Raw genomic sequence first — 69,784 nt, forward strand, 5'->3', positions numbered from 1 at the left:
TATTTTGGTGTAGACAGCTCTTGTTTGATTAATTCCCACAATTACAAGTTGTTAAATTGAGAGAATAATGGTGCGGACAAATATTTTAGACTTATTTTGGTGTACACAGCTCTCGTTTGATTAATTCCCACAATTACAAGTTGTTAAATTGAGAGAATAAATGTGTGGACAAATATTTTAGACTTATTTTGGTGTAGACAGCTCTCGTTTAATTATTTTACACCATTACAAGTTGTTAAATTAAGAGAATATGTGTGCGGACAAATATTTTAGACTTATTTTGGTGTACACAGCTCTCGTTTGATTAATTCCCACAATTACAAATTGTTAAATTGAGAGAATAATGGTGCGGACAAATATTTTAGACTTGTTTTGGTGTAGACAGCTCTCGTTTGATTAATTCCCACAAATACAAGTTGTTAAATTGAGAGAATAAATGTGTGGACAAATATTTTAGACTTATTTTGGTGTAGACAGCTCTCGTTTAATTATTTTACACCATTACAAGTTGTTTAATTGAGAGAATAAATGAATGGACAAATATTTTAGACTTATTTTGGTGTAGACAGCTCTCGTTTAATTATTTTACACCATTACAAGTTGTTAAATTGAGAGACTAAATGTGCGGACAAATATTTTAGACTTATTTTGGTGTAGACAGCTCCCGTTTAATTATTTTACACCATTAAAAGTTGTTAAATTGAGAGACTAAATGTGCGGACAAATATTTTAGACTTATTTTGGTGTAGACAGCTCTCGTTTAATTATTTTACACCATTACAAGTTGTTAAATTGAGAGAATAAATGTATGGACTAATATTTGAGTCTTATTTTGGTGTAAACAACTCGCGTTTGATTAATTCTCACAATTACAAGTTGTTGAATTGAGAGACTAAATGTGTGGACAAATATTTCTATTATTGAGTTACAATTGTTCAAAAAATTGCCAATTTTGTGTTTTTACTTATGTAAACTATATGCATGCCATAACCAGTTAGTGTACATCTTGCCAATTGGGTGTTTGCCATTTGCATTGCCCATACCTGACCCGACCCTAACCCTAATGCCAAGACACGTTCCTGTTAATAATTCTGTTGCCCATACATGACCCGACCCTAACCCTAATGCCAAGACACGTTCCTGTTTATAATTGCTCAATAATGATACTCTTTTGTGCACTATCTGCAGGTAAGTTGCATTGATGTCAACTGATTAAACAAGTCGCGTTTAAGTAATTTCCACTATTAACAAGTGGTTAAATTGTGACAATAAATGTGTGGACAAATATTTGAGATTAATTTTGGTGTAGACAACTCTCGTTTAATTATTATACACCATTACAAGTTGTTAAATTGAGAGAATATGTGTGCGGACAAATATTTTAGACTTATTTTGGTGTAGACAGCTCTCGTTTGATTAATTCCCACAATTACAAGTTGTTAACTTGAAAGAATAAATGTGTGGACAAATATTTGAGTCTTATTTTGGTGTAGACAGCTCTCGTTTGATTAATTCCCACAATTACAAGTTGTTAACTTGAGAGAATAAATGTGTGGACAAATATTTGAGTCTTATTTTGGTGTAAACAACGCGCGTTTGATTAATTCTCACAATTACAAATTGTTAAATTGAGAGAATAATGGTGCGGACAAATATTTTAGACTTATTTTGGTGTGGACAACTCTCGTTTAATTATTTTACACCAATACAAATTGTTAAATTGAGAGACTAAATTTGCGGACAAATATTTTAGACTTACTTTGGTGTAGACAGCTCTCGTTTAATTATTTTACACCATTATAAGTTGTTAAATTGAGAGAATAAATGTATGGACTAATATTTGAGAATTATTTTGGTGTAAACAACTGGCGTTTGATTAATTCTCACAATTACAAGTTGTTGAATTGAGAGACTAAACATGTGGACAAATATTTTAGACTTATTTTGGTGTAGAAAAGTCGCATTTAATTTACTTCCACAAATTACAAATTGTTAAATTGAGAGAATAAATGTGTGGACAAATATTTGAGACTTATTTTGGTGTAGACAACTTTCATTTAATAATTTTACACCATTACAAGTTGTTAAATTGAGAGAATAAATGTATGGACAAGTATTTGAAACTTATTTTGGTGTAGACAACTCTCATGTGATTAATTCCAACAATTACAAGTTCTTAAATTGACTGAATGAATGTATGGACATATTGTGACCATTATATTTGTGAGTAAATACCTGTTGTTTAATTAATTTCCATCTCTACAGGGTTGTTAAATTGAGAGAATAAATGTGTCGACAAATATTTGATACTTATTTAGGTGTAAGAACTCGTGTTTGACCAACTTCCACCATTGCAAGTTGTTAAAATAATGAAATAAATATACTGGTATCATTGGATATTTGATTTAATTGTGAAACTTTCTAACGAAATGTTAACTGCTGGCTTCGAACCCTCAATCAACAATTCGCAGACACAGTATAAATTCCACAACACCACAGAAGGTATTCGTCTGTTGCCTGAATTGTTTCCGTAATATAGGGAACGCGGCCATCAACACTTTAACAAAACTTACCTTGACTCGGGTCTTGTTTATCTCTTGTCACAATCTGGAAACTGTTGAACAAATTGCGCGTCCTCCAGTTTAAGACGTAAGTTATTTTATTATTTATTCATTCAGTTTTGTATGGTGGAGTTTTGTGAGGTTTATTATTTTTTCGCGACGTTCTTTGTTTACTTGTTTACGGTTTGAGAGATTTCAGTGTATTTGATTTACGTTTTTACGGTAGCTCTGAGCGGGACTCGAACCCACTGTCTTTTCAAGCTAATTTTGTTTTATTTTGATGACCACGCCACGACGTTGGTCGTTAAGTGGTGTTCATTTTTCTAACTACTCCAGTGTTCCGATGAGTTGAACGGAAAAGCCAAAACGATTGCTCGTTTCTGATTGCTTCGGTTCTGGTAAGTGTGTATCTAGTGTGATTCGAACTCATGTCGTTTGTATTGGGCGTTCTTTTATTTCCCATGTTGGCTACGCCGTAATATGCAACCACTTCCCCGTTTTATTGTGATTTTGAGAGTGTTTAATGATGTCTTCCTCACCCGTCACGCCATGACCCAGTTTCAACCACACGACCATTTTGCAACACAGTGCGTGACCCTCGGCGTCACCGACTGACTATATGATCGTTCTGTTCAACTGCTAAGCTAGAATTTATTACCGTTATTATCATTATATTGTCACATGATTTGTTTTACCTTATGTGTAATCTTTATTGTAATTTGTATATACTAATTCGTATATACCGAGGAAACGACCCCGATTGTAGGTCATGTATTTAGTGACGTCACCAATTCGTGTTTAGGTACGGCTTCTAGATCCGTGCCGCTGCTCGAAACGCAAGTCTTACATTAACGTTCTTTTCAGTATGCTGTGTCTTATAGCCGTTGGTGGCGCTATACCATAAAACTTCCCCAAGATTTACGACAAATCTTACAAGTAGGTTCATTTTTTTTTTTGTGATAGTAAAGTCTATAATAATTTTATATATAAGTAATTTGTGCAACAAGGGGACTGATCTATAAATAAAAATAGGTGTTCGTGATATCAATTCATGCTAAATCGAATAAAAAAAATCTTATTCTATATTATATCTGATGCATCGTAAATAATGGGTCATTTGGTGAAATTGTTCTTGAGAAGCAAATAAATGATTCACTATTTTCTAAAATATTCATGGTGCTAGCAAATTCGTGCACTCACATCGATTCTGCACAGAATTACAGAATGCCGAAGACCCGTAGAGTGTGAAACAAAATCCTTGGATTGTTTTGCCTTCTATAGACATCTGAAACACCTTATGCAGCCAAGGTAAAAGGTGGATTAGCTTAGTACAAGAAATTGCATAATCTGATAGTCGATACGATACATTAAGTAAAATATCAACAATAAAGAGAAACAAAGTCAGTTGACAATATGAACAAAATGCTAACAAAACCAAAAATCAGGATATGGTGAAATCCTAATTTCCAATATACAAGTATATGAATGAGTGTTCTAGTAAGACCTGCGTTCAAAATGGGTAATTTGATCCATATTAACAGACAACGAAAAACTTCTCAGTTTACTGATAAAGATAACTATCTTTAGGTAGTTCAATAAAATTGAGAAATCTTTGCTTCCAAACTATTTTGTGTTTTAAAGGAGTTATGAGTATGACGAATAATTTTGAAATATTGTTCAGAGGAGTGAAATAAATGAAAAAGAAGTTTCATCTTCCTTGCTACAGTAACTACAATTAAATTACCTAACCGATATATCATACTGTCAAGACCTAGAATTCAGGTAAAACAATGTATTGTTTTTTACATGAATTCGTGTTACTTATATGTATCATATTTCCATATCAATAATTATATGTTTACTTGAATAGGTTAAAAACAAATACAAGAGAATACGACATTTAGATATAATCATCTTCTTATTTTTTAAATCAATTTAGTTTAGTAAATGTCATGTAAAATGTTAACTTACAATCGAATGGTACGACATTTTAATGCACATAAGAAACTTTTCCGCGAACCAAAGTCAATTAAAGTTAATACAATTTTGTGCATAATTTTTGTGGTGATAAGTTTACAGAATGTTGCCATGTCTACATGTTTACCATGTACGAGTGTGATATGTTACAATTCGTGTTAGTACTGACTAACTAATATACCAGTGCCTATAATTGAGCAGTTAGCATCTAATAAGTTGGGATTTGATAATTTGTTGTGCATATCGTCGGGTTATACGTTTAATTTAGCTTTAATATATGTAACAAAATGTACCTTTCAACGAAATAATATTGATACATATTGAATACGTGTTATCGTACGTGATGGTGAGTGAACGTAACAATCAATGTTGGCGATACAGGATGTTTGTGTAAAATTGTAATAATAACATATTTCGTCTTATTTCTGGCATATATGTATGCCGTTGTCTGTGTTGTTATAAATTCGGCTTACGATGTTCATGTAGTCACGGTGAGGGCGCGTTCATTAAGACGATATTGGAGTCCATTTTTTTTTGACCTGGGACTGTGATGTACTGAATTATGTGTCTGCTTATTGTGGCTAGGCTCTTTAATGTGAACTTTGAATCGTGTGTGTTTCAGTGTATAATCTACCTTTGTGTTGTATTGACATAATATCAAGTATTATTTAGATAACATACTAAACTAAGGGTTGCCTTACAGTGCAAAATGCAAGTGTTCATAACATGATTACAAAAAAGTTTATGCAGGAGAATTTAACAAATATGATTGTTCACTGGCGTTAAAATATAATGTTCCTTCATCCTGTCTTTGAGTCACTGGTATCTCCAGGGTGTCATAATCATCTCTGAGAACTAAATAATCTTTATTTCTGGATACATAAACAACCTTGTGTATGAAAAATCCGGCCAAAATATACCTGCAGAAAGAAAGTAAGTATATCTACACATTATTGTAAGTAGGCAATATGATTACAGTCAACAAGTGTTTTAGTACACCTGACATAGATGGTGGAAGCCACATGAAAGTACGTTTTGGCGTCTTCATCTGTTTGGGAACCACTAGACAATTACTTACAGGCTTCCAACATATTTCCATAAAAATGTAATGATGTGTTATTTTATAATGTATTACCTATAATGGCCAGTGATAAGTATGCCCAATAGATTAACAGTAAGGTATATAACGTCGCTCTGAGTTGATGCTTCAGTTGTGTTAATGTTTAAACTTGCATAAATTGTATTACCAATCGCTATCCAGAGGTTGTAAAGTCCCCAAACAAGCATCAATGTCATGTGAAGTCTCTTAACACAGGGCTCGTGACAAAAATAGCGATGCACATGTGCAGTGCCTTGTATATCATCGAAGTCGGTGAACGTAGCATTGTTGAGAGTATGCATCAGTACTGTCATAAGTATGATATCAATTGGTTGGATCATAAATTCAATCACACTTCCTTTCCACAGCTCCTCACTGTAAGACTGCACGATGAAAATATTGTGTACTAAAAGAAGGAACACATAACACATGTGTTTCCAGAAGTACAATTTCTTCCATAGCTGCGCGTTACTCTGGTGCCGGCTGTTGCGGCGCAAACGAATCACGTATACCAACCATATACAACCTATTATCACAGACGATGTCGGTAGTCCGATTTCAATAGCATGAGCGGAAATTATTGACGTCACGTTGTCTCCACAGTTTGGTGTTGTAACTGCTTGACTTAAGCACTTTATGAACACAAACGTGTACATGGCAGTAAGTAACACGTGAGAAAGTGTTAGAAAGCCAACTATAATGGTTATCCAGATATACCATTTCATGATTGGTGCTCTGACAAATACAAATATTGAACAAGTTTTACTTTGATATAACAAAATATGTTATTGTTATTATTTGTTTATCATTTGTTATCATATCATGCGAACGGTACCAAGACTAAATATATATTTGTGGATGTTAAAAATATTGCAAACTTGTGGGAAAAACACGATTTACACCACTATGATGCTGAAATCACCTTCCGTGTGTACTGATGCCCCAGAAGTACAGTGACCCGACTGTGTGCGCCCGCTTACGGTGGAAATGGAATAAACGTTCTTCTTTACAAAGAAGTCGGAAATCGGCAATATAATAAAACGTCTACCCATGAGTCTTTACGTTTTTAGCGCGTGCGTAGGTGTCGACCCTCCCGCTTTAAATCTAGATTCAAAGTTTCGCGCCGTGGGCCGTCCTTATTTCCTTGTGACATGATATAAAAATATATCACGTGATGTAGATCAAAAGCCGCAAAAAAAAAATGCGACCGCTAAAACATTATGATTAATAACGCTGATCAAGTATGACACTCATACCACGGACTGTTGAGTTTTATTTATACAGTTTTAAAAACGTGGGTGGTTTCGATGTGAACAACAAAGAGTTTTCATGTGCGAACATTTTTAAATCGCCAATGTGTTAGCCTAGGACAAATAATGAAAATCGTGATTTAAAGAAATGCTTAAAACAACATCGTATAAGACAATACGTGAAAAAATAACTACACAAACTTTAAATCAAATACTGGTTCCAAAAAGCTTATCAGAATTCAAAAAAAAAGTGTCAACTATGAGTCAGTATGAAAGTGGCTCGTCGGTGCTATATACATAATAAACAGACAAAGTTGTCTGAAATCAAATCCAAAATGATTTAATAAACCAGAAGTTCGCATAAATTCACATATTTAGCATATCTTACCAAAACTTGGCACGACTTGGAACCATTTTGACCAGCCAGCCAACCAACAGGAATCAATTCACATATTCAAACCCGAGAACAATAAATTCACAATTGTTTGCTGACAGAGGTTTGAGCCGCACATTATGCAGCTTTCAAAAACAAGTCGTATTTTAATGCTGCATAATATATCAGGACAGCTGACAGTAAACTTCATTTGAATATAAACCAATCAGTGGTCATAATTTTCGTAATAGCGTGCTCTAAATAAAAAAAAATCATAAATATAGAAAAGAATTCTCAAATATAGAGGGCCAAAACCATAATGAGAGAGCCTTATTATTTCGTGAAAGGTCTAATATATGTATCATATAATTATTGATAATGTATTATATTCATCGTTCTAACTATCGAGCTGTCTTTCCATTCTATGTTTTCGAGCTACGCCAAATTTAACGTGTCTCAAGCTATCGGTTCGGTTCAATACATATTTGGTCGAAGGTCATTTTCTAACAGTGGTGGAATTTATTAGTCTTCACAACGTAAACAAAACATCACTGTTCAAAATCGTCGTTCAGCAACAGTGCAAGAGCCGCCCATGAGCCTATTGCTGTTGTTAGGATTATTAGGGTTTTTTTCTATTCAAGACAGCAGTCTTAGCATCTATGGCTTATTTATCGTGCTAAATTTAGCAGTCATGTGACGTCAGCCGTCATTTTCAATTTTTAAAAAATATTCAAGCATAAATAAGTTTATAAACACCGGTTTAATTGACGTGACACTCGGTATACAGTAGCTTAATATTGAGCTTTGCCAATTTTAAACATTTTTACTATCAATTTTCGTCGGCCATCTTGAATATTGTAATTAACAAAAATTGACCAATTACCCATGACCTACTTGTCCTACTGATATGGCATTTGACACTCATCTACTTCTAAGTCAGGTGGTTTGGGTGCCATCTTCCTTTTTCGCGAATATTTGAAATTGCCTATTTTCGGTTCGAATTTAGTTGCAACCGTGACCGACTTGCAACCAATCAGATGCATGAGTCTGGTAAATAGCATATAGCTGACGTCATATTCGATTGACTTCAAAGGTCATTGTCTAACATTAAAAACTATACAACCACAACGCTTACTTCCTCCTTCTGTTTGTATGCAACAACAACAAACATATAAATTACAGTACTTTATTATACCTGTGCAGAGTGACGGAATAAAATGGTTGGGGCAGTTTGATTGCTCACTATAAAAGTAAGTAAAAACCTAATAAGAAATAGGCTGACCTCACTTTAAAGCATTGTTTAAAGAACTGCTGGTCACAGCAATGCGCCAAGTTACTTACTTTTAGGTCAACCAACTGAATGAACAATGTAAACAAAGACTCGGTGTGCTTCATAATGCGGGGAGTCCATAAAAAGACATTTGTACTGTTATTTCGATCAACAGTCAATATAGCTTTCAGCTTATTTTGAACATTTTCATATCGTCTGAAACATTAAACTCGTTACTTTTCACTTACCACTATTTAAGTGCCTAGTCAAACATATCGGAACACCAAACTGTTTGATGTGTCATATCATTACAATAAACCGTGAATTTACCTGCGGAACTCGTCTATATCAACTTTTCTATTTCACACGGCTGGAGTTCTGTATATCTTTGGATAGCATGACCAAGCAAAGCCCTTGCGAAAACTATTGGAGTTTGTTACGCGCAGTTTAATTGCGCAGTAGTTTCTGTGACATCACGCATAATATAAATGAATTTCATTTACTCGAACATCTGAAGCGGAAATGAATTACTGACTCGGTACCTTATTTCCTCAATTGTAAATTAAGTTCAAGGCGTGACCGAGTTGCAACCAATCATATTCATAAGATAAATAGCATATTTCACGTCATATTTGATTGAGTGTTTATTGCAATAATTGTGCTACAGGTTGCAGAAACGTTTGACATACAAATATCGAACAAACACTGTCCTACGGCAGGTCAGTCAGTTAAAGTGTGACCTCTAAAATATGAGTCAGTGAAGCCGCCATTTTATGAGAAGATAATTGTTATAAATAAATAGATACATAATTCATATAATGAAAAAGGTATGTGGTATGCTAGAATATAAACGCTACGTTAAAAATGGGAAGAAGAAAAACAACACATCGTTCAAATTCAAAGACCTAAGAATCGTATATTCTAGAAGTATATAATAATTCTGTAAAAAGAACTGAATACGGCAAAATGTATCTTCTGCTATTTGGCTCCATAGAAATTGCGACCGCCTTGTATTACAAAGTGTAGGTGTTATTGTCGGTGACAAAAATATGTACGAGTGACTTATGGTTCTATTCGAAGCGGAACAACGCCTAACTTATAATACACTGTACACTCGTTACCAGGTGAGTAAAGACACAGACACGTGTCCGAGACACAAGTACTATACAAGTACACTTGAAAGGAACGTAGTTTATGGTGCTATACACCCACTTCTTAACTCACTCGAATACCACAAATACATTACTTGTTCACAGACTGTTCCATCCCAACAAACAAATACAAAAGGTCTTTCCTACTATGGAAACTAGCACGTGTTTAGAGTGCTGACCACTGGCGCTCGGGATCCAGGTCATAGTTTGCTATTGCACTAGTATAGATATGGTAATTTGTGGTCATACCACACAATGAACAGCTATTAGTATGTTGGGTCAGTAAGTTAAACAGAAACAAATTCTACCACTATGTGCTCCCACACTTATCGGTTCTAAACTGTCAATCAGTGATTTGTACAAACAGTATTATAATGAACCCAATAATCATGGGCATTTGTTTTGCTCGGACATCGTCATTATTGCCGGTGTCAAAAATATGTAGTTACTTATGGTTCTATTCGACGTCGCACAACGCCTAAATTATAATAACACTTTGTACGCACTCAGCTCGTTACCAGGTGAGTAAAGACACAGACACATGTCCGAGACGCGAGTACTATACAAGTACACCTGAAAAGATCGTAGTTTATGATGCTATACACCCACATCTTAACTCACTCGAATACCACAAATACATTACTCAACAAACAAATACAAAAGATCTTTCCTACTATGGAAACTAGCACGTGTTTAGAGTGCTGCCCCCTGGCGTTCCAGGTCATAATTTGCTATTGCACGAGTATTGGTATGGTAATTTATGATCATACCACACAATGGACAGCTATTGGTTGTTAAATTAACATAGTATTTTGAGTCAGTTAGTTAAACAGAAACAAATATTGATATTTACTATTACTATATTTTCTATTAACCATAGAGGCTGATATTGTCCGTAGAAACCGGGGAGCTAGGAATCCTAAAAGTCATTAGTCTCGAAGAAATGGATTGCATGTGGTGTAGAATTATAGCCATAGCCAAGTTATAGTCATTTATGACGTAGTGTATTGCTTCGGACAACACTTTTGGTCTTGGAATTGGTCTAGTATTCAAACCAAGCACTGTGAGTACTTTGCCAGATTTAACATGTAACTTAGTTGATGTGTAATTCATGCTCATTTTTAAAAAATCGAATCTATAACTCGGAAGGCGCTTTTCATATTTAATGTTGTGTTGTGTTGTGGCTTAGGCTTGTATGTATGTATGTAAAAATGTATGCAAAGCTTTTAATTACTCGCAAACATGTTTTCATATTATTTGAATTTTGTTAATTTATATAAAATAAATTTAAAACTTGTATTGTATTGTATCCAATTATCTGTTTTGAACATGTTTGCTTGCATACAATAACATATTTCCAGGGACATTATTCTATATATTTTACACGTTACTGTATTTGGCTGATCAGAGGCGTTGAAACTTGACGGCAAGCAAAAAAAACCGTGTCAGGGTTTTCCAAACCCCAACATCCCCGGCAAAAGTGGAATGTTAAGCGTATTTGTTTCTTGAGAATCCGTACCGTCTTCCACTAATACAAGGCATTGATCGTTTCAATAACCATCAACGGGCACTCGTTTTATACATAAATATTGTATGTAATATATAACTGTCAACATAATCTGATATCTGTGATACGTAGGGGCTATGTGTGTTTTGTAATTATATATCATATTTCATATGATTTAATCATGCTACATGTTATAAAAAAAACATCGGATATGATTAGTAATTATATTCTTTATGAAATACGGTGGAATGTATTTATTCATCTAATCAACAATAAAATATTTGTATTTGTATTTATAATTAATCATGGTACACGATATTATATTATCTTTCAGTCATCCAAACTTTGGTTATTATAATAAAAAATAATATAGAAAGGCCATAGGGCGTTGTGCACATTCATCTCATATCACTGACATATATATAGGGCGTATAAATACGTTAATGCTAGTAAGGAGAAGATACCTTGACAATATACAACGACGAACTACATCCTGTGGGCATAGATTGCAGATGACATTAACGACTCAATGAAAACATTCCTACATTTGAGGAAGTGTGTGCAATAAAAAAAAACAATGACCTCTGGGAGCTGAGACTATATATGAAATAAAATCTTTCATAAAAATGTTTTTGATTGGAACAATAACTCCAGTAATTTCAAAACACCATTGAAATGTAACAACTACATCAAATGAATGTAATTGTCATCAAGTTTGATTTTAGTACTACTCTACATTGTTAGAAGATAAACAATCCGACCCAAAATCCATGTTCACCGTAATTAACACTCTATTACACAGGAAACGTGAATCACCTCTACCAAAACACGATTCCACCCAAAAACTTACAGGTTTGCTACATATTTTGCTCAGAAGATCCAGTCACCAACCTCCTTAAAACATTCTCGCCAGTTTGGTATTTGCAGTTATTAATATTGTGAACGATTAATCAGTAGATATGACGTGTTCAGTACTTAGTGTGATTGGCTATGTGCAAATTGAATGTGTGAAGGTTACGCCTTATGTCTTTAAACTTCTTTGTAATTGGTTAAGTTTTGATACGTAATAAACGGTATAAGTCTTTGGTCCCAGAGAGAGCTCCACGAGGCGAGAGAGTCTTGGTCTTTGCTTCGAGCGTTCTCGATGTGGCTAAAGACTAGCCATTGAAATGTATTTCGTTGTGTGCGTATATTTGACTGAAAAGCTTAAGTGACTTTCCCGATCCCGTACCTCAAGCAGACGTGATATAGAGACAGATGAATTTCCCCCATGACAATTCACCAAATAAATCTTGCGGACTTGATCCTATACCAACTTTTCTTGTTAATAAGACCCTTGACGTACTACTACCAAGTATCACTACTATTGTCAATTCATCACTTTCTACAGGTCATGTTCCAGCCCTTTTTAAACTAGCTTTAGTTTCTCCTCTTCTCAAGAAGTCGCATCTAGATCCCGACGTCCTGAAGTACTATCGGCCAGTCTCGAACCTTACATTTGTCTCTAAAGTCACAGAGAAAGTAGTTGCCAATAGATTGATCTCACACTTACATTCAAACAATCTTCTTGAATCCATGCAATCAGCATACAAACAATCGCACAGCACAGAAACTGCTCTTATATGCGTTCAAAATGATATACTCATGGCACTTGACCAGCAGAAAATTATGATGCTAGTTTTACTAGATGTATCTGCTGCCTTAGATACTGTCCACCATTCGCTTCTTATAGCATGCATGTATGTCAAGTGGTATGGGTATGGGTGTGGCAGAGACTGCACTATCTTGGTTTGAATCATATCTCTCAGATCGACAACAAAATGTTTGCATTCGTGGATCAATATCATCACTACATAAGTTGAAGTATGGCGTGCCCCAATGATCTGTACTGGGTCCTATCTTTTCACTGTGTACACATCACCACTTGGTGACATAATCCGACATCACAACATTAACCTTTATCTCTATGCTGACGACACACAACTATATTTATGTTTCAAGACAAACGATATTGACATCAACATTTGCTATATGAAAAGTGCGATCAAGGATATTCATATTTGGTTGACATCAAATTTCTTAAAACTCAACTCGGACAAGACGGCACTGTTACTTTTTGGATCTTGACCAAATCTTGCCAAGTTAAATTTACCATCTATACAGATCGACGGTTGTACCATCGTGCCAACAACATCTGCTCGTAATCTTGGTGTCTACGCTCCACAAATAAACTTCTTCTAAACGTTCCAAAAACTAATACCAAATCTTTCGGTCATCGAGCCATTTGCATTGCTGCTCCTGCCTTATGTAATGAACATTTTTAAAAAGAAACTTTTGGTACTCAGTAGTTTTGATTTTATATGTTTGTTTATAACTTTATCTCTTTTATATTGTTAAGCGCCTATGAACATTTGATTTTGGATATAATTTAATTTTGAAAGGCTTTGACATTATCCCTTTGATTAAGTAATTTTCCCTGTGTCAATCTTATTATCATACAGTTGTATTCTAGTAGTATTAAACTGCTATATAGTTTCAGCCTAAACAATAATATAAGAAAATACCTTTTATTTATAAATATATCTGTGGACGCCCTGAGATATGTTAGTGGCAAGATAACATCTCCAATCTTTAAACGTATCCAAAATATGCGAATGAAATTGGCATGCCGACACAAACAACAGAGTTCATAACAAAGTATAGACGCCATAATGATTGGAAGTTTTAGTTTGTGCTCATCCACTCACAAACTCAGCTTGTTTTGTTTTTCTTTTAATCAACCAGAGCATATAAAGTACTATTTGTGTTTTTAATTATATATCATATTTTATATGATGTAATCATTACATGTTATAATAAACATCGGGTATGATTATTAATCATAATCTTAATAAAATACGGTGGAAGGTATTTATTTGACATCTAATCAACAATAAAAGGAATACTTGTATTTATAATTAATCATAGTACAATGTATGAAGTATAAATAAATTGAGATTAAATGCATATAATTATTATAATACTTACAAATTTGTCTGTCTTTTTATATTTTTACCAATCAAATCAATGTGAATGTCAACTGTCATTTTATTTTATAAAAAAGTGGTATATTTATTGTATCATATATATATTATACGTGTTACCATTTATAGTGATAGTATTTTGTATATATGAATAAAGTTTTTTCTTTATATATATATATATGAATAATAAGTTTCTCAATTCAAAACATTGAATAAAATGAATGATCGTCTTATTTATATATTGTGGGAGGTTATTAATGCAATATATGTTTATATTGAAAACAAAGTACCAGGTTCGTGTGGTACATATCGTACAACCTGGCCCTAATTTCACAGCGGTTGCCATCGTACATTAAGGTAGAGGTGCAGGTTAGTGGGTACTTGGGAGTGATTCTTTTCTTTTTTTTTTTTTTGCTTTTTATTATCCAAACAGTCTTGGCTATAGACTGTTGAAATTTTGCAGAATAATTTTAAAATATAGATAACAGGTGCAAACATTCTCTTTTTTGAATGCTTAGCAAGATTTAGCAAGGCTGTACATAAATAATAAAAAAGAAACATGTTGAAAAAAAAGAAATGACGGGATCTCCATATTAAGCACTATATTTAATTAGCAATTAGCAAACTTCTTACTGAGTTAATTTTTATGCAAATTAGCAAATATCTCAGCTTCTCTTCAATGCACATCCCCGAACTTTAAAAGAAAATAGCTCCTAGACGTTTTGACCTTTTGTTTTGAAATTTTCACAAATGATTGACAATGTGTTTATCTTCTAAACGCCGTCGGGAATTGTTTTTGATTGAACAGTGTTACAACAATCGTAAAGATAACTAGCCTGGGTGTTAATTTATGCATAAACTTTAAGTAGTGAAATTTGAGCTGCTGCCCTGCAAAATTGACAAGTGGTAGACAGTTTTTAAGATGTACCCATGAACCAATTTTGAAAGGAAACAGAAGCATGGTTTAGAAGCTAATTTTTTTGAATCATTTTTGACCAAAAAAGCACATTTTTGTGCATATTTCAAACTACAGTGTCCATAAAAAAAAACACTAAAAAAAATTTTTAATTCATACAATAAGCTTTCTGAAAATATATAGTTTTGTGGACAAGGGAGGTCATCTTGGTTTCCTAATTAACTAATTAAAATACCTGTCAGGTAAACTGCATCTCTACCTTAAGTAAATTACGCTAGTGCAGCGTGAAATAGAAAGCAGTGTAGACGGTTGGCAACACCAACAAGGCAGAGGGCAAGGCAAGGCGCTAAATTATATTATCCTTCGGTCATCCAGACTTTGGAATAAAATTTCACTTGGTAATTATTCAACTTGTTTATTATATAATTTATTATATAACTTATATAAGTTGCAGTATATCCGAATTTGCAGTATATGTCATATGTACTATTTTCAGGATTTTCATGCGATGTATATAAGTCACCTGCCTTTATTGCCTTGGTAAACCCTACCTAACCTAACTTTTTAATGGCAATATACGTTAAAATTCATCTACGTCAAGGATGTGAAGATTCTCTAATTTTTGGGTTTGACGCTTTCGTAAGCCTTACAATAATAAATCAGTGATTGACGCTTTCTTCTGCAGTACCTGCTTGTACTTAATCACCGCACTTTCCAAGTTGGAATGAAGTTTCACCATTGCAAGTTTTTTTTAGTTGAAAGAATAATTGTCTCAATTTTAACGATTGTGATTTGTTAAATATACATTAAATTAGAGTTTCGTTTAATTTTCACCACAGCAAGTTGTTAATTTTCTCTGTTATCCAAATTGTTTTCCTAATATAGGGCAAACGAAGAATGACACATATAAATGTAATGGCTATCAAAACATACCTTGATCTGGTAACTGTTGAACAAATTGCGCGATTGGGTAATTTTATTTATTCTATTTGTTTTGCCGTTTACTTGTGTTATTGTGATTTGTGAGTGTTTAATGAACTCGCGTGCCACGCTTAGACCTAGCTTCAAGCACACGTCCATGCTGCAAGGAAAGGCATGACCCCTCGCTTGACCCAGCGGGCTATATGCTCGTTCAGTATAATATACTATGATTTGTTCGACCTTATTGGTAATCTCTTATCTTAAATTATCTTCATTGTAATGCGCATATACCAATTTGCTTATACGAAAAGATGACCCCGCTAGGTAACAAACGCAGTTGAACGAGAGTAAAGTCGCCACGCCTGTCAATGTTTGTTACTGTGTAAACTAAATACTCTTTGTACAAAAAAACACTAGACACGTAAACATAAGCCTTAAGACGTACATGGGAACTGTTTAGTTTAGCAGAAAGAAAAACGAATTTATGTGTATAAATATAAATTAAAACACTTATTATATCCACTCAATAAACAGCGAATCAATGCACTCATGCACGTACAGCTTTCTCAGATCTATTTAAATACCGGGTTTATTATAGGACCAGCGCCCTCGTATTTTCTATAAATCATTGACGCGATTGACTGAATAAAAACGAAAGTACGAACTATAGAGGGTGGCATATATTATCAATAAATGCAGTGATACCTGTATAATTTGTTGGGAGATTAGTGAAAGTGGGTATTATTGTTATTTGCGTTTTATATTGAGCAGTGCAGCTAAACTTTCATAACTATATTTTTAACAACTATCGTTGTTCACGTTTTAAAGCTCCATTGTCAGTTAATAACATGGGAACTCTATTATTGTAAGCTATAATCATAAAATACATACACGTGGATGAATGATGTTTTAGGTAAAGAAATATGCTTAAATATAGATATTGTTTCTCCGACCTCATTTTATTTTGAGTATACTGGAGAAAGACTAAAATCTACATCGTAACTTACAAATACAGCCTCCTAACGCAGTGAATTTTCATTCCTAACAATTCTTTCCTAATTCGGAAGGCCGTCTATTAATTGAATGTATATATATGTATAATTTCTCATTACCCACCTACAATTTTAACATTTGTTGATGAATATATATGTCAAATGATGATATCACACATATTTACAAAGTGGGAATGCAATATACATAGTAAGTGCTATACAGACCACTTACTGTCTATAAATAGAATGAATTCTAAATTACCGGTCGTAAAAAAGAATGTTATTACAACTTGAACCGACATACTTGTTGTCGACACGTTGAAACTACTTTGAGTGATATTGAGCACTGATAAGAAATTTTTCACAAATGATGAAACATGCTGTGACAATGCCACGACTAACTAAATCCAGAATCCTCTCAAGAGTGAACTTGACATGAATTATCATTATTCTCAACTACTTTGGAAATAAATTTATTACACCTTCGTGAAGTACGTGTGAAGTCAATGTAGATTTTCATCACGATTGATGACAATTGTCTTAAATCAGACACAGAAAACTATTATATCTATTCCGGTAATTTGACGAATATATAATTGCCATCCGCATACAGCTTCACATATTAATGCTTTCATATTTTCTCGTTCAAACATTACACTAAACGATGCATACAAAAAATGAGCAAATACTAATTTTAATATACGTTAACCTGCTTACACTTCTTTTTATATAAAGCTAAGGGTTTGTTATTTGCATTAATCTAAGTGGCTCAGGCGGTTTGTGCTAAATATTGAATATACTAATTTGGTATTTGAATATCTTGGAAAATCAGTTGATAATGTGTCCCCGTAAGTAAATATTGGCTTCACCAAACTGTACAATTTCCTCTTTATCTTTTGTGTATAATCAAGGTATATTAAAAATGCAATGAAACGAATATATAAATCGATCAGGGCTATTTAGCAATACAATGTTTCATGAAGAGTACATCTTTAGGCGTGATATAAGTACTTTAAAAATTACCTCTTCAATTTGAAAAATCAATAAGATCAATTGTAAAAAAGCAATATGTTTCTCACTCAAATGAAAATCGACGTCTTAGACCCGCTTCCGCTTCCGGTTACTGTTATTACATTTCGTTATCTGAAAACGAAATAATATAAGACCATAGAAACGAAATGGGAATAGTGAACTGTTTATTAAACTAAAGTTTTTGCATTGCCCTGACATACTTTTAAATTCGAAACAGCTTCATTATGTAATATTTACATATGGTCGTTTTTTTTATTGTTTACTGGTCCTATATATGTCCACTTTAAAAAAGTGTTTTATTGACTACATACATTTGTCAATGTGCTCATCTGACTTGACATTATTATTTTTGATAATCTGAAAATCAGTACAAACACAACATGATTTTTGTTATTTACGGTATAGCGTAGTTGATAGAAGTGCAACTAGTTACACTGATCGCATCCCCATCATGGAGAAGTTTAACTATATTATTAAAAAAATACACCTATTGTGCTTGTAGCGGCAATGTGCATCTGGATCTGAATGTCCAATTAGTGAAGAAAACCCGAGTACCTAGTTATAAGGCTGTGTTTAGAATTAAACCCTCTTCAACAGACATTAGCCCCAACGGCAAGCATGTGCGAACCATATTAAGTATGTTGACTAGACATATTGTTTATAATGGAATCTATTGGTTCAATATCTACAATGTGACAAGGACTCGAATATTATTCCCATTGTAATGTCGCAACTTTTGATCACTTCTGTTTTATGTTACTGTGTTTGCTAAAAGTCATGCGGGTACCAGCAGAACGCGCACTTGGATGTAAATTATTTATTCTGTGTTGACACAGCCAAATGAATGTATGATTGAGCGGTTATATTAAGAGTAATGTGTTTGTTGAAAAAATGGGGGTGATAGCTTTTACAGTGCGTCAAACCACTTTTCGTTGCGGTTTGATGACAATCCCAGTACATATCATATGAAAATACATTGCCGGTTTAGGTTTCAAGTGTTTTAACAGCTCTTAGTATGGGATCGATATTATATTTGACCTGCATTATTACAATAATATATTTGAACGAGTGTCTGTATGTTTCACCAATACTCTACATCAGATAGGTGCACTATGCAACCATTCCATTCTATCCGCATATGCCTGTGTGCTAATTGGTTTTTGTTATGTTACAAATCATATCGAAAACAGCTACAAATATTTAACACCCATTTTGTCACTGCTAAGAATAGAAAAAAATGCAAAAACCTTACGACCTTAGCAGTGATCCTGTTTCAAAACGCTGATATTGCCCTGCTTTCATTCAATAGTGTTACTCCTTGCTTCCTTGTCGCAATATTATCAAAATTCTTTACTGTTATTACATGGCACAGATTGGACACATTTGCATATGCCAATGAATCAAATCTGATTAAAATGGACACCTCTTTTTTCGGAATTAAATCACTTGATATAAAAGCAGGATGTCTAGAAATATCTAAGAATTTTAACAGTCAAAAGTAGGCTGATCTTGAGCAGTGTACGTGATATACAGGAAACTTTTGCTATGTTTACTAATCAATATTTTGGCAATATTGATGTGAACAAGCAACTAATTATTGTTGAATGTGTATTGTTCAAAAAACAATGTCATTTGTGAAGACTTGTGTTTTGCAACACACAAAATATTATAATAGTTTGGAAAGAAATATTTCGCTTTGAAATATTATGCTTATGTACTAGATGTCGCCGCATAGTACTGTCCGTTTTTATGTCCGCCTTGTTTCGGACAATTGCCGGACTTTAATCATACCCACGCAGATAATTTGCTACTAAATTTGCTACTAAATAATGACACGAATTATATATGCCAATAAGCATTTCAGACACCATTATTTCTACTAGAGGAATATATATCAAACGCGTTTTAGTAACAAGTCTGAGTTTAGGTACAACGTTTGTAACGCGAATGTCACAACTGTCTTGTTCAAAAATCAATAATTGAATACGGACAGAACCACATGTGATTTGAAAACATCTAAATAATTGGGCTGTCATTCGATTATGAGTGACCTATAAGTTATGCGGAAATAGAAATAAAGACGAATGCAATTATTTGAATGAGGTCTAATCTAATTGGCACTCGCTTTTCAAAATTAAAACACCCGATAAAAAGCTTTATGTTTAAAATTACCAAGGAACTTAAACTGTCAGTAAAGGGGGCTGATCTTGATTATATTGAACGGTGTGTGACTTTCTAAAGCAGTTGTTGTTAGTTATTAATCCATTTATTTCTCCTATTGATGTGATCAAATTTTTCGCTGAATGTTAAATATTCAGAAAACTATGGCACACTTGAGGACACATTTTGCCGCTTCGATTGACCAATTGCTGAATCAATCAGTGATTTTCTCCAAGAACAACTTCACACTAGTATTGGATAACAGTTTGGAAAAAAAACACTCTTATGCACTAAATACCCCGAACCTTATCATGTATACCATGGAGACAGTGGAATATGTAAAGGTGTGGTACTATTCAAAGACGCTGGACAAAATATTCAAAGCCAAAATGCTTTTACAAAAATTAGAAAAATGTGATAACGTGCACGCCAATAGTAGTATACATTTTTATAAATTTGAAGTTTATCATATGATTTTGCTTACAGTCTGGTACATGGATTAATTTGAAAAAAATTATACAGGGGAGAGTTGAATGTGTTTAATATCATCTTCAAACATTTGTACTGCATTCTGCACTGTTCATGCTATCATTGTAACATAACCAAAATTTCAGCTCACACAACAGTTAAAAGTGACATGGTATCATTAGATGGTAGATCGGAGACAAGAAACTCCGCAATAATCAACCTTACTGACGTTACAAGAGCAAAGATTAATGTTTGGTGGAAATCTGTTTTTACGCATCGCGAATACAACCAACTGTTTTCAGATGACAATGATTTAATAAACATGTTAAAGCTTCGTGTATGTGTTTGATATACTTAGTTGAACAGATTAGAGAACAACAATAAAACGGTTAATGGTTAAAATATTCGGTTGAATTCAAGAAGCTATCTATTTGGGGAGAAGGATACCTATTTTACCGATATTGACTTATCATGTCGTCCTACAATGCTTTTGTGTTAAAGTTTACACATGTTGTCTGGCCAAAACTAGATAAAGTTACTGTTACTGCTTATACTTACTGTTTGCCATCTCCCCCACTTTCATCATGTATAACCCAAGTTCAAACCCTTGAGCAGTACAAATGAATATAATTACTTAGTACTACAATGCAATGCATTGTGAATACAACCAGTTCAAGATAAATGAATGGTGGACCATCACAGTCGAGTTGTTTGACTTGGATCAATGTGACATAAACGAAAACGCATGCATAAGTAGTATTGCCTACTGCTTTTCAAAATTAAATCACACAATGTAACATGTCATATCTAGAAATGTGAAAGAAGTACTGAACAGTGTGATATTGAATGATTTACCTGACTTACATTTACATTTTCCTACGATAATTAGTATTTCATGGATTAATCACACTAATGTGAACAACTAGCATATGCATTCTTGAATAGCAATGGCAATCGTAAAGCGCATTACATCTTGTCCGTTCATTTTTTTTTATCGCTGAGTCAATCAGTATTGTTCAATGCAGCAACATAACCTGGAATAATGTAATGTTTTATGATGGGGGACAAGGAAAATAGTATTCCCATCATAACCAGTCGCAAATGTGAAATCGCTCTCAGAATCACCGTTTATTACTTCCAAGATAATGCTAGTTATCGCGTGAAAACACAATACATGTGGACTGCATGCTTTGTTATGATAGTGAATGAATTGGAACACGTATACCGCATACATACACGGACTGAATGATAACATTGAGATCTTTTATTATGACGCCTGATGGAAAGTCGACCTGAATAAAATTGAACATAAGGTGCGAAAGAAGCTACTAGGCAATAACGGAGTACAACTAATAACATACCCAAATAATATTCAGAAATTTACACTGCATTTGAATAGAAGCAGAATTGATTGACAGACACGGGATTGCATTGTATATCTGCATGCTGATTACTTGATATCTCTTCGTCTCATTGGTTTTGCGTTTCATGTGCATATTGCTGCACAAAATGCACACAAATATCGATCTAGATCGATTTTGAGCATTACCCATTTTATTTGTAGAACACATAACTCTAATCTGTCCAAGCGTTATGCGATTATATTTCATTCATATCTCGTTAATATCTTAGTTGTTCGGTATATGATTTACGTAAAATGGTTTTTAATCTCGCTGAAGCAGGTGTAATAGAGCTGAAAACCAATTAGTATTCAATATCTAGCAATTTCATCGCTCTTGCGGCATTCGTTTTTTAACATCGACTGTCATTCAGAATGCTGAAGTCATTTTAACTTTACGCCTGCACTGATCTCGAGTCTACAAACAGGTACACATGCATTGATCGTTTTAAAATTATGTCGAGTTTGCGTTTTTCATTTCTGAATTCGTGAACGAATTAAACATTAGCAGACTAGAGGTACGTATACAGAGAACGTGATTATTATTATTAAGTAATTGTCCGTTTCTTACACTGGCGCCACACGTCGTGTTCGGTCGTTACATGTAAATATATTCACACGAGATTCGAACGCTCTCCACGACGACTGTGACATATTAGCCTATCCGTGTTATGAGATTCGAAAACGTTAACGACATTAAAATGCATACGAATATGAGTATTTCGAAAGGAAAATTCAGCTCTGTCTCGTTTTTACCGGTATAGGTCTCTACAGGTGCATGGTAATTATTTCAAATATGTTTGGGTTTCCCTTTTTGTCTTTTTGTACTCTCGTCGCATATTGGTGTATCCGGGATTTGATATTCAATTGATTTAAGTATGTATAACAAACCTGGGAAATACGGACGCCTTATGATGTGAAAATATAATTTTTGTATTTTGCTGGAGAACGTATTGCTACCTTAATGATATGATTTTTCCATCCCTGCTGTTATTCTGAATGACTGCACACAATGTTGTTGTGGATCAGTCGCCAGCAGTAGTCAATGTGCCCTCCCTGACGGCACTGCATAATCAGCACTTAATAATCAAACGGGAATGCAACGATCAATACATACTGTTATACTGGTTTCATACAGTGTAAAGAATTGTATAATCCGTTGTGATTTAAATACAGATATTTTGCAGACATCTGCAATCGATATTATCCAGATCCTGAAATGCACATATTGGAAAATTGTTGCAAATTATTATAAAATGTTGTTACGTCATTTTCCTAGAGTAAGTTGTGTTGGATTCAATTTAAATAACGGAAATGTACCTGTGTAATTGGATTTCACATGTTCATTGAAAAACGTATATCCTTCCTCCTTGTTTTGACCGCTGATGAGCTGCGTCTACCTAATTATAGTCTCTGTTGATTTCATACATGTCTTAGTTCGTCGAAAGCCAGGAGCCGTAATACCTACATCTCTGGTGAAATACCCGAGATACACAGAGACTTGAGAAGCTGCGGTAATTGCGTGCTTTGACTGCACAATTATGTTGATATATACAGTTCGTGCAGCTGAAGCAAAAACAAATGATTTTATAAATGATTTTATAAATCCCCCAAATTCTCGTTTAGATGTTTTGTGCACGCATATAGCTGACATAACTCGCTGGCTAAAACTATAATGCCAACGTGCTATCAATTACAATATTATACCCACCAGTAGGTCAGATGGTTCAAGTATTCTGCATCCTGGAACATGTCAATTAAATAAGCGCTGATGAATATTTTATGTGTCTTCCAGAATTTTGAATTTAGAACACTAGCCTTCTAGACGGATTGTTCCTAGACAGATCATCCCCAAAGTTTGGTACATCATTACTTGTCACCGGGGTCTGCTCTCACTCATGACCAACTAACGATCACATCCACATGTTCCTGGGAATTCCTACCAGGTCAAAATATTGTGCTTACAGCATGTGAAGGCCTTTTTCTTGAAAATTTAGTAACAAATTATCTAGACTTCTCTGTCTTCGACATTGTGAGATTCTATCATTTTGGAGGATGAAACAATAACATTTAATAAGATATATAATACGATAATTCATACGTAATTTTTTCTATATGCACGCCGATAATAATTTTCATAATTAAAGATTACATGTGAATTTTATTAATAAAAAATAATTCTCTATATTCACTATATTTTTGCATTTCATTTGTCTTGAATTATGACTGAATTAAATTGTGTTCAAAAGTCATGTATGGAAAATAACTTTAACAAACAAATATTATTAAACTTTGTATAATACTGTATTTTCTCCATAAAAACAAATTAATCGTGATCGTAGTTTTACAGGGAGAAGCATACCTTCCTTTTTCTTGGAGTGGAAACCAGGCAAATTTAGGCTTTTCCCATAACAGGTTCTCTGGCGTACAAATCGTAATCGCCTGTAATTTGCAAACTTATTCATAGCACGACTATCGATTAAATAATCATTTGACCAGAGCAATCAATCACAATAACAGTAGGTTAAACTATAGTTATCTTGTATGTTAATTGCTGCCGTGATGTTAATCTAAATAATACATGTTTAAGTAATATACTGTTTTACTTGCCGACGTATTATTTATAATTTGAAACATCATTATGAAGCAGTATTAGAAGAAGCAATTCATTGTTATATAATTGGCGGATTTTGGCAAGCTATCGTATTATTTATATATGCATTGGTACGTAGCGATTGAAATGAAAATATATATGTTTACCTACGATAACATGTTTATGTTTAAAACATGTTATCTGCAATGCTCTTAAAATATATTATAAATTAATCAACATTCCGGCGAGGAGTTAATTGTTGAAAGAAAACCATTCAAGCATTTTTAATTTGTGCGATGCCTGTGTAATTACAAATAATTCACATTCACCAATATTGTGATGAAATATTGCAGTTAGTCAAAATACTTTTATTTCCGTTCTCTTTAACACAGAAGTTATATACTGATGCATGATCAGATCATTGTATGTCTGTTTGCTGACGTAGCAGTAATTGTTCTAGGCAGGTGCTTTCCTGAATGACTTCTACATAAAACTTCGGTTATATATTTATTTAGAAAGGCCACCGTTTTTATTACATCACTGTCATAGTTCATCAATGGTTTAAATGGGAAAACGAAAGACAATATGACGAATGACTTTCAACTAAAGCATGATGTTTATTTGCTTTGTTAGACACCAGTCTCAAAACTCGAAAGATTTTCACATTCATTGGCCCGTCTGTCAATGTATTCTGATTGTCGGTGACAGCGTGTCGTAGCTTACAGAATACGACGCAAATCTCTGGTGACCTGCATGCGCAGTAAATACATCTACAATGCAATTTGTTCGGGCCGCGTGTTTATCACTATGATGCTGGCATGTATAGTTACAATATTCTAATATCTATAAATCAAATATGCACAACGAGAATGTGATAAAATAATATTCGTCTATGCTCAAAACATCAATGGCATTATGTTTTAATGCAGTTACATTTATTCGTCATACGTAATACGGTAGTATTGTATGCCATCGTTCCGTATTTCGGTTATTTGCTATGTATTCAAATCAGAGGACTTTGAGACTAACTAATATTACTTTGGAGTCACAACTTTACATGTTTATTATGCATTACATGTTAAACTCTACAATTCACAAGCATGTACATGTAGTGACAAAACACTTAAAAATAGCATTAACGGTGAATAATTTCCCATATGTTCTAAATTGCCAATATAAATTTGATTCGACGATTCGCTTTGTGCACATACTTGCATTATGCAATTAACACGCGCTAGTTGTGCTTGGAATGACGAGCGAGTGATAGAATAATACGTCTACTATAGTAGGGAGATTGGAAGCAATGCTGTGGGTAATTAAATTAGCACGGTTCCTGAAGAAGTTGAAACCAAACGCATTTAGTACCGAACGCATCAGTATATTGAGTAAATCATGTTGTAATTTACGTAACCCTCGGTCTGCAGAAGTACAACCTTTTTTGTCATCTGTAAAAATAAAGAGCACCGAGACATGGTAAATAATTACTGGGCGCATAAAATATAAGACAATTTGTTTACTTTCACTTCAACCATTCAATTTACACATTGAACTTTTTGTTTGTTTGATGATTGTGACAAAATGCCTCTCTAATATTCCCACACAGAATGCATGGGAGAACATTAAACAATATTTTCTAACCATGTCTCCTTCAAAGTGATGGTCATTCAAGCAATAGCATCAATGAATTATATTGATCATCAGCTATGAGATAACAAACATGCACACAGATAAAATACACTAAAATACAGTACAGTGAACATTCGGTAACTAATTTTCATGATGATAAAGTGTATTATATGCGTAGACATGTGTTCACTGAAAAAGAAAGCCATCAAAGTACTTACAGACCTTTTTCAAAACTTCAGTAAGCGCCACTGAAAAATGTGACATTTAATTCTGACTGACTCAGTGTGTCCGCGATTCTGTCAACGTCTCTATTTAGGGCGTATTTTATTTTACTATATGTCCAACGTAATTTCAACAAATGCACATCTAGTTACTTATTCCGTTTTACTAATATGACATTTATTTCTATTCTCGGAGGGAAAGTAGAATGTGACAGTTTGTTAATGGAAATTTCAATATAGGTAGAACATTCCTGCACGATATGCTGATGATTTATCTGCGTTGAGACAAACGTACTTTTTGTAAGTGTCCAACATTTTGAGAAAAAAATATTATTCAGTGTAACTGATCTCCCATCATGTATTGCTCAATATTGAAAGCTTACATTACATAAAGGCTAACGTAAATATTACTTCTAGATTAAAAAATATTGCCATTATTTGATAACACATCAACTATAATTCCAATCAAGTGGATGTGAAGTCTCAACGTGCATGGATAATGATTTAACATGACAACGCAACTACAATATGAAGGGACTCCAACACTGATATTAAACAAGGATTACTAGTGTAATCGTAACGTACGAGTGATTTACTGTAACGTTTATGTATTGTCACATTTTTATAGTATTAGTGAGTGTATTTATCTCTAGTGTGTTTCATAGATACTAATGCACGGAGCCATTTACATCGCATAATCTGTAACTGAATTTCTTAATCACGTTTTAATAGTTATGCTAATATTTCATATTAGGGTAGAGCATTATCAATACCATTAGATTTGATGACGTGATTGCAGCAGATTATTCGCGATAATATATCCCATTAATGAGTATCAAGGCCCTGTGCCATGGATATGAATACAATGTTGTTTTCGAAAACGAATAAAGGGGGAACTATGTAAAACAGAGAAATTGATAGATAACAAGTGTTCAATACTATAATCTTCAAATAAAATAGTTCATTGAGGATTTAAATCTCGAAATCAGACAATTCTCTGAGGGGTCGTCGTCTGCTCTGTAGGCTAAAGCGCGCCCGGTCGAAGCGTTCCATCTAATTAGTTGTACTTTACATTTTGCGAAACGAGATCGACGTAAGACCGATGTGACTTGTATAATTTCCTTAGTGTCGACGTTTCGGTAAATGTCACAGTCTCGTCACAGTTTGTGTGTTTTTTTGTATTTATACATTCAGATTAAACTGTGGCTAACACCCAATAGCTAACACCCAATAGCTTTCCAGCTCGCTGAGCCTGTAAGTTTCGTTTGGCTTCGAAATAGTCGTCAAATCACCGGCCTCCCGTACAATTTGAAAATATTTATTACACAGACATCTTTGAAAGCACTCTTGGGATGTGGTAACGATACGACTACGTACATATCCCGGGATACGAGCACCCCTACGCACAGTCGATCCAGCCGGTGAACAGCGGCGATCCAGCGTAGCGTAGTGCAAAACCGCGGCGGACACCAAGACGGAGACGTGCCGTTCGCTCGAGCGATCACTACAATGCTGCTCCACACTACACTTCAGTCACTCGTACACTCACAATGTAAATGATTTAAACACAATAATAAAACTAGTTTCTTTCTCAGATTGCCATATGAGATTGTGGATACAATTACCAAAAAGATATTTTAAATTATTCTGCAAATCCACTGGGATTTACACTACAAAATAATAACAATAATGAACTCTTCGCCAACCCAGCGTGGACTCAATTTACATATATGTCGCATAAAGTGAGGTTGGCGGGTCGTTCATTATTATTTAACAAATATCTACACAGTCAAATTAGTTCTTCTGGAACATATCGCTATTTGTTCGATATTCCGGGGTAAAATATTTGAAAGACTAGGCACAGCCCATCATTCAGTTCTATAAATCGGGATTGGATATTTGTATGGCATCATAGCCAATAAGCAAATTCATTTCAGCTAAAATTCCCCAATTTTAAATACATTTGTTTAGTTATGATGGTATTGATTTATAACGACAGTAATGATTCCCCGCAGCGTCATGTGGGATTCAGAGAATTTGCCTGTGTTTATATATATATATCCCTCGTGTACATAGTTCTACTGAAGAAATATTGTCAAATTATTTGACTCATACTAGATGACAAAAACCTTGAACTAATTCTCGGTTAAGAAGGTATCGACAAATGTGGGTGGGTTATGTACGCTCTGTTGATCAGCCGAAACGTTTCCTTAAATGGTTTTTATGGTTGTTGATTTCCGACTTCGTGTAGACAATATTATGTAATTACGAAACGTTTTAGTGTTTGCTTCGCTATGGAAATCTCTATAAACTACATTGATTGTCAACAACCCACTCTAAGGTGGTTACAATTCAAAGTCATCCCAGAGTCAGGTTGATTGTCAGTTACGCGATCTGACACATCAATTACGTGTATTCACGCCGTCGGTTTAAGGTTTTGTTTGAGATCTTTGTTTAACTGAAATGAAATCTCAAAAAGTTATACCACTCCATCAGACATGTTATATGTTAATCGTCGACTGAGATAATTTCTTACATGTATGTTATTATAAATTGATTTATATAATTATTACTTGCATAAGTATATGATTATTCGCCAATGCGTCTCATGGGACTCAGTTTAATTACAATATTTTGAGTTGGTTTGGGATGTTTACCCTGAGTTTTAGGTACGTTGCGAGTGCGTTTGCCAAATGGGAAAACAAATTAATTTCGTATTATATTTCCTGATCTATGTGACCTGCTTCGTATATTATGGCCGAGTGTGCTTCACACGCGAGATAAGTACCGCCCCTACATTCAGTGCAGGAACCCCTATCACAGTGGACACTTCCAGCCACATATATACGAAGTGAACGCGTCTGTATAGAACGCTATATTGGACTGGTAGTTACTTTACATGTTGTCACTGGCACCAGCACAGGTTTATTCCAGGTATTTACTGTTATTATATTGCTTGATTATCATATGCACGCTTAAAGTAGCCGTGTTCTGCCATTGAGACGTTTAAGCTTCAACTAACGCCTGGTGTCAATACACGATCTGGCCGTTTAAGTAGTTTTATTTAGAAATTTGTAGATGAATGTTTAGATCTTTACCGTATGCTCCAATTGCACTTAGTGTTACTGTGTTTTTTTCCAAATAGTCCATGATATAGAGCTAACTGCGTATTCTATGTCATAGACTTCGTATATTCTATTGTGATTAGATGAATACGTTATTAATCCCTCTTGGTAAAGCCACACGATGTGTTAAGCGTGTAATTTTATGTAGTGTTTGAATTGAATGATCTGTACTCGTCATTGCCAGAACATTATTTAGGCTTAGCGCATTTTACGTCACACATAATGAATGCCGTGTTGTGCTTGATGTAGAACCTGAGCGGGAAAAAAATTTGTTATAATTTTGCGCGACTGTACATGTGATTTAAACACTTGGTCATATTTAAAATAGCCATCTTGTAATGTGCACATTCCCAGTCCACCTTATAATATATAGTTGCTTTTGTACAACTCTGTTGTAACAATGAAGTATTTGTATTCAGCCTCAACTGAAAATACAATTTGTTGTATTCTTTCTATAATAGTTAATCACACACCGGTATTCCATTCGTTTACCAAGTGATTCACGTGTATGTTTTATTACACAAAACTAAGACTTTACTCATTGCAATTAAGTATAGCTACTATTTTGAATTCGATCATTCCGTATAAATTCTTTTTGCGCTTTTAACAACTGCCATGTAAATTTCAAAATGATCTATGACCATCTAATTTAGAAATGAAATGTTATGGTTATTAATTGTCAAACATACTCCCATACATTTATTATTTCACTAATTTATCACAATTGTATGAACATGGAAAATACACAACGTGATTGGAAGATAATAAAATATGCCAAATATTTGTATATAATCAGTGGCACCGGGAGGAAGAAGGGTCGATCACCCCCCCTAAAAATGTTGCCCACCCCCAATCAAGCTGAAACCCTTTGTGTCAGCACAATTTGTTCTTCAAAATGCAGGAAATGGCGTACGGAGGACCTAGATTCCAAAATTGTTCAGGGGAACATGTTGCTCGAAAATTGTCTAATTGTAAGTTTAAAGATATGCAAGGCTTGACCTGAGGAAATTGTTACTAAACTACATTATGCGTTTGATGTCTTTATCTGTATGTAGATTTAGTGATTGGCCAGTTCAAACGTATATCGCCTTTTAAAGCCATTGTCAAGGTTATTGGTGCTATGTTGGTGATGCTTCATCATTGCAATAATATATGACGTTTATGTTTATGTGGCTCTACATAATTTACAAACTGTCACAATCGCAATCATTAATTTTAGAACCGTAAAAATCTAACATAATCATGAGTCATCCGCATTTCGATGCTACGATCTGTATCTCAATGGAGCCTCTACCTACGCGATGCCACCATGATACGCTTATTTTTGTGGCTGAATATACGGTAAATACAAATGAACTTCACGTTTGAAGAACGAAATGTTCAGTTGTATGGCGCTCACAAATTCAATACTTATTATATATTATATACATTATTATTTCATGTATTTCAACATTATATTTGTTTCTAATAATATCATAATTCGGTGAATATTATATGTCATAACAAACAACTGGCTTTGTATTTATCTAAATAGTAGGTATTTCAAACAGAATCTCAATTGCAACAAGCAAATAGTAAATTTCTAATTTCGTCTAGCATACATACCAACATTATTTCCGGGTATATTTTTATCTTATTTGTTGTTCGTATCAATATACTTCATTTGGAAAGATGACAAATTGTCTAGTTGTCATTATGTTCTTTAGTTTACTGTGGTCTATCTTTAAACATGATGTACAAGCAAACAATAGCCTCATTGATTGATAATTGTGTATAGACCGATTGACCGACGTAAAAGTAGCATATCGTATGTTTCGTGCACATATATTTAAGGAATTGACTGTTCTTTTAATCAATTAATTAAGGTAGTTATAATGTGTGCCACAATCGTAAAAGTAGAAATTGAACAACCATTCTCATTTCGAACAATGCTTGCGTAGTTAAAGTAACGATCAAGAGCTATTTATAATTATCCGAGAGCTTAGATTGGATGTTAACATTGCAATGCCCGGCAACATGTAAATAGTAATGCTGTAGATTTGAATTAAACAAACCGTTTGATATATTGATGTATATAAAATAATATTGCGCTAACGAAACTGGTTTTTGCAACTCGTATTTTATAATAGTGTAATAAATAGTATATATGATAGGAATTTGTGGGAAAAATTTTTTGTTGATTCGGTGAAAACTATTGTACAGATTCATTAATCTCCTACATAATATGATAACATGTTTGCATTACTGTGGGTGTTTTTAAAGAGTGATAAATGTTGACTGAGCACGTATGGTACAGACTGATCTTTTAATGCTGAAATGTGTTAGGTCAATATGCCCCATTTACGCAGGGGTTCAGCTTTACATACTACGCATTTTTTGTTATATATTTGACAGCAGCCTGTCGCACGGCAACAATAAAGGAGAACTACTTCAGTGCATATTCTGTATCCCTCACAGAATTGGCGTTATTCATAGTTTAAAAAGAGCACATATTAAGCTCTGTTTGATCAAAACAAAATCATGCAATTCATATTGTATTTGTCAAACGTTACAGGTTTTACTTTATTCATTGCAAAATTGTCATTGTTGCTGGTAATGGAATAAAATGATAACAAAAGCTATTAGTATGATAGATGGGACAGTACTGCCATGGGATTTGTTAGTACCCTGGATGCTATGAGTTAAAAATTATAGTGATTATCATTCTAATAATAACGTACAACTGGTGGAATGTTTTGGAATAATTCTTATTTTAGTTCAATTGGAGAAATGTGTACTTTTGTGTGTGAGTCACACCAAACGAACGAACACCAAAAATGATATTGCGTATTATTTGAATTATATTATTTTACTAATTCAGCTTGAATTTAAATTGTACCCCGTATATGACTGTCTGATCTATACTTGTGAGCACCGCATCAATATAATAATAATAATAATGACTGAATTTACTGATGTGAAGTAATACATCAGCTGGGCATCAGTGGATTTGCATGCTTTTACTCATGCGACTAATAATGTTGAATTTTATCGCGTACATGTATGAGATCGCTACATTTGGTTATATCTTAGTGTCACTTACCGAAATAATTCTTTGTTTCATTTCAGTGTTATCGGAATCTATCAGCATACAAATTACAAACAATATAGATCGTTCACTGAAGTAGCCTGACTTGTAATATGTCTGGAAAACAAAGCAACGAATCCTTTTACACAACGACTAATTTGCCGGTGGTGACCAGTGATATTTTCTACATCAATGTTTCTGAAAGCGATGCTCCTTTTTATTTGTATACAAGAGAGCAAGAGATTATTATAACAATAGTAATGCCGATTGCACTTGCACTAGGTATCGTTCTCAACAGTGCTTTCTTGTTCGTGATTGCGCGTGTACCGTATATGAGAACTATTACAAACTATTACTTAGTTAACTTGTGTATAGCAGACATACTCTACATATCGTTTGCTGTTTCGGATAAGTTACTGCGTTACGAGACGTCGGCGGTTGCGATTGATCAAAGTTTTCATGGTGAAATTGGTTGTATTGTATTTTATGGAATCATGGACATCGCTTACTTTGTATCACTATTTACGGTTGTGTTGTACACTGTGGAGAGGTTTGTCGCAATAACGTTTCCACTCAGAGCACAGATGATGAGCAGTAAGAAAAGAACTTTAATATTGATTGCGATCACCTGGATAATTGCTATCGTGTTTGCAATTCCCTCAATGGTTGGTAACTCTGAAACACACGTCATGCATTTTATCTGGCCGCCGGGCTACGACGATTTGCCCGAAGTCGTTCAGACATGTTACACAACTAACGGCGACTTGGCGTACTTAGCTGTCGGTATCAACGTTATACCGTTTTGCCTGTCGCTGGTAATAGTAGTTATTCTCAACGCCATCATATGCATCAAGATTTTACGTGAGAATAAAATTGGTGAGTCGGCTCGGTCTAAAAGCAGTTTAACCGCTCGTAACCAAGTCGTACGTATGTTGTTCGTCACAAGCATACTGTTCTTCATACTACTCTTTCCGTTTGAATTTGCATCTATATCACCGCTCTTTGACCCGGACCCAGCCGGTACAGGGGCAATCCCTGTAGAAATATTTGGAGCCTGGATTCAATACTCGCGAGTTCTTTCCTATATCAACTCAGTCATCAACCCTATAATATACAATGCCATGAGCGCCAGGTATAGAAAAGCTTTCGTCACGGCGTTTCTCTGTCGTGAAGCTGGAAAAACAGAGAAAAGAAACACTTCGTACTCAACAAGAGTTACATCGGCTGCTTCAAGTGTTCGTTATACGCACAATAAATCAGTTAAAGTTGGGGATGACATTCCAATTGATCCAGTTTCTTGCGATAGTATCAAATTCAACACAGAAGACACTGTGGTTGATAATTACCATAACAATGATACCAGTTTTAATGCTACTTAAACAACTAACGTGATACAATAATGTAACTTATTATATTGTTTTGTTCAATATTCCATAATGATTGTAATCTACCATAACCATGTTGCCAAACTGCGAGGGGCAGATATCAGACTTACTTTTAAAATAGGATTCAATATTGTTTTGCAATGTGTACCATAAAACATGGAGATATTAGTATACATCTGTCACCGTAACGCCATAAGTTACAGCGTGCCGTAATTTTGCAGTATTTTACGGGGTACTTTCATCTTACCATATAAGTAAATTCCAAATATGGAAGGATTACGCGCACAAGCGTCCTCTTATAATAAAGACAAACAAGACTGCCACCAGCGTTTCACCGGACTCCAAACAAAGAAGTTTGCTGAAGAACAAAGAAGAACCGTCCTAAACATTTTTGGATTTCGGCATTCCCAAGATAAGGTTATTACGAGGATACCTCAAAGTATGCACTCAGACAGTACGTCGCATACTTTATCGTAAATAATCAGAGCGGCCTCACTTTAAACTTATTTTCAAGTTGTGATATTCAATGGTTATTGTAACAGTGTTTTTCAATCGATAATTTATTGAAGTATTGCTTCATGCTAGTGGAAATGCTTTTATAATATGTGAGAATGATTCATTTATGCTAGGTGTTTCAATGAAGCATTATTCAGTTTTACATGAAGCTTATTCTACTCATGAGCCATAACTATTTGTACTTTCTAGTAGATTTATAATATTTCATAACAGCCACAGGCTATATATTTTGGCCGGATTTTCTTTACGAAAACCTTCAATATTTTCAAGAGTAAAGAAGGTATTTCAGAGATGTCGAAAACTCGCTGCAAACATCAGTGATTCAAAAACCACACGCACAACTATTTAGCTGCTGCTCTTATTTCAAAGAAAGCAAAAAGATAGAACTAATAGTATAAACACTAATCCATTTCTTAATCTAATTGTTTGCACAATCACACCTGTAAAATTCATAAAAACAATAGAACACACGCAAGTTAATATCACGAAACAAAATCTATCGTACATTTTTTATCTGCATAGGTATTAGACAGATATATTTGAAACACGACAGGGTGTATATATATGTCCTTAATTCATTGATGCAAAATATCTATCGGACAGCAAACAGCGTGACATTGCTCCAGTAATTTTTATTTTCATGGACATTTTCAACTCATCATATGACCTGACTTTTACCTGCTCTTGTAAATTGAAAAAAATAAATTAATCTTTACTTGACAGTAACATTATCCGTACATGGTAGGAGGGATGTTATGCCCCTTCAAATACAAGACGCAAATACACAATCATACATAGTTGTATAGTGGTTATTAGATGTTTGATTTTGGTTTGGCCATAACCCATCTAAGCCAAATAAAATAACCAACAATAGATCATTGCACAACAGTTGCACAGAAAAAATTGCAATTCGCGGTATTCATATAAATTGAAGTGTTACGAAATGAGTGAATGAACAATAATCGGTTATTAAAACCGCATTTTGGAGTTGACTTTGATTTGGCCTTGACATGTTTTGCTGTATTAGTATGGTGTGTCCCTTACTAGACTTTTACGCGATATTTTTTGTGTTTTGGCCCATCTAAAAACATTACTCAAAAAAACAATTATAAATCAAAGTTACATACTCACACTTTCCTATTTGCAAAAACACTTTTCGTGACGCATGGATTATTAAATTGGATTTGAATTAGTGTAAAATGACTTTATTTACAAGCTAGCTTTAGTGCTCTAATATCAAATTTATTGGTCGAACCAATTTTAAAATGTTTCACAATGATCACAATCATCAATAAAAAAAGTGTTCATCATATAATAAAAGTGGAAATGCAACTTCAAGAGCCAGCTGCCTTACCATTCGATTGAATATGCAAGATTATATTCGTTTAAGGGTGAGTCCGCTATTGTGGAGTGAGGGCTTGACCTAATATTACTAATATAAACAGATATTTTTGGCACGCCTGCACAAATAACTCACATAGAGAATACTTTTAATAAATAGCGTTTACTTATTTAACCTTTAATTTGTCTTCAACTACTTTTGGTGAAATGTGACTAGTGATGTAAAATAAACAAATATATCACAGTTGTTGAATTGTCTCTGATATGAGCTAAGTTGTCAATTGGAATATGACGACAATACAGTCAAATGGAATAAATCTAACTACTAAATTCTACTCGCGTATATTCTGACGCAACATTCTACACGTTGATTCTTTTTCCAAACTTTATGCACAGTGCGTAATGTCCAAAAAAATGATCAGTTTTGGACGAGAAACCAGAAAACTTGGAAATAAAAATAATCGCATAACCGAATCTAATATTGTCCACAGAATTACTAAAACATTAATGATTTCCTTTACTATTACATACTTACAAAACAACTTACGTTTAATGGGACTACTAATTATTTTGGCATACATCAACAGTTAAACTATATTTAGGATAAACTGATATATTAAATATGAATCTAATATAATGGTTGCCATAGTAGCATCATACACGTCTTCATTCGATGTAATTTTACCATGACAACCATTACATAAGTTTAAAATTGGGTATTTGGCATGACGTTAGAAAGACATAAAAGATGAGTTAATAAAGATCAGTTTATTAAATTGCATAATTCGCAGACAAATTATCTAATTGTATTTATTCTTTTTACATAATGCACGTTTTACAAACAAAACTTTGTCGCTCTCATAGTTATATCGATCATATCAATGCCAATGTAATACCAAGTTGTAAAATTCTAGATCCAGTCATGAAGGTATCCTTCATTCGTTCTGCGTTTTATATTCGATACATGTTACCTTCGCGTGTTCAGTATTGTTCACATCTGTTCACTCAAACTCTTCGGGGTAACCACCATAAACAATATGCTGTGTTATAGTGCACATAAATAATAGAGTAATTGAATTAACCCCGTGTACCAGCTATATATAGATATAATACCAATATATATCGGCAGGTCATCGAGATAAATTAAATCATGTTGTCTGATCACATGACTACCATATAACACACTTATTGAAGATGTTGACATATTCACAATATAGTGGGAAATACAATGCAGTATTTCCCAGAATAATTACATGCTGGTTACGTTTCGGCAAGCAGTATTGAATGTTTATTATTATTGTTAACAAATAAATAAAACGTAACAATATTTGTTTTGAATATTATTAGAAAAATGAAGGGGATTGGTCCCTGCTGCAATCATTCAATATTACGTTTGAGTTGAGTAGGGTTGTGCAAAACGCAAGATATGCATCACCTTGGGCTTGCAAGGGCAAACGAATACCACGAAAATTTAATTATGATTTAATATCAACAAAATTTTAAATGTACTAAAACCAATTCTATAAGTGCCGAATAAATTCCGTACCTCACAATCGTCTGGCTGAGGCAATGGATTCTGTCATGTAATATTTATATGGTATGACACACTTTGTTTATTGTGATCATAGTTAAATCTTTTTCGAAATTGTAAAAACCTTAATATATGTATAATATACGTTATGAGTATTTTCATTTTTCCATAATAGTGGTGTTTCAAAGTTAAACCAAATGCTGATATGATTCTATGTTTTACCGAATGATCCGTAGAAATTACTGGTGTAATTGTAGCTAAACTCATGGCATTAAAGTTTCGTCATTACTATCATCGCTAACTTGATAATCTAGATATTAGTAAGGATTGATATGCTAAATAACGCAACGGATATGATGATGTGATGCTATACATAATGAATTTGTCTGACATGGTATGCTGATTGATTTAACTTCATTTACGTATGGTTGTTATGTTCTAGTTAAATAACTTAATTCCTGATGGGTTCCCATTTCTGAATAACGTCAAAAACAGTTTGCCCCCTTTCAACATTTCACAAATTCCGGATAATTGAATGAATGTGAACAGTTATCTATAAAGTCGACTAAAATTACACTCAAGTTGAATCATGTTAAGAGTGTGTCACGTGGTATTACTTGGTCGTAGAACTGTGTGATAGTAGTGACGTCATGGCATTGCATTATCACCAACTGAAGGTTATTTGAAAAATACAGCTAATGACGCTACGATTGTCAATCACCTTTACATATAAATGATATAACCTTTTTATAACGTAACCAACTCTGGACCATGTGATCATTTTTATTAATTAGGCATGATGTTTAAACCAGTGAACGGGGACAGCTTACTGATCACTGATGGTTTAATTAATACAAAAATGTATCAACTTTTTATTGATTTTTTTTTTTCAAATCAATATTATATCGTTATTAGTATTAGTTATTGTCATTCCACCAATTGAGTAATATGTAATCCACTCTGAATTGCTTCAATAAATAAATATAATGACGCACGAATGTATTCTCCGTGTATTGTTTGAAAGCATAACATAATGAATGGCGTATGGCAGGAATATCGTTCCGTTTGTCATACTTTACTATGGCCTTGTGATAATACAACAATATAAAATTAATAGACTTTTTACAACTGCATAAACAAACTATGTACGGTTTGTTACTTGTGTTTTATAAGATCTGCCCAAACAGGAAGAGTTGATCACAATAATGAAGAGAACATGGCGCTACTGATGACAACAGTGTCTTCAGAGAGGGTATATCATAGCGTTTGATTGATTGGTTGGTTGGTTGGTCAGTACAATCCGGATATGTTCAACTCATAATGACATTGTCCCGTAAATATACGAAACTTGTATCTGGCCTGCTGAGATGTATGCCTGTCTTGTTCTGGTACAAATAAAATGTGAGACGCCCATCTATAATGGATACCAATACAATACATTCTGGATGGTCAAGCAGATTTATAGGCGGGGATAAAGTGTATGAAAAGTAAAGTGTAATTAGACATGTTTATTCACAGTAGATGTTCACAACGGTTTATACATTCAGTGGCATCATTAGATCAAAACCATTGCGATGATTTCATTTTATTTCGTCAAACTAATTACGTAGAAGAATAAATAAGCTTGACAGTGTCGTGATTTAGATGTAGATCGGTATGGGTTTTTAATTACGATCTCCAGGGACGGTTGGCAGCTCTCTTCAATGTGACCATATACCTTAATATGAAGCTTACCCATCGCTTATAAAATCCAATAATTACGAAGCGTTATTGTTATCACTTATTCTAATTAAAAGTTATACATAAAATCGTTGTATAATAAAATCCACTTGCTCTATATATGTTCCTAAGTTAATATTCAAACATTAACCAATGTATGCACTGTTTACACACACGCCTCTTCACTTTCTGAAACTAGGAAAGTCACGAGTGTTTGAAAATCTTTCTAACAGTTACCTTGGGTTGTTAATGTCTACTTGTTTGAGATTTGCTAAAACCAATCACGTTTCATGTGGGCAATTAACGATTACCTTGGACTTTTGACATTATTATGTCACACACTGTATGCGTCGTCTCGATAAACACGTCACACGTTTCTACAATGCAATGTACGTATCAAATTTGTGTATTCTCGAGCTTTTAAATCAAAGCTATTCTTGACACATAAATGAAGCGATTACATTTTAAAGGTTTTTTTAAGAATTCTTCAGCCAGATAAAGTTATCCTCAATTTGAAAAATATGTGACTATGATAAGCGTATACAATAGAGCAGATGTATTAGGATATTGAATCTGCATCTATTGCGGCGTTTCACATTAGGTTAATGCATGATGTTATACATCGACCAAACTTCATTAGTCCAATCACGATTTATATAATCGGCCTTTGCTAATCACTCATAAACTCATTAACTTTATTATAGATTTTGTTGCTGTAATACTTGATTTTAATTTCTATCATTAAAACTCTTAGTTGTTGTATAACACATTTTGGGTATTAAGGGCTTTAATTTCCCCGTTTAATTTCTCACCGTGCCAATGTGGTGTATGAACTGAAAATAATCATATGATTTTCTCTGTTATAATATGAAGTTATTACAAGAATACCTCAAAGTATGCACGAAGACGCGCAGCGGAGGTCGATGCGACGGCTTAATGTCTGAGTGCATACTTATCTTTGCAATAACCTTATTGTACATCTAGTATTATTGTATTACTTCTAATTTCCATTGCACAAATACTTGTGATACACGTGTATGATCTTCTCATATTTTTGGGTTATAAATCTTCAGTTTAATTTTTAGTTTTAGTGTTGTTTATGATCGCAGTTTTAAAACAACAGTCCTATTATAGTCACAATTATAATGATATTTATCGCATTGAAACATATATATATATATATATATTAGGGAAAACATTCTGTCATGTACAAATATAAAAATACAATCGGGAATTTGTGGTAAAGTCCCTATTTCCAACCTACTGTAATACATTCTTCTTAATATAATCAATCACTTTTATTTTATTACTTTAGAAATTCATTCTGTAACAGCTGTACAGCGAATTCTATTAATACATTACTAATTGCAAATAAAAATTACGATTGCATCTTGAATCAACACGCCGGAACTCTTTTAAGAGATATTGAGAAACAGTTAAATATTATAAACATTATTAATGATACGGTACGGGAGCCTGAGTGATATTGACTTTATTGATGAATGTAATAAAATAGCGTAAATTGCACAAACAGTGATTAACCATGCGATGAAAATTAGACGCTTAACTGAGTTCCTCTTGCTATGCAGTAATATCAGATTACAGTGCTTTCAGCTGGGCGTACTGTCAGAGGTGAGAATATGTATTTACGATATAACCGACGATATAACAAAACTCTTTGCAATCGACTGCATGTACCTAGGATCGAGTATGGGACTTTGCAATTAGAATAGTAAATGAAATATACACATAAGCTATTTATTTGCGAATAAAACGAATGTCTTTATTTTGAGTAAACATCGTTATCAAGAATACAGCGGAACAGAATACCGTTAACTCTATGCATCTCTATTGGGTCATGTGACTAAAGTTGGCTAGTGATTATAACAATTCATTCTAGTGATGAAAGTTTGAATCCAGGCTTTAACATCCATATTCAGATGCCAAGGCATCTAAAGAATATTCCATTTCAAATAGGGGGTTTTAACTAGTAAATTCTGATGCAGTATTATTATTCCGATTATTTATTCGAATCACTTAATAGCGTAGTAAATGGAATGAAATTATAGCATTCGATGCAATAAGAGTTACCTCGGCGTTTTTTGGGAGGGCTTTTTTATATAATATATAAGTGGGTGCGGCGTGTTTGTAATAAAGCTGCCGCTGAGTGTGCTCAAATTGTATTTAACGAACTGTTTATTAATTTCCGTTAATTTATTGATCTGGCAATTACTCGTAATCATAATTATTATGAGACATAATCAATAAAATAAATAAACGTACTTCTCTAGGCGTGATGTAGCTACTTTATAAATTGCCGATTCAATTCAAAATTGATGTGTGCACCGCGGAGCATTGCCCCGCGCAGAATAATCACCATATTACTGTAATCTTTTAAGAACATATTTTTTCTCCCGAAGTTGTATTTCATCGTATCATTATGTAACTGTCCTAATGGGTGTCAGTAATAAGTGCTTCCCATGTGCATGTCATTGTTGGCTTATCCCAGAGTCGACATGATAATTCCACATGCTGGCACGTTTCCTTATATGAAAACGAAATACTAAAATTCAATATAAGATTTAAGGTACATATAATGTAATTGTCGCGGTTACTACGCTACGAAAAAACCAGGAAAAAATATTCCGTAAATTTACTGGAAGATCGCCGTAAGTAATTACGCAGCCTTTTGAAGAAATTAAATTTACAAAATGGTACTTGTTGTATTGCTATTTTTATTTCAACTAGTTTAAGGGCTGGTTTAAAGCATGCTCACAAAAACAATAATAGCATATTGGCAAATTGATCATTTTATTTCGTTGTCCAATAGTATGGTACGCCCCTGTCCCAGTAGTCACTACACTGTGAATCCTGGAAGCAGTTTCATGTTTTTCATTAAAACACACCGTTTTAATGAAAAACACACTGTTGTAATTATTATATAATCAAACTCTTGTATTTCCTATCAAATCAGTAGTGTTTTAATATTTTAGGAAAAGTGTTTTAGGAAGTTATTAAAACACATTTTGATGAAAGTTAAGTACATTGTAAACAAACAAAAATACACTTTTTCAAAATAAAACACTGGGTTTTTTACAGGGATATAAATGTGTCATTGAAGTATTTATGCACGGTGTTGTTATTAGTGTTCGAGTAAGTAAGCTGAATGACGCTGCGCTGGACAGGCATTAATTCTCTGATCTAATCATTAGATTCTATTTCCTTATAACTCTTATTCTATTGGCAGAGCCTCGGTGTTGAATCCCAATATGGTGATTACCACGCACCTGAGCTAATTTGCGTCTAATGTAAACGAGCTCCTCTAAGCCTCTAATAATACATGACCATTCAATTGTTATTTAGAAATTCAATTAATACAATAAATACAATATTAAAACAAATATTGACCAACAGATTAGTTTGCTACTACTGCAAATATTTTGAGATACATTTCGTAAACGACGGTGGACATACCACATTACGTCCGAGCCGACATCCCCAGAGACAAATGGGGACAAGCTTATAAACAATTTAAATGTTTTATCACAAAACAGTAAAAATGTTTTATTTTAAAACTGTAGCGTTGTTTTATATCTTTACAATTGGCGTAGCGTCAATTTCATTGGTTTATAGCGGTCTTTATTCACATTCTCTTGTTTTTCAATGTTATCTAATCTAGCATAAATTTTGTTCCATTTATTTAGACGAACAGCGTTTTATATCCTTTCATCTTTTTCAAGCAGAGGTTCACTCGTTCATTGTCTGCCAGTTTAATACTTTTAATTAAGAGCTGATGAACTATTTAGTTCCAAGCAGTGCTTTTTCTTTTAAAACCAACATCATTTTCGGCTATGCAATTAATGTTTACGTCAGGAAAATTGAATAATGTTAACTCAGGAATGCTGAGTTCAAGTTCACTGCCTCCAGATAGAATTAATGGCCATAGGTTGTTCAACAATCGAAACTTTCTATTTCCATTACACGCAAGTCTAATACTTTCATACTCTGCCCAGAATAGTTTAACAATGTTTGGAATTGTTACGCCGATTATTGCATGTTTCGTCATTGTATGCTGCTTTTCAAATAGTTATTCATCTGAAAGGCTACTTTCGTTCAAGACAAACATGACCGACTTCATAGTACCTCATATCATGAAATCAAATTTGAGTAGCATAATTTTAACAGTGTTAAGATGCATTGAACCACGTTTATTATAGATTGCTACATTTCAAACTTCAGCAACAAAACTAATAGAACAAACAGAAAACGTGACCGTAGGATTCAAGACTGTCAACTTTTTTTTCTTTTGGCGAGTTCCGTAAACAATGTAAATTCATATATTTTAGTTAGTTACACTGAATTAAAATGTGTGCATATGTTTAGTTTACACGTTGTACTTTTTAGTTTTGAGGTTCAACAACTTCCACAGCGGTGCGATCCCCATGTTTGTTTTGATTCTGAGTGACCACTATCATTACTGCGCAAGCACATTAACCCTCATGAATATTCAACAACATTATGCAGCTAATCACTATTTATAATATGTATGAATCATCGATTTACCCGCACGTGGAAAGAGACAAAATAGAGTCCGTCGTTGGCAATGCTTGTTATAGAAAATCTATAACATAGTTCGGCAAAAAAGTCGACAGGAAATAATGGCAATTTTGTAATAAATTCTGGTAGAAAGTCAATCATCAATCAGTTGAAAAAATTAAGGTTAAACATCAATGCGGAAGAAGCTGGTTATTCAGTAGGTAATAGCCAAGTAGAATACAGAAATATACACGCAGCAATGAATGACATGCAGGAAAAGGTTTCTCTGCATACTGATTCATTTTGTTTTGAGTTTAAGATTTCACATATATGTATGCAAAGCACAAGCGAATTCAATGTTGCATCTGTGCTTGTTTTGAAACAGTATTCAACATTAGTTCATAAACAGTTCGTGAAATGTTATATAAGTGGAAACCTTATGCTTGTGACGTTTAAAACACGTTTAATTGCATGTTTTGTTTACACGAAATTGAATGTGGCTTTCATCACGAATGTGATTCAGGAGTCATGTATATCTTGGCGTATCGTATGGGCCGGCAGTCGCTTCCCAATTCTTAAGAATCAGATTACACTGTCACCGCACAGTGATTGGCTTTCAGTGGTAGGTTTTCGCTTCTATGACGAATGTACGTATTTATATACTAACCCCACGATACGCTGACGACCACCCATACTAAATGAAAAATACTAAACTAAGTATTCGAATACTAAACTCGGCTCAGCCTCAAATGAAAAATGGAATTTAATCTTATGGACCATACAAAACTACCAAGATCTCTGGAAACTTGTGATTTTCCTAACAAGTTTGATACTATTTGTATTGCGTGTAAAGGAAATGGTTGCTTGTGGTGAAGTGTTTTTTTGTTTAGCAAGTATGTAGCTTATAACTTAATTTATATGAATTGGGTTAGGAAGTAACGTCAATTGAAAATTCTTTCAATTCAGTGCATGTGTGGAAATACAAATCTGGTAGAATTACTAATAAAATATTAGTCACTTTGGTCACGCAATTTTTAAATGAAATGCAAAAGTAGGGTTGAATAGTTTCATAAAGTTTTTAATTGAAAACTCATGACAGTTGTGATTAATACAAAAAAGCATCATATGTGACATGAACGGTTATTCGAAATTTCACAAGTATGCAACATTGGATTCAATATCTTTCTATTACTGATTTGATTACTTTTATTGTTGTTTACTCGTCAATTTTTGTCTTTAATCGAATTGTTTTGTCAATTTATGGGACTTTATGGGTAAAAGTCGAGAACTTCTTTTTATTAAATAATAAATAATAATACATGAAGCGTATCTTTGGATGAAAACTCCAGTGTACCTTTCGTTCCCTTGAATTGATTTGTATATTATGTGAAGAAACAAATTGGTTCTTACATAGTGTTTCGGAACAACTAAATGGATACGAATTATAGGTGCTGGCTGGTCGCACAATATATGTCTGTGAATCAATCGTATATACGCCTGTGAATTGCACCTATTTCGCCGACGTCAACAATGGCTAATTGTGTTTCTGGCGGCACCGCGTGATGCGGTACAATACTTAATGATCACAGGGTTAATGCAATACTGATTGCTGTAGATATAATTCTTACATGCATTGAGTATAAAATGGGATGTGGGTTGAACGAGCCGGCTCGTTTGTATATTTTCGTTGTAATTTCACAAAAGTATACATTGCTGACGTCAACTATAAAATTGTTGCTGAACTGCACGTACGATTATCGAGAATATGTTGACCATTAAATGATAAGGATCATTACGTCGCTTTCACGTCGTCGTTCCCTATGAATAGACTGTGTTGGATACCTTTTTCAATTTGATCACGGAAACGTATAGAGAAAACATGATAGGAAGAGATACCGTGTATAGCTTACTGTGGTTTAACCACTGATTACCTCAATTGATTTACGTATAAAACGCACTACCAAACAACCGTATCACTACTCGTCGAAAACGAGAATGTGATACTGCTCTTACGTCATGAATATTGCACATTGTTTTCCTCGCACTTAATTTTGAAGAATGTACGTACATGTAATCATGCGCTGAACAGCATATATGCGTGTATTTTCCGAATATTCTGTATGAATAATATGGTATAGATAATCTTTTTAAAAATATGCTTTGTGGAATCCACCTCTTACAATATTACAATTTCGTGCGTCTGTTTTGGCCACTTTACATGTAAACAAAACGTTTTCTGTGCACTCTCTGGGAAAACAAAACCAAATTACACAGTGTACTGATAGACCAAATGTGTATCAAGAACACAATCTCTATTGTAAAGGCATTGTTACATCAACCTATTAAATTTACCCAAACATTTTATTTTAAATTCGTGCAAAGCATCTTTTGCGGTTCGACATATTTAAATAACGTAACATATCACACTGCGAGTTTCTTTATGATGTTTTAGTACTGATAATTTTATTATTTGTTTGTAAAAATAAACCTTCACGTGTTAGGAAAATGTCGATTGCTTTCTTTTATAATCTCATCAACATTTGGATCTAACAGAATATTTATTGTATGTGTGATTAATGGCATACAAAGAAAATTGTCATAATATAACTCATATTATTATACATATAACATCGAAAAAAGTATAATTTACCCCTCCGTAAAAAGATGTAGGGACGTATTTGAAAGTAATATGGACTCCTTCAAATGTCTTCCTTATATGGAAGTTGTGCGTCACATTGATGTCACACTTCCAGTTGTTTATTTCAGGCGGTGAATCGCTATCTGCCCGCAAAGAAAATATAATCCCATCACTGAAAGCAAACGTGCGAACGGTGCGAAACTTTCTTTATCGCAAATTCGGTCTATTATTTTTAATGAATTATTACTTATAGCAGGAGAAAGATGTATAATAATAAGGTTATCACGAGAGTGCCACAAAATATGCACTCGGGCAGTACGGTAATGCGTCGACCTCCGCTATGCATCGCTTGATACAATCACCGTACTGCCTCCGAGCATTCTTTATAGTATTCTCGTAAAATCTCGGAGCATACGACAGGCAACGATGATGATAATGCATTTGAATACAGCTACCATGTATACTCCAATGAATATGCCTGGTTTATTCCAATGACGGGACAATGTTAGAGAAGTCTCCAAAAAACAGAGAAATTGGTAGTATATATTAGAGTACATTTTGGCTCGATCATCAAATACGCGTTATTAAATTTATGTACACAACGTCATATCCGATGGCTAGAATAACAACTCTTGATCAAGTGTGCCGTTTCTGGCATACTGACTGAATTGTGTAGCTAATTTCCGATGTGATGGAATGTGACGAATATAAAAAATTATTCATATTAAAGTTTTACAATTAAAAAGTTACAGTGTCTTGTGTACGTGTTTATACTTTCGTAACATGTCTGTACTTATATTATGTTTACGGCAAATTTTGGTATTTAACTACAATATTTTGGCATTCTGCAACCGTGTTTCGATAATGAAATTTTACCCAAGAGTTCACTTTCGTTTATCTTATTTTATGTTGTGATTTGCATGTATTGCCATGTATACGCAAAACAGCTTCTTTGTACTTCGATATAAAAGTTTACTCGAAATGGATTAGTAAAATTCCTTATCACCAATTGTCGTATACGTGTACGCATCACGACAAATGAGTGTATTTTTTTAATCGAAGCGAAGCTCGACCTCTTGCCACTAAAACTGTTTAAAATGATAAAAGGTTACGATAAACTATTACAGAATCATTAAATTGTCACTGACGTCATGTTACTCCAATTATTATCCATTCAACCAGTGTATAGCTGCAAACTGACTTATTGACTTGAGGTCACATGCGATAACATCTCGACTATTACGTTTATCTTAGAAAATTCAATTTTAAATACTGAGAGAATTCCATAGTGCAAAGATGCCGACAAATACAATGATATAATTTTTCATTTCATCAACAACCACACGCACACCTGGCAACATTAAAATATGTACATTAATTCCAGGTTGTCATATATATTGGTGCATGCCAAATAATAACATAAAAACGACGTTTTTTATGAGAAGTGTTTGGTTTAGATAGGTAGTCGATCGACAATATGACTGATGACTTGGTAGCATAAAACATATTTTTTCTATAGAGCAATCAATTGATTGATATAAGTGTCACTACTCGAAGGAGGCCACATTCATCAACTCGTCTGTCATAGTGTATTGAATGTCGGTGACGGTAGCTGAAAAGATGTTGCTCACGAATTTTTGCCGTGTGTATTCATAGTGTCTCCATTGCTGTGGACTTGTGTTACGTATTCGTGTGCAATGTATGTTACTGTATTTTCGTAGCTATAATTGAAATCTCGTGGACGCAATTAACAACACCTAACATATATGTCTGATGTGTGAGCGAAATTAATTCTTTTGGAATGTGGTCCCATGTATTTTAATCTTTACTTTTCAATTCAGACATATGTACGTATTACCCTATTCGATTGAAGCTCATTCATTGAGAGATATAATGCATTCTGTGTTTTAAACGTTTAATAATAAAGCTCATGTTCAGTTTTTTATGCCATGCCATTCTTAGATTCATATCATGAAAAAACACAGTTTTAAACATGGTTGTTATGACATTATGGTTGCTAGAATAGGGTATGTGAAATAGGATCGTTCAAAACGTATTTGTATTTTCATATTTTAGGGAGAGCATTCACAGAATAGACCAACTAGAGAACATGTCGACTTTGCAAGGCGTTAAGCATGAGACAAATCCCTGGAAATCCCGTGATCGTGCCAACGAATGCAGCGATTGGCCGATCGCGTGTTTACTCTGCCACGCCTTAGAGACTTGACTTTCAAGATAGAGAGTTTGTAACCTTAGGAGTACGAGAGAAGTGTACAGCTAGGGGTTACCTCTGCTGACTACTGTTTGGAAGAATAATGCTGGACTATCTGTAATAAACTAATGTCTATTCTTTTTGGTAGAATCTGGTATATCTACATGTAAGTGATTCACTGTTCCCCGAACACAAAGTCAGTCTTCATAACACGTGGTAGGGAACCCAGACAATTGGTAGTAAATTTCTTTATTTGTGTGACGATTAATATAGAAATAATGTTGTTAGTTTTTATTAAAGAACAAGCATGCAAAAGTGAAAAGAGCGTAATGAAGTATTGTTTTATCTCAACAACCATATTATAATTAATCGAAATCATTGCTAGTAAAATATTTTTGATTCATTGGCAAATCAATTCGTATGATGTATCACGTCACAGTATGCACCATAACATGTATAAGTGTATTCCACAACATGCTAGCATACTTACCCATCTAAGTTGAGATATTGTCTGACTGATATAGTGGCACATACGTAGCATTACTTTACAGCGTGAGTTACAGCGTGTCGTAATTTTGCGGTATTGCACTCACTACACATTCATGCCAAATCTGTCTTGATAATGACGGCAGCGGAGGTCGATGCGACCGCGTACTGTCTGACTTTGTAACATCAGGAAGCTAACTATTTATACAAATGTCATAGAAAATGAAAAAGCACTATCAAGTTTTCCTTTGTGATCACTAGGTGGGTATTCGATGACTAATTTGTTTGAGCGTTCCTTAGACAGCTTCTGAATCAATGATATCATCAAATGATTGTGCGGTTTTTGATTTCGATGCCTCTATGTGGAAATCCTGTGCAATCACGAAACAACCTAGTTTTGCTTCGCTATGAAGATCTTTATAGAATCACTGATTGCAGATTAAACAATCGCGGGTGGTGACATTTCGTAGAAATCTCGAAAATTGACGGTTGTTGCCAATAAAGCTATTATTATGCATCCTCACAGTTAGTGTGGGGCTCTGTTTCTGAGTTCGTAAGAAAGATGTTTTACTCAGCTTTACTCCATTAGATAAGTTGTAATCAATTAATTAATCATTTAAGTTATTGAGTAATTTATTACACATCATATGTAATAGCCGTTGGCTAATGGAAACGCTTTTCAGACGACTTTTCTATTTTTTTTTATTTTTCTCCTGTGTACAATTATGTTGTGCGTACTTTAATTCAATGATTCATGTGATCCCATACATAGTATACAGTTGTGCTGCCAACAGCAAATATACCAAGTTAACTTAGCTGCATTCCATACCCTGTAGACACTGCAAAGTATGCACGAAGGATGTACGGTGATTGTATCTAACGACCGCCTTGTAGCAGTGATCGATAGAATTCCGCAATGCCTGAGTGTATACATTGCGGTATTCTCGTGATAACCTTAATATTATACTTCTTTTTCCTGCTTGAAGTATTAATTCAATGAGAGAGAAAGGTGACGGTATTCTACTTCTATTGCGCTCGCTTGTGCATCGAAGTAAATACGTGGACGTAACGCGCAATTTCTAAATAGAAAGAAATGTTTATAACACTTTCGACCACGTCCGCACGAAGTCAGTGTCAGGTGTATAATATGAAGTTATTATGAGGATACTGTGAAAAATGCTCAAAGACAGTACAGCGGGAGTATCGATCGACGCGCGGCGGAGGTCGATGCGACCGCGTACCGTGTGAGTGCATACTTTGCAGTATCCTCGTAATAACCTTATTATTATACATCTTTTCCTTCACGGAAAACATGGGAATGCCGAAATCCAAAACGTTTAGAACTTCTGGGGCAGTCATGTTTGTTTTTTTATTATTATTGAATAACGCTTACGCGCGTAATCGTTCCATATTTGGAATTCGTGTTTCCTAAAATGGTATAATGAAAATACGGTGCAATACCGCAAAATTGCGGCACGTTGAAACTTATGACGTAACAGATGTATAATAACAGTGAATAATATAATTTTCCCGCACACAGTGCTCAGGCACAACGGAGACAGTATATTGACGGATGACTCAGAAATGTTGTTAAATTAAAAGCAGTCACAATGACCACATCTATGTATTATCGTACAATTGTTTAAATTGGCCTTCATCTTTAAATATATTTACAATCCAACCATGAATAAAATGAAAAAAACAGGCATGTCCTTTTATAAATTCTTCGTTCAGTTAGCGAATAATCAATGAGGTAATTTACCAAAGTAATCCAAACGGAAGGCAGTATAAAAGAACACTTTTAGTGAAATGAGGAAGAGAGTCGTGTATTATTCCTTAATAGAAGAAAGCGGGGACTTCTAATTGCGATAATATTGATTAAATATTGAATTTGATACATATATACAAAGAATAGTTATATGTAAATTAATCAAACTGTGTCTCTTGCTTTTTATGCGCTGTACCGTTAATCACGTCATTACGACTGTTTCATTTGACTGTATTTTCGATAATTGGAAGTCATGCATGGCATTATATTCATTACGTAAAGGATCTTTTATAAGTAACATTATACAATTGATGTTCCATTAGATGTGATGTAAAATTTTCAGCATCTTGCTTCCCAACTCTTCAGTGCGTCGGAGCCTACAAATTTGAGATTAGGAAACGTGCACCGTCATAAACAATAATAAATCTCCTCACAAACATCACGACATTATGCCTGTGTTATTCCATAATCGTGCCATTTTCAGACACCAGTAATTGGTCATTTATTACATACAACAATGATGTTCCTTTCACAACTTATTCTTGGTAGACGAAATTGAAATCTGAGCTGCTTTTCCCGATTTTAATGAAATGACAATTTGTTCAATCAGCTAATTTCAATCATATAACTGAACATTGATTTTTTATTGCGGAATATTTGTTGCATAGTTTGAGAAACGTTTGATAGCTACGTATAATTATCCGTTGAATACCAAATGATATCAATTTATATCCTGGCAACTTGTAACCAAATGCGCAGACTTGCTTTAGATTCCATATACAAATATTGCTTATTGTATTTGTTTTATAGAATGCTAATAAAAAAACATGTGCGATGGTTAGCATGGTCACATTGCATTACGAAGGATGTGGTGCGATTCCCGGAGTCGATCGTTCATTCAGCAGTCTGAATCCGAGTCTGCATTCAAATCACGCGGTATTGTTAGCACCTAATAAGACAAAACACGCTAAATGAGACGGCTAATTGGGTTATATAGCGAGAGTTTGGGGCAGAAACGACGAAACATTTATTAATATTGCTTGACCTCATTACTGGTACGTTTCACTTAGGCGATAAGCAATTACCAGTATTTAGCTTAGAGTGTTTATTCATCAATCACTGTTATATAAGACAGATGACATTTGCAATATTATTTCTCAATAATTCCCCCGTAACCTGTGTTTAATAATCTTTGTTTTGTTGATATAAATTGCGTTAGTGATTATATCCTGATAAATTTCTATGTCTAATACAGTTTTATTTTGAATCGGCGTCAATATTTGACGATCACAACTAGAAATACTGCACCGGGAATGTTTTTATTTTTGTCAAAACTATTCTATGACGGCTATTGAATCAAGGTCATTAAACTCTTGCGCGTGGTGAATATGTTCGCATTACTGGTTTTCTCACCTCGTCAAATTTTTACTCTGAACATCTTGTACATAATCATGTTTTATTGCTGGAATGTTGTAATTAATTCGCCCTTCAAACCGGTCTTTCGATTCCATGCTACGTGTGTTTTGTTCCATATTTGACTGCAGCCTGTCGCACGGCAACGCCGGACAGAACTACTCCAATTCCTAGTCTGTAATACTCACTGGATTGATGAGGAATAACAGTTTAACAACAACATCAATTAAGCTATGTTTGATTTGAATATATCACAATTCGTTTAATGGATTTGTGCTGAGCGTTGCAGGTGTCCTTTTTATTGCAAAGTTATTATCGCTACAAGGAATATAAATAACCATGATTTCAAAACCTGGTAATATGATTGCGCGGACAATATATATATATACTTTTTAGTATTTTCTGTCAATAATTCACCACTCTAACTATTGGAAGAGAATACATCATGGGGAGTTCCCCCTATTACTGTTGCGTGGATTATTGGTGTATTAAGCATGTAGAGCAACAAAATACAAAATTTAATAAGCCCAAATCTCGCTTCCGTATTGCATAATTGGAACAATGTGTCAAATAATTTAAAACAAAGTGACATGCTGTGATCCCATTTCTCATATGGTAACTATGGTAAAGCGCTTATGTAACCTGATCCGCATGATAGTAAATCAATTACATCATGTGATGGAATTGTGTAAAGTCGAAAAGCTTTATACTTGACAGGATTCACACTTTTGTAAACAATAATGCACGGTTCCTTGCTCTATCGAACGTCGTACTTTATGGTCTCAATTGCATTCGCCAACTTATTGACATTAAGATTACATCCAGGCTAACAATAAGGATTAGTGTACTACTAATTTACTGAGCTCCTATTATTTGCTATAATTGTAACTGTCAGTCAATTATATGCACTCGTCTACACGCCGTGTATTTGCCGTTGTGTTGTGCCAGCACAAATGTATATTAAGCATCCTTTTTTGGGGATGCCCGGTGGCCGATGGGAAGCGGCGCGGCGCTCGCGTACGGCACCTAATCGCCTATACTAGCTTCACGTCACGCACGCAGTACATGTTTACTATAATTTGACGTAGTATTTACCTTGCCGTTTATTCGGTGTTATTTGCTATGATTTATTTTTACGTCCAACTTAGTATGCTATAAGATAATTTCTATCTAATCGTATGTAAATTATTCAGGTGTCATTGCACCTGCTCCAATTGGTTAGTGGCTAAGTAGCCAGGTGCGCATGAGTATACAGTAAGAAGAGTATTCTATTGTATTCAATCTCGGCTGCAAACAACTCACGATGTATTTTCATTTTTATAAATGTATAGTATTCCTAATATGGATGACGCCCGACGTCTACCCCTAGGTACATCTGACATTGCGTCAGGTACAGATTTCCAGATGTGTTTCTCCCTTGATAGGTTTTTATATCTGCTTTTTCCTGCGCGGTCGATGTATTCGTGATGGGGTTTTGGCATCAATTTCGTGTATATTTATATATGTAAGGGGGGGATAAATAAACATTGTAATAAACGCGTGTGGCTCCTGGGTGCTGCAACCATGCTTGTGTATTTTTTATGAATAATTGAAGTTGAGTATAGATTAGTATTTACACATTTATTACATGTACATTATATGTATGTATTAAAACGTATATTTTCTAAAGTATAGATTGCATTTAAATAGAACGTATATTAAGAATGTAACAAACCCCCACCCGATTCATGTACTGCTTGAACATTGGTTCACTGTGGTATCAGTCGAAAAATGAGATGAAAGATTTAACATAAATTGAAGTACAATATGCCAAAGTGCCAACGGCTACATTGATCCCACAACTTGGTCTATCAAATTTGCAACCAATCATCGGTGTTGATATTAATTGTTTGTTTATAAAATATCTTTGTAGTTTACATAACACTATATTGCCAATAATATAACAATGTAGTAGAAGTAGTAGACGTTTTCTAAATCCCTCGGGCTGTCAGTTCATAGACCATTTGTTGTTTTCAAAGCAGAACACGTGATTTCTTATAGACATACTCGGTTTTAGTTTCATATAATAATCGCTAATACACAGTCAACAATCCGGCTGCGTGCAGTCAATCTTAGTCAAGCTCAGCATGAATCAAGAAATAAGCAGTTGATGAGCGGAGGGGTCGAACGTTATTCAGTCAAAATATTTGCGATAAACAGTGGTAGTGAGAAACCGCCGAAAATACAATCAGTGACATTCGTAGAAAAAATCGTATTGTAGAGAACGCAGGAAGCAACTGTCAAGATAAACTTTTGGGGGGCAGCTACAAATAATCTTATAGCGTTAGTTAATATTAAAAGGGTTCATTCTGCTTATATTTTTTATGTTTATAGGTATAAATTTCTTCTGAATTAGTATCGTGACAGCTGGCAAGGTTACAGGCGGTAAGCTTAAATTGAAGCATATAAAGCTACAACATACTAGTTCTAATATCGCTTATAACATAGACCCATATATGCATATATGTAGTGTATGTTGATATAAATTTGTTTACATGTTTGCTGAAAACATTAAGAACCATGTAGTTATGGTTATGTAGTTATTGTAAGTGTGTCGTCGCGTGTGTGTGCTTATTGACCATATGAGGGCGCCTGTCGTGGACGTCACTCAGTCAAATAATATCAGGAAATGTGTAGCGTTTTTACTGTTTGCTCTAAACTTACTTTATGGTAATATATTCACTACCATTGTATTTGTATGGTGAGCTGCGATTCTATTTGCGAAATGGGTTCAAGGGTCGTGGGTTAAATGATTGACTACCGTACTTATTTCATCCGTGACATAGGTAGGTTTTTTTGTGTAACTTGAAATATAAAGGTATCTGAAAAAGTATTTATCTGATCCACGTTTTATTACCTAGAATTCTGGCCAAAGTACAGTCATAGCGACTCAATTATTGGCATTTTGTGTATGTGCACCTGCCACAAGTGACAGATGGAATTCAACACGTATGGTGCGGCTATCAATGCTCAGTTTACTACTATTTAGATTACAGATAGTAGGACAAAAGTTTTATTTCATGTGGCCTAATGAATAATATTAATTGGCGGAGCGTTATACTTGAGTTCCAAATATTATCCAATAATATGAAAAGTTAACTTAGGGTTGTTGGGTTCTTCTCGTTTAATATGGTTTCTAAGAATAGTTAAAAATAAACAATCAAATCACTGGGTGAACATAGAACGACTGAGAAGAACGAAATAAATAAAGTGGATGCATGAAATATAATAGATTGAATATAAATGGGATTGGAAATAATGCTTTAATATATTTATTTGCGTTTTCTCTGTGACGCGCGCGCACGAACTTACACATACGTTGACATTTAGGTCTATACAGCTGTGAGTGACCAGAGGTCGTATAAATGGTTACAAACAGGGTGCAGCACACTTGCAATAAATTATTCGGTTTAGCATGGCGATCTGCCTTACAGCATAACTTGTATCAGTTAAGACTGTATACAGATGTCAAAAAGAACAATAATTGTCATGTTTTTGTTGAAAATTGTTTTAGTAACTGTTTCTGTAAAATTCATAGCGAATGTATTCCGTTTGTTTGCGCTAGCGTGTTGTCTGTCAAAACTGTTTACTATTGCTTCTTACCATCTATATCCAGATATTGTTAATGACAGCGAAACAATGGTAATGAATATGAGCATAAACAGTTTCGTTTGTTTTACTTACTTACTAACTTACTTGGAAGGTATTACCGGAAAGATAAAACAGTGTTTTAGTTTGAAACAGCAGCGCTTTAACATTATAACATGATAAATCATCGTCCGTATCAAGGGGTCATTTCCGCATTGTTTTGTTGGCATTGTGTCGTGCTTTAACCAGTGAGGGCACTGCATGTGACGTCACTTTGTGAACTTTACTCGGTGTTTGATACAGGTAGGTCCAGCAGTAGCAGAGTCGTTCTATGCAGGACAACATTTAACTGCAGTTTCAAGGTAGGTATTATAGAAGGTAAGCCTACATACGGTGATGCAGATGCGTGGCTGTACTCTCGGAGTTTAGAGATTGACACTGCAAAATAAAATAAATGTGAACCTAATAATGACCCACCCTATATGCAGCGAACGTTACATGGCTTGATGTAATTCTACTGTATGAGTATATTTTGATTTATGACGTCTTCGTACCCTACGGTGTTGATATTAATTATATTTGTTTATAAAATATCTCAATAGTTTACATATTGCTATACTGCCATTAATCTAACATAGCATCGTAGTAGACGTAGTAGACATATTCAGTTTTAGTTGCATAATCATATGTGTACACAGTGTACTCCAGCAGAAGCTATTCGTAATGCAACACGCGTCAATTAGAAATTACAAATAATCTGTTTTACATGTGCGATCTACCCTAGTATTGTTTTTTTGTATCTTCCTATGAACTGTTTAGTACCACTAGTATTCGTGTCCTCGTGAAATGCCGGCAAACAGACGCCTAATATGTTATTTTGGTGCCTATTAAATTAAATTTGTTATAACTTAGCAACGTTTAGAGCCACCTTCACCTATATCGCATGTCCTTGTAACAACGTTGTAAGGTAGTTTATACAACACATGTTAAAATCTATATGTCGGGTGGGAGGCTTTAATGTCGCCTGCAACAAGCATGCACGAATTTGTATGTAATTTATGTCTATTCCGCCGTGGTTTTACAGAGGGCTCGAATTTTGTCACAATAGCCCTGTAGACTACTGGCAATACATTTTGCTTACCAATTTTTCAAATATTTCTTACAACATATTTATAAGCTCGGACAACTGTATGTATTGTATGTAGCAGTAAAATATGACAATAATTGTAATTGTTTCCTGTTGCCAAGATGGATCCTACACAGCGAAACGTTTACAGGGAATATATGAAGTTTGTTCGCGCTAGCGAGTCTTCCATGAAACAGTTGACAAATACATCTTACCATCTATATCCAGAGATTGTCAATGATGGAGAAATAATGGCAATGAATGTGAGTATGAACACTGATGCTCTCTGTTTATTTACGAATGTTAACTGCCGTATACTGTGTGACTAAATTAACGACAATATCACATTCCAAACAAGTGTGAAATAAAAAAAATATTTCTGTTTTAAGCTAACTATATAAGGATTTAAGTTAGCATGCGGACTACTAAAATACTTATCAATAACTATCATAAGACTGTTCTATCCCTGGATGTGGCGTATTGCGAAAATACTTATTCAGTCACGTTTTATGTTTTGCAATAGATGAGAAAAATAGACGATCGACCTGAATATTTATTCGCGTTGTTTATGAAGGCAGAAAATGGGACTGACAAGATATCAAAAGTATTGAGTGAAGCAAAGCATAAGCATGATTCTAAGAGTGAGTAGAAAAGAATGTATGTTATTGTTATTGAGAGCAGCGAGTCGTTAAGGTTAATACATCGGGGGAGGGGGTCAATCCACCGAATGGCCGTCCAATCATTGTTGCCAAGCAGCATAGCAAAAATATGGTACTATAGTAACAGGTGGGTAAGTTGGGACAGGTGTCTCTTAAGTGGCAAACAGTGGCACATTCTTTTATAGGTATACTTGGTTGTCTGTATGACTAGTTAATTTGGCTTGAGTCCGGGAGTGTAAGATGGGTCGTGGGCTGTTAGAGAGATAGAGTTCCAAGTGTCATGGTAATTTTCACAATTTGCAGTTTCACTCTGGTTCACTATGAAACAAAAAATGTGTTTTAAGGGTGTTAATAGTTTTCAATATTTTACATTTGGAGTTTTTTTTCCATGATTCGTTGTCTTAATTGTTGTGTTCAAGCGCAATTCCTTAAAGTAAACCCACTATTCATATGAACTATTGAATGGCACGGATCGTTGTATGTAGTATTACAAGACTGTGCTTCGTGGATACTTCACGTGCACTGTTTCTAGGTATACAAATTAAGCCTTTTATGACTTGATTGCTGATAATGCAACCTGTGATTAATGTCTTTCAGTCTGACTGAATATCCATGTCATGCATATTGTTACATACTATTATTATATTACGTGTATGTTCACGCTAAACAAACATATCATATTAAAAGTAATAATACCACACTCATAGCATTTTATAATAGTGATGCTTATTCCAACTGCAAGGGAAACGATTTACTGATATTTACGTACTGTACAGGTGCTGCTGTTCCAGTTGCTCCTCCAAGACAAGACATTGCGGGTATGAACCAAACTTTAATATGATGATTATATCCAACTACATTTGTTCACTCACGGCTATATCTATTTACACAAGATAGTAAAACACAAAATGAATTAATTAACATCATCTTTATATGACATTAACATGTCACTCGCTAAGACATTGGACTACAAATGTAAACAAATTGGGTGGTTTAATGTACTGTAATACACGCAATTAACGGTGAATATTTTCTTTTTTATACTCTGAACAAAAATAAGAATTATTGTCAGCTATCATGAAGGGGCAGGAAGATATGAAGGAACAAATTTGCCGCGGTCAGCAGGAACTCAAAGACCAGATGAAAGCTGATATTGCCAGTTTGATGAAATCGCAGGAGGCGAAATTTGAGGCACTAGAGTCAGAATTTATTGCACTTAAGCGTGGTATGTCAATGATACATACAACTACCTCATATAACGATATATTGTTGCGATGTTTTAATACAGCTTTACAGTTATTCAATCACCAATTATTAAAACACGCTCGCAAGTGAAATAAACATAATGGCATTTTTTTGTGAATTGGCAACGTGATCTATCATGCTATCCAAGATAAAACAAAAGAATAGGGATAAACTATGCTGCTGTTTGCAGCAACTTTTGTAACAATAAGAATTATCTTATAAATGTAAATTGTGGCGTAACTTAATTTAAAACCAAGTTAACTTTTCCAGCTGTAAAAGAAGACCAAGGGAAAGTGAGGGACCACATCGCCAGCATGGCAAAGGAAGCACATAAATGGAGAGAGGAGTATCAGAGTTTGTTTGCAAAAATCGCTAAACTTGAACAAAAACAGGGTTAGTAAATATCGTATTTGAGCACTGACGTGTTTCCGAAGTTTTCGTTATGATATTATAATATCTAGTGAGCAATATTCATTGTGACAATATAATAAATGTTGCCGATGTTATCTGACCAGCCATTTGTCAGTTATGTTTTTAGACATTAATGTGGTTGTAATACAGCAGAGCGGACAAGAAAACTTGGGTGGAATGCAGTGCATGTAATAACACACATGCTTTATAAAATCTATTTTCAGTTGCTGATGATGACATATTCCAACAGTTCTTTGAGAAGCTTAACACTCTACGTCAAGTTGGAACCATAGCAACAAAGGATGTTGTATGGGACGAAATAGAAAAACTGTGGAAACACTATGAGGATTTAAAAGTCCGTTTGGAGGATAAATGCGCACAGATGCAACAACGTCTCGATGACTTGGAGGGTAGTTCAACGGAAACGAAACTAAACAGTCCACCAGGTTAGTTAACAGTGAAATATGTGTACTTTTTCGATTAAGGCGCATGGATATGAGCGTTGTAACTGTAAAGTTAATTATTACAACTACTATTTACCTTTAACACAATTGGAACTATTTCGGGATAGTTTGATTCGCTTAAAATGTGCTACTGTAATGGTTTGTTTTCACAAAAATATTTTATTTGTTCGTTTTAGATTTTTTTCTGATAATTTCTTGTATTGATATCAGAAATTAGGAAATTAAGAACAATACTACCTTACAGTAGCACATTTTAAGCGAATCCAATTATCCCGAAATAGTTCCAATTGTGTTCTTTATTATCGGCAGACATGAAGATGGTAGAATCAGAGGACAGTCCACCTTTAGCAATTCAAGAATCTGCTGCACCGAAGATCATCAATGAATAAAAGAGATATTAGTTCTTCGAATTGTGCAACACGATTCTTCGGAATATAACATACATACTTTTCTGTCAGCGATTTGCTAATCAGATATAATAACTACATAACACGTCCATTGCATATGACAATGCATAGTTGCTATATAACATTTTTTTGAAAACCACTGTTTCACTGCATTCAATACGGTAGACATACAATTAATTAAACGCGTTAAAATTGATATGTGATTCACGTAGTATCTAAGTTAAGCAAGCTAATTATAGCAACATATATTGGGGGGTGCTATACCACTTTCAATCATCCGAACGTTTTGTCATCTGCACAGGATGTTGACAACGCTGTAGGCTTGATTGTTTCAAGGGTCTGGGTTTTCTTTAACTGCTTTTGTTTTCTAGCTACAGAAAAATAACTTTAGGAACGTTACCTGCAACAAATTAGCATATCTACCGCCTAGTCAGAACTTCATAAAATTGAATATAATTATAATTATAATTGAATAACATGTGATTCGGATGTCATTATATAACATAATAAGTGCAATTGTGAGATTGTTATATAATTGTATTCCTCTTCAATAAAAAATGTTAAATTCTTGAATGTTTAATTCAATATTCAGACCAAATGTATTGGATTTATTAAGAATTATTTTATAGGATGTAAAAACAGTTAATTATTCAACCATGTATTTGCATTTATTGCTCTGCTCGGCACAGCCATTTTTACATACCTTCAATTTCAATGGTCGTTACGAATTTACATGTAGAACGCGAAACTCACAACGCTAATATAAATATAGACCCATTGACAACATATCAACAAACTACCAATCAAAGTAATTTACATTTATCATTTCTTTTTAATATTCATTCCCAGTTTTATGTTCGTATTCGATTTCTTACAAATGTTACACAGCAATGATTTTTGTACCTACAAAGCAATGGAATAGTCGAACAACCCTTCGTCCCTCGTGGCCACACATCAAAGGCATACCGCGTTTGTTGATTTGATTAACTGTCACGTGGGAGGGTAGGTAAATTTATTGCGTCTATAACGGTCACTGGAGTGTCTAAGAAAGTGTCTGGGGGATATTGCAACGGTCTTCAGTAGTTGCATACCAGGTATAAGAGTTAGGTGTATGTATTGCTGTAAATAAACTTGTTTATCTTTTAACATTCTGCATTTTTTTTCTTCACAAGTCAGGCGTTAAAAACTTTGTAGAGATGTTTGTCTGAATGACACCACACACATACTTTCCTGGGAACATGAATATGTTACACGTTTCATTATCCATGAAATGTAACAAGAAACGAGTACTACGCCGATGAAAAAATGTGTCATTTTGCCTGTCACTCTTCTTTCTGAAACAACCCATTTAATTTTGACTCATAATGATATATTTCTGAAGCCACATAAAATCGAGCAACTGTCTCACATTGTGACATATTTTTGTCAGAATTGAATGTAGCATCAGTAAAAACTACTCCCTGGGAAATCTAAGATGACAGCCAAACTACGTGAGCAATCACACTGAGCTTCCTATATTTTAAGAGCTTCTGGTATAGATGTAGAAAACTAAATATCAGAGAAATATCTTCAATGGTTCTGATTATGTGTGTTTGCCGTATTTCGAGCGGGGAAAGTCATGGGCAATCAAGCTGTTATTCGTTGAATAGGTAACCGATATCCCAATAATGCTACAAGAAATCACCATAATCGTTTTAAATTCAACATGGTTACCAAACCAGTTGACCAATTAAATTGTGTACTACATTACACACGCAATATATTAAGTTAATCAAATAAAGAATTCATGAGAAACAGATGCAAATCAAAAACCAGATTTTTGTGAGTTTATAGATTTATTACACAAATATCGACATGAATGTAGTACATATTAAACTCAATTCGTCTGACCGTAAAACACCGTTTGCCTGTAAAATATCCATAAGCGTTACGATGAACAATACAGTGCAGTACAGTACAGTACAGTACAGTACAGTAAAGTACAACGCCACAAGTACACTGTCGTGTAAAACAGTTTTAACATGGTTACACTAACAAAAACACAAATGTCATTCTTATATTTCCCAACCAGTTTGACAAAGGCGTTCTCCTTCCTTCGTGTCTGTAAAAATAATGCAAAAATGTCGACTACAATTGTATCACCTTCTGGTACATTATCATGCGTCAAGGAATAATCTCACGTACTCGTTTGTGTTTTACGACCCTACAATTACGTCACTGTATTTGACACCACGAGATACTAAATAAAGGCATTGTAATATCGTATATTTTCCATAGTGACCTTTTGTTGTGGTATTCTGTGGAATATCACAATTAAACATTTCATTGTTTAGTTGTTCAATTGACGATACGCAATTTCAGTTTTCCGATAGTACTTTTAGTGATTAGAATGTTTCCCTTCATCCATAGTTATGTATATAAATCACATTGAAACTATAAGTGGATGCGAATAATTACACCATGCACAGTTGCCCGTGACAGGCACTAACGATACCATATAAATACAAATACTATACACACTCACGGTAATGCTGGTATCCGTATTTGTTATGTATGAACATTTTGAGTTACTAAATATTATTATTATATTATTATTAGATACAATTATGATGAAGTCTCAATACTGTGGTACAACGTACTCCGTAATCTACCCAACCCTCTTGCAACCTAACCACCGTTCTCCAGCATCTTCACCATGTCCTGTGCATGAGAACTGTTTTGAGTACCGTATTCCTAAATGTCTAGAAAAGTGCTCATTTCATTTTGTACAATTTTCTTCAAAAACATTTCGTACTAGAAAAAATGTGGATGATAAGTTCATTAGATAATAATGATAGATGCGCTCACTGTAAACAAGACTAGACATAGTTTCTCCTCAAATCTGTAGTCACCCAAATACAAACAGGGGCTATGTTATTGACAATGATTTTTTGACGTGTAGAATGTATATTAAAATATTAAAAACGTGTTTTTTTTATAATATGCAATCACAGAGTTGTATTGCGCTGGCTCAAAAGTCATGGTCGGGTTACTGAATTAATATATTCCCAACGATTCATATTTATTCGAGATACTTGCGTATTCAAATAATATATCCAAACAGAAACCAAATTGCTGTATCGGCTCCTTGTGAAGCTTCTATGATCAGTGATATGTCATTGATATTCAAGAATGTCTTGCTTATTATTGACAATTGAATTCACTGAGACTATTTATAGTTTAATATGTATTACTATCATTGGTTGCCAACATTATAAATACAGTCAGACTTGAGTTTGGGTTTTATTTTTGTCCTCATCTACATATGTTCAATTTAGATCATCAAACCCTTCCTAGTAATTTTGCGTATATCTAAGATTTTTTAACATTTTGGATGCCAATTGATTATTATACATTAACGGTATGATCAGTTGAGTTTACATACACTCACATGTAAATCAATTTATTCACACTAGCTGCTGTACCATCGTGTGCAAAGAATAGCTTTCATGAAAGATTTATCAAAACTACGTCGACGTAAATGTATCTATGGTAACATCAAGGGGTCGAAACAGACTGTAAGTTACTTGACACCATTGGATCGATCTCCGCAAACACTTTCAGTAGTTTTCTTATTTTATTCATTCAGACTAATGGTAGACAAACTCGGAGATTGGATACGCTTGCCAGGGTCTTGATACATAAGTGGTTGGTAATAATACTTAGTAAGCTTTGAGGTAAGGTCTCATCCATCACTTTTGAAATGCAAAGAATACGAACGGGAGCATTGTCACTTGTCTTAGGATTATTAGGATATTTGTAGAATCATTGCATAAGTGAAACCTCATCGCTTCATGATATGTATTCTAAGTTTGAAACCCACCATAATATATTTTGCACAGTTGTTATGTATGAATTTAAGTTTCTTATCAGATGACCAAGATCAGCGCATGTGTGGTCATATAAAGTTTTGAGGCTTTTTTAAATCATATCAAATTATCAAATTGTGATTACTAATTTTCAGTATCTTGTATTTTGCAATACGACAATTGTATTGACAACTCATTACAGCTCAACTAAAGTGCAGCAAGACATTTACAGATTTTCTCACGTCGCATCATTTGTATAAATTTGCATAAGGCCTTCTGTACAAATTAAAAATTGAGTGTCCTAACCCAAGAATGATCGCATAATAGTTATCTCAGGTCGTTAACATCTACTAGTTTGAGATTTATCGAAGCCAGTTTGTAATTAGCGAATACGTCGGAGTGTCACTAATTTTAACGAGCTCAACATCTATTGAAAATACTGCGTGTGGGTGAAATGCACACGGTTCTCACAGCATGCTTATCAGACGTATTAGTACGAATCTAGCAGCATATTTTATCCCTGTAGTTCGTTTCCGGTCGTAAAGCTATGAATTTAAATATATCATATAGGATGCTGTCATTTCTAAACATTAATCTTTGTTTGTATTAATTGGTTTATTAAAAACCAGTGAAAAATATTCAATTAATTTATTTAATTTTCTAAAAATTAAAAAAACAGCGACTATCTTAAGCATTATTGAGAAATGATTAAATATTATTAACATTGATAATGAGAACGATCGACTTGATTCTAGTATTGACTTTATTAGCGAAATAAATTATAGAATGCAATAAGATATCGCAGACAATGATTAACCGTGCGGTAACCATTACACGACTGACCGAGTTTATAACCCTCTCGAGATTGTGCACCTGATATGAATAATCACTATTCCCAATTATCGTGGTAAATAAAGTCATTAATTCTTAATGAAGTACGTGTGAACTCCATTAGTCCACGTTGAGTTCTATCACGATTAATCATGATAGCCTGCATACTTCGTCATATTCAATAAGTTCGGCTCTCAGCTTCGCCCAATTAAAAATCACGTAGCCCAAAATTCGTAGCCATGATTGCATAAATACCCCATTTGAATATTTTGATGCCGTGCAAAATATTTCAATTTTGATTAGCCTGAAACCTTTTAAAATAGTATTTCTTCATTTCCATTGCACACAATGTAACGAACGAACTGGAAATGAAGCAATGAACGACAATGATCCAACTATTACTGTGTTTTTAATTTGAATCAATATAATTGGTTGTGACTGTTAGTATTAGAGCTCGATAAAATCGATGATAATTATTTCCAGGCAAAATAGTTGAATTGTCGGTAATCCACACAAGTAAATATTTGTTTTAAACTCACTGTGAATTAATTTCCGCTATTTAATTGGTGTAGTACATATTGTTAATCAAGGTATATTGTAATGTATTCAAATGGAATACAAATTGTTCTGGTTTTTTTTCTATTCAACAATGCAATGCGTAGTAAACTTAATTTGAAGACAGAATTACCACTCCAATTATTGTGACGTCAAATAAATTTTCTTTGACATTGTGCTCTAACTCTCATAAGAAACTTCATGTTAGCTTGGCATCTTCCACGTGCTCGGTGGTAATTGTGTGTAATACTGTTGTCATTCCGCAAAAATGGCGTCATAATTGCACATTCTGAGTGTGTTGACATGTATCCTGATCTGAAAAAGAAATACTGTAAGTCAATAGAAGCTGTATGGCAAATACACTCTTGTTGTCTCAGTTACCAGGCGATGGCGACAGGATCACTTGTCCGTGTCCGTGCCGTGACAGTCGTAACTTATAAAGCAAAGTTTAACAAAGTAGCGGAAAGGCATAGTATATGTTGATGATGAAATATATTGGCGCCTGTTTTATGTGTATTCATATTAATGTAACAATAAATGTAAATTCATAGCGTATTTCTAATTTAGTTTTAACTCGTACAATATTTATTTACTCATCGTTTACTATAGCTAGAACGCTGTACGTTTTCTTCCGATTTCTCGCAACCAAAACATGATTCTTCATTGGTTATTTCGAGAAACATGAATCGTTATGACATTCATACACACAACACCTCACCATGTTTCAACTTTTAAATTGTCAGTTAACAAGGTCTTTCATAGTAACACTTTTATTGACGTACTCGAATGAATGGGTTCAATTATCAGTGTTCACCGATGACGTCATTGACTGGCCCTCTAGAGGCGAAATACCGCCAGGCAGAGCGGACGTTTGTCGTCTGCTTCACAGCTCGTTTTATACTCGATTGTGATTGTTTTACATGAATTACATGGTTTGGTTAACGATAATAAACGTATCATTTGCATATGCGACTGCATGGAAGCTCACATACAATACCATGTGCAAGAATTTGTGAGAAACCCTTTAGTTCATAGAGACGACTCGCCTAAGAATTCAATATCTATCGACATACAAAGCATTACTCTTAACATTCTTCGTCAAATATAACCGCCCTTGTGGCCCATATTCTAGTTAATATCGAGGTACATTGTAAACAGTTGAATCGGTTGATTCTGTACCTCAAAAGTATCCATGACTCTCATTTTTTTCTTTTTGTTTAATGGCAAATTGTGGAGAGTTTTAGTTTGTTTTATGTTATGGTGTTTGCCAAGTCATGCGGGTACCAGCAGAGTAAACACTTAGATGCAAATTAGTTATTCTGTGCTTGCACAGCCAAATGTATACGTGATCGAGTAAACATACTAAAGAGAGATTACGTGTTTGTTTAGAAAATAAGGCAAATATATTGACGGTGCGGCGAACCGCTTTTCAGGGCGGTTTTATGACAACTTTCGTGCATATCGTATGAAAACGTATCGATCTATGTTTCATTTGACTGAGCACCTCCGAGTATGAGTTTCATTTTAATATTTGATCCGGTATATTAAACAACATCAATATTCTATTTAGAAGAGCATATTTATGTCACCGATACACTAATTACACGGGATTATTTCAACTATATTACTATATCAAGTAAATGTATTATATAACAGTGTAACTTCATCTATAGTAAAATAACAGCCCTTAATAATACATAATTGGTATTTGTTTTATAGTGTTAAACCCGCATTAAAGTCTACTTTAGTATTGTTTATTGATGAAACAAAACAGAATTCGATAGAAAGTACACTGTCATCTCTCATATTTGAAAACGTCTGGCTGGTTGGACTGGAGACGACCACGTAACCTAAACCACATTGTAATATATCGGTGTTTTATTTTTTCAAATTCACGATTGTGTTTTGATGATGCAGTATACTGGTATAGCATTCCCCGGACTTTAATATGAACGGTTGTGTTCCTCCTATTGTATTGCTTAAACAATTATTTTGTAGTACCAATTATTCAACCCTACAAATTATGTTTGGTATTGTCAACCACCGCATAATTTAGTGCAAAGTGGGCGACACATTCTATCCACATTGCGCCCTTCGAATGCTAGCCTGTACACTAGATTCGGTTTGTGTTCTTCGCGCCTGGCAAAGATTTATTAATACCGACAATCAGTCTTATAAGATGTCAGAGATACTTTCTCAAATTACGGATTATTATACCACTCAGTTAATACAAATAATACCGATCTTTCATCCTAATGAAGTCAACTAGACGATTAAGTTAATATTCGTTTACAAATGAACTCGTAAAGGAAAATTTCGATATCAAATTGCAATAATTTAACACGGACGGGGGCATCAAACATAGCGTACGTTCGATCCGGTAGCGACCACGTGTTTCACGAATTTCTGGGGTCGACACATTTTCTGTTCTAAAGTACAAATTACACACAGTGCACGATATCTTTGTACTGAACAAATTGTCAAAAAATTCAATGAACCGTCAGTTCAGCCATCGTAGAAGTAGTGTAATTCCTGCCATTCCGTATATTGTTTATTTCCACTGTATAACAAATGCCAATTATCAAAATTCTCTTTTGTCCTCTTTATTCGAATGTATGTTGTCTATTGCCACACACAGCACAATAATAAACACACAATAAATAGTTCAAATGTATGGATATAACAAACCAATATTATTCGGAATACTGTACTGTATTGTATTGTACCGTCATTCCGTGATTTGAAACGGCAATTCGAAATTACGAGCGCAACTCACAACTCAGGAAATGTATCTCACCATTGTAAGCAGTCACGCTCATCGTATGCTATAACGCACCACTATGCACAAAACAAATATAAAAACGCTTGGTTACGGGTTACTTCTATAAAGAACACACAACGCTTTTGGGTACTGACTGTTTCACAACCATGTCAATTTTCGAATGATATGACCACATATGAATTACAAGACGATATTCTGTACTTCTAGTTTTCAATAATTTCGAAACGCGCCACGGAAAAATGAAGACACAAAAGACAACTGTATGAAACAAATAAGTTGATACCAGTGGCAGCGAGTCGACAACAAGTATAGGGTATGTGAGTTGCACTATGATTGGACAGAGATTTGTTCACAATTTTGATAGTGGCATAGTTACATCATATTTTGAATATTATTGTCAAACAATTCCCCTATTTGAAGATGATTGTTAATTATAGATAATAGGAAAATGATGAAATTAAAAAGGTAATCACAAGAAGTAATGTTTTGTGAAATGTCACCTTCTTCATTTCGGACGTCGTAGACACCTATATCCACATGCTTACTGACTTATTGAAAACATGTTTATGTGGTATAGTCCATCAAAGTTGATGGAGACATAGTGCACATAGCAGTCAGAATTGATAATGTGTTCGATCGGATAGCCGATCACTGTTTACACGCAGTTTTTCACAATTGCGCAAACTGTTGCGACGTATGTGCGATTGCTTGGATATAACTCGAAGATGAATGATCGATGCTTAGACATCATCTCAAGTACCACGAACAACTTTTAAAGTGTATTATGTGGAGCGATAACAAGGATTAGTTCCAGTCACATATTCATATAAATGCACGTAATTGTATAGGCACTGTGGTACTTGAGGAAGATACGTTGATTACAAGCGTCGATCATATGTGTCCAATGCCTTGGGGGAATAGGACCACATACTTTCTATCCCAATCTAACCTCCCGACGTCATTGGAGGAATTTAAAAATTGCGTCACACTTCATATATATTAATAACTTGTATGTAGTGATCTTCACTATATATAGTATTGTGGTGATGCATATGGACTGGTCACTTGTTATTACTAATCCATAGATTGGTCACACTGATCTGAACAGAAGAGTAATTCTTATTTAATATGTATTGTTGAAGGACTGTGATAATCTTGAAAATCGCATTGTACTTATCAAACACTGAATCAGTCTGTGTTTCTACATATAATCCGGGATTACCGAGTCGTTGGAGATGGGCAGGTAAGTATTGAATTAATCGAGAAACGTGTAGTACACGCCTGAATGTTTGTATGTGAATGACGATAAAAAATAAGGAAGGTCTCGTAGAAAGACAAAATTGACCTTCAATTTGATATACTATTGCAACAGGACTAAATCATTTAGGATTGTTGATAATGTTCGGTACGGAAATCAGTTTCATGAAATAGAAACAAATAAGTTACGATTTACATTGTCATACACATACTAAATACAGTCTCAACGCTGTACCTTGAACGCCAAAGCCAATTTAAGTAACCTTTTTTCACAATATAAGCTGTAAAAATATTGA

At 34.3% G+C, this 69,784-nt stretch overlaps 2 protein-coding genes across 2 annotated transcripts; both read left to right on the top strand.

Moving 5' to 3' along the window:
• The first annotated feature begins 32,794 nt into the window (after positions 1-32,794).
• LOC146747206 (neuromedin-U receptor 2-like) lies at positions 32,795-34,110 on the top strand. The gene has a single exon (XM_085498336.1). The coding sequence runs from the start codon at positions 32,845-32,847 to the stop codon at positions 34,108-34,110; it is 1,266 nt and encodes a 421-aa protein (XP_085354462.1). The 5' UTR covers positions 32,795-32,844.
• Positions 34,111-56,185: 22,075 nt separating this feature from the next.
• Positions 56,186-60,226, top strand: LOC144362797 (uncharacterized). The gene is made up of 8 exons (XM_085498564.1): positions 56,186-56,265; positions 57,152-57,292; positions 57,553-57,670; positions 58,465-58,506; positions 58,749-58,913; positions 59,204-59,326; positions 59,569-59,790; positions 60,118-60,226. Exons 2-8 carry the CDS (start codon positions 57,152-57,154, stop codon positions 60,195-60,197), a joined length of 891 nt encoding a protein of 296 aa, XP_085354690.1. The 5' UTR covers positions 56,186-56,265; the 3' UTR covers positions 60,198-60,226.
• Positions 60,227-69,784: the final 9,558 nt, after the last annotated feature.

The sequence above is a fragment of the Saccoglossus kowalevskii genome, chromosome 4 (assembly GCF_978046115.1).
Source record: "Saccoglossus kowalevskii chromosome 4, keSacKowa6.1, whole genome shotgun sequence".
Taxonomy (NCBI): Eukaryota; Metazoa; Hemichordata; class Enteropneusta; family Harrimaniidae; genus Saccoglossus; species Saccoglossus kowalevskii.

Excerpts from the sequence above, each read along its gene's own strand:
- LOC144362797 (XM_085498564.1), top strand. The coding sequence starts at position 57,152 with ATGGATCCTACACAGCGAAACGTTTACAGGGAATATATGAAGTTTGTT. Across the intron at positions 58,914-59,203 it reads ATTTATTGCACTTAAGCGTG|CTGTAAAAGAAGACCAAGGG; the intron begins GTATGTCAATGA and ends TAACTTTTCCAG. Across the intron at positions 59,791-60,117 it reads GAAACTAAACAGTCCACCAG|ACATGAAGATGGTAGAATCA; the intron begins GTTAGTTAACAG and ends TATTATCGGCAG.
- LOC146747206 (XM_085498336.1), top strand. The coding sequence starts at position 32,845 with ATGTCTGGAAAACAAAGCAACGAATCCTTTTACACAACGACTAATTTG.